Source organism: Cricetulus griseus, chromosome 5, assembly GCF_003668045.3.
Source record: "Cricetulus griseus strain 17A/GY chromosome 5, alternate assembly CriGri-PICRH-1.0, whole genome shotgun sequence".
In the NCBI taxonomy this organism is placed as follows: Eukaryota; Metazoa; Chordata; class Mammalia; order Rodentia; family Cricetidae; genus Cricetulus; species Cricetulus griseus.
This window is the reverse complement of record NC_048598.1, coordinates 63,871,794-63,943,882: the sequence shown is the minus strand read 5'-3', so window position 1 is coordinate 63,943,882 and position 72,089 is coordinate 63,871,794.

The following is a 72,089-nucleotide window of genomic DNA, read 5'->3' as shown; positions in this document are numbered from 1 at the left end:
TAAAGGTGGGTATCTGCAGAAGGCAGAAGATTCCCTTGAATTGGAGTAAAAGGCAATCCAGGAGCTGCCTGTTATGAAAGCTGGGAGCTGAACTTGAGACTTGGTCCTCTGAAAGAGCAGTTGGCACTCTCAATGCTATCCCCACCCAAATTTCTTTGTTGGGTCATTGCACGTAAAGTGAATGGCAGTGATCAATGACCAGCTAAAGGCCACACAACCAACACTGACACAGACGATTAAGTGAAGGACAGTGACTATAACTCCTCCTGTGGAGTCTTAGAAAACAGTTCATATAAACAGTTTCTGCTAGGGTGAGGATAAGACAGTATGTTCCTGAGATTGAGAAAGCCTTTGAACAAATCAGTTACAGGTAGAGTTTCTGGGCCCTGTTCATCAAAGCAGCCAGAGGAAGCTGCCTTCTCTGGTGACCTCTGTAACTGACTAGTATTATCTTGGCATGTATACTTAACTAAAAAGATTTTCCTCTTAACTAAAAGAAAAATAGTTCAGAGGCTGAGGAGACAGCTTCATCAGGAAAGCATTTCCCATGCAAGCATGAGGGCTTGGGTTCCATCTACAGATCCCATATAAAGACCATGCTGGGTGACAGAGGACACACTTGTAATCCTAGTGCTATGGATGTACAAATTGGTGAATCTCTGGGGTTTTCTGGAAAACAAGCCTTGTTTAGTGAACCAGCAAGCAAGTGGCCCGTGGGTGATCCTGGACAGACTGTTCAGTGGCTCAGAGCACTAGCTGCTCTTCTGAAGGACTGGGATTTGGTTCTTGGCATCCTCATGATGGTTCATGATCCCCTGTAATTTCAGTTGCAGAGATCCAATGCCCACTTCTAAGCTCTGCATGCACTAGGTGCATATAAAATAGAAAAAAATCCCTTAAAAAAACTGAACAGTACCCATGGGACAACATCCAAGTTTTCCTCTGGCCTCTCACAAACATCTATATGAATCCCTCATACACACGCCTGTGTATGGAAACATGATCAGACACACACACACACACACACACACACACACACACACACACACACACACTTTTCTAACAATATGAGTTGTTATACTAACAGAAAAATTAGATCTGCGAGTGAATTTGTAACTCTTCAGGGACAGTGAGCCTTGAATCTGTTTCACAGGTAAAACTTTTCTTCAAATAGTGTCTTATGTTAAAACTTGTTACCTAAAAACTAATAAAAAGAGACATGTTCAAGCCTCAGGGGAGTCCCTGCTGTATGATTAAGGCTGCGAATATATGGATGGAGAGCATCCAGGAGTTCAGTTTGGAAGCCGGGGGCAATGAGCATTGTCTCACAGTTAGATGGAGGCAGAAAAAAGCAGAAGGTAGAGTCCTCTTCGATGTCAACTGAAAAGACCACATGCAAGTTTTTCTAAAATTCCATGGGCATGGGTCTGAAGGGCACATAAAGTTTTGCATTTCTAACAAGTTTTCAGGTAGTATGATTGTTGCTTGTACAAGGAACAGAGCTGGATAAAAAGGAAGCTCCCAAAGCAACACACAGCCAGGAGTTTAAACCTCCAAGAAGGTTTACTGGATTAACAAATTATCCATTGTAAAAGTCATCCACTCAAGTTTGAGGATATAGCTCGGTGGAAAGAATGTTTGCTTGGCATGGACACAACCCTAGGTTCAATCCATTCAATCCATGACACTGTACAACCTGGGCATGGTAGTTGTACCTATAATCCCAGAACCCAGGAGCTAGAAGTAGAAGTGGAAAGATCAGAAGTTCAAGACAATGCTGTCTACAAAGCAAGTTTGAAGCTAGGCAGAAATACTAAGAATTTGTCTAAATAATAATAAAAATTTTATAAAATCAATTTAGACTTTCATCCTATAATCTTGAGTAATCTATTGTTTAGGTTTTAGTCAAGCAGACACAAGTCAGGATCAATTGCGGAGGGAGAATTTTAAACTTAGAAAATTCCTCCAGTCAGATTGACCAGTGGGCAAATCTGTAGGTAATTTTCTGAATGGTTCATATATGAGGGCCAGCATACTGTGGGTAGTCCTGGGAGGTCTAGGGAAGCAGGCTGAGCAAGTCATGGAGAGCAAACAGCTGGTCGATTCATGTTCACTCTGCTTCAGTTCCTGCTTTCAGGTTCCCTCATTGAGTTCTTGACCTGGCAGAGCTAATAACAATAGTCAATTACTAGCATCTCCAAAATAGATTCTAAATTGTGATTTTAAAAAGCCCTTTCTTTCACAGGTAGTCTTTGGTCATTGGCTTTATCAAAGCAATAGGAAACCAAAGTAGGATGTCTGTACTTGAAAGTGAGGGTGAGGAGGGGAGTGGATCCAGAGCAGTGTAGAAAGAAAAGGGAGAGAAGAATTTGACAGTCCAAGATAGAACATTAACCAGTCTTTGTAGAACTAATGAAAGCCAGCAGTACCTCATATTAGGTCTGATAATTTTTGAAATTATAAAACCAAATTATAAGTACCATAACTTTTTCCATATTTTGAGGAAGGTTTTATACATGGAATTTATGCTGGGCATGACAGTACAACAGCTGCCTATGGAAACATTTCTTGTTTACTGAAGCTAGATCTCAGAACTTTTGTATGTTCCCTTTGTGGCTTTGTCTATGGAACACTCACCTTGGTAGATCATCTCCTTCATAGCCTGGTGCTAACCTCATCAGGTTGAGGAGTACTACTAACCTTTTTGTCAAACTTTAGCCAGCCCATGACCTTGTAAGTGATCTATTTGAGTCAGCCAATCAAATGGTTTTCAGGTTAAAAATAGCTTGATATGTTTTCATTTTAATATAGTATTTATAGTCACATAATGACCTTAGAAATTATATGCAAATGAGTGATAAAAATATGAGTAGAATGTCTCACCAGCTTTCTGAAAGCCCCTATTATTATACCCTGAGTACAGACACTGATTTTTTTCGCCAGAAGTACCTCTGCTTCTACCTCAGGAGGAGGAAGAAGAGGAGGATGAGGGAGAGAGGAGAACGAAATGGAATAAGAGGGAGGGGGGAAAGGGGCATGAGGAAAAGGAGAAGGAAGAAGAACAAGAAAATGGAAGGACAAAGAAAGGAAGAAGAAAGTGAAAGAAGAGGAGAAAGACAACAAAGAGATAAGGAAGGGAAGAGAGAAGATAAGGAAGAAGAAAAGCAGAAGGAGGAAGATAGGGAGAAAAAGGAAGAGTAGCAGGGAATGGTGATGATGGTGAGGAGGAAAAGGAATAGGAGGATTATACTGTTTAAACCCTAAGAATAATTCAGTTAGTAACCATAGTTTCAAATCTACAAGGGAAGCTTCTTGTAATGAAGATCTCACTGAGTCAATATTAAGGATTCAGAAGGCCTTACAGTCAGAGAAAACATGTATTTAGGGAATCTGATTAAAAAAAAAAAACCTGATTATCCTGTCCATTATCTACAAAGTTAGGGTGAATATAACAGAAGTTGAAAAGCCATTGTGCTTCTGTTGGCTCTACCCTTGGTGGACAAGTTCTTACAATTTAAGTTACTCAGACAGCAGATGCCAGCCAAAGGCAGAGTATCTTTGAGTGCCAAGTATCAATAAAGCATAACTTTAAAGGAACCCAGTAATTTTGCTCCATTCCACTTGATGTTTATAAATGCAGTACTTCTCTGAGCTTAATCTGTAAAAAGAAAATCCAACTTAAACTGTTTAGAAGCCACACTGTTGTGCTACATTCTTATAATTTGATAAAGTACAAGAAAAACATTTTAATAATGAAAGAAAGGTATTTTTTTGCTCAATATTACATTAACTGAAAGCAAGTTACTAATACAGTCTTGTTTCCATAGAAACTGAAATACTCCTGCAGTCTGATAGAAGACATTTTATTCTAGCATACATATTCCCCTTTCTCCTTGAAGTGAGTGGCTGGTTCCTATCCAAAGAGTAAAACTTAAGTACAGAAAACTCAGTGATCGGCCTTGATCATCTGCCCTGGAGTTATGGAAGCTTTGGAAGTATCTACAATAGAAAAAGGAGACTTCACCATCACACAGAAAGAAGAGTCACATGGGAGGGAGGACTCTACAATGGAGAAACAAATGCCTTAATATAGCCAACTCTGCTTTAAGGTGTAATGGCTAAATTTGTGTCTCCCAACTCCACCACAATTATCCACAGTTTGGATTACAGACTACTTGTATATTTCTCCTAACTCCGTTGTCACTAATTAATAAGTATGTAGTCATTCTCAGGCTATGGTCCCTAGGATGGCAGAAAGGATAACATAAAAACCCCATTTTGAGTTCCTTTATGGCATTCTGTCCCTAGCAACAGGCAGTAGATTTGCAACTCCTTGTTTTGTTTTCTTTGTTTGTTTGCTTTGTCTTTGTGTCCCCATTAAGTTTTCATTTCTTCCAAATGTAGCCTATTTGTCCTGGCATGAGATGGATGACTGTACCAATCATACCACAAGGAGAAAAGAGGTTGGAGGACCAACTCTTGCCTCAGCCAGTCAATAACTACAGAGTCAGAGACCTATTCCCTACTATAGAAGGGGTAAATAGATCCATTCAGTTCAATATAAAAAAGAGGGGAGCTTTATCATGTGAGACACCACCTTATACCTAAATAAAAACCCAAGTCACTTACAGCCCTTGGTCTCCCACCTCTAGGACCCCTTCTCTATTCAAGAAGTCTGAAGTGTTTGCCAATGAACTTTATAATAAGCCTCTTCAGTATAAAGTTCAGTATATATATACTACCAATTCTAGTGATTGTTGTTTTCTAGAATACTTACTCTTAAATTGTTGAGAATGGACCAATAAAACTAACTGCACCTGGGAAGATGGCCAAAATGTCAATATTGGTGTTCACCTCATATCTACAGAATCAAATAGGAGTAGGGCATACTAGTTCATGTTCTAACAAATAATTGGTTTTATAATGGTATGAAGAAGAGTGTCCATGATGACACTGACATTAGTGCAGAGATAAATGATCCTTGCATTCAGGAAAGAATGACTTGAATCCCCATATCAGTATAGCACCAGCATGAAGAAGGGGGGACTTCTAAATAACCCAAATGCCAACCAGAAACAGAGTATAACAACACCAAAAAGAGTGGAGAAGGCCAGGCAGGACTGTGAATTAAGGCTAAAATTGAAAGAGAAAAGGAGTCTAGGGAGGTGGTTTAAGTTGGTAAAGTGCTTGTCACATAAGCAACAACCTCAGTTTGGTTGTCATAGCCTGGGTAAAAAGCTAGGGATGGTGGCATGCACTTGTAATCTTGGTGACTAGGAGGCACAATGTGGAGATTCTGTGGCTCTCTGATCACCCAGCTCAGCTGAAATACTCTATCTCACAAAGCAAGGGGGATAAATTCCTAAGACATGACACAGAGGTCAACTTCTAGCATCTACGTGCAATCACAAACATGCAGCTACACATACATGTACATACATAGCTATCACACACACACACACACACACACACACACACACACACACACAGAGAAAGAGAGAGAAAGAGAGAGAGAGAGAGAGAGAGAGAGAGAGAGAGAGAGAGAGGTGAAGCAGCAGCAGCAATCACAAATTCACAAATTGCATTCATCAATCTGAAATTTGTCTTTCAACAAAATTAACCTGATTCCAAAGGACAACTATAAACAGGGTTTAACTTTTGAAAGAATATTTTAAAATAGTATTACTTATTGCATGGGGTATGTGTGCCTTTAGAGGTGGAAGCACAACTTGTAGGAGTTATTTCTTTGTGTCTACAACGAGGAACCCAGTGGACCCAACTTGTTTTATATTTCTTTGCAACAAGTGCCTTTACCCACCCAGCCACCTTACAGGGTTCAAATAGTCTTTTAGATACAGACTATTTTTCTTTTGATTTTTCAGTATATAACATTTATGAATGACTTGCCAAAACAGAATCCCTCATTTGCAGCCTAAATGAGCAACTATTTATATAAAAATTGTTTTAGTATACCTTCAGCTGAAATATCTACTTTTAAGTCATGTCTTCAGTAGGTAGCCTAATTTTCTACAGAACCTCAGGCTTCTCTTCCTGGTTTACTGCAGGAGACCCACAAAGAGATACTGGAGCAAACATGAGGGCTGGGCTTCAGAACCTTGATATCATTTACAACATTAAAATCCTCCTGTTCTATGATAAGTATAGCCTCTGTAGGCAATGAAAAAACACACATATGTCATCACAAAAGATCACAGATACAAAACATTGGGAAATAAAGCTAACCCTGGATAAGATTAGAAAGCATATTAGGATGCAATATCATTTCTAGCAAACCTCTTATATTTTTCCACACCATCCCCATGCCCTCTGTGTCTGTGTGTTGATCATGTGTATCACATACATGTGGAAGACAGAAAACAAGCTTAGGCATTGTTCCTCAGTAACTGCCCATCTTATTTTTTTCAGACAATGTTTTTCACTGGCCTGGAAAAATACACCACCATGCTGCACTCACAACATTGAAGATCCATGGGGTCCATAAGCAGGCATCAGCTACCCTGGAGCTGGGGTTACAGTTGGCTATGAGCCACCAGGCATGGGTATTAGGAACTAAACTTGTGTCCTCTGGAACAGCAGTAAGCACTCTTAACCACTGAGCCACCCCTCCATGTCCCCTTATCCTCAAGGTCTTTTAGAGCTCCAAAATTATCTATTTTCAATGTATGTTAATTCACCTGTAGATACAAGATGTTCTTAATATATAAAAATACATTTTATGTAACTCAAAGGACAAAATCATGCCTCCCTTTCCCAAAATACAGATGCAAGAAGAGCCTATAGCTAGTCATCTAATTAAATTCTTTTTATAGCAATCCCAAAGCCTTTCTTTGGTCTATTTTTTTTATTCTTCTTTCTTTTCTAAAAGCTTGGATATTAAAATATATTTGGTGTAGCAAAGTACTGTTTGAGAGAACATATACAAAATGGCAAGGTAAACTGGGAACCCACATGGGACAAAAAAAATGTAAAAGATAATTTCTACATGAGGATGGAATATACCCATTTCACTGTGAAATAATAGACTCAGAAACTATGGAAGCCCCCTGCCATTCTCTCCCACCCTCTCCTGGCTGTTTTCCTTCCCTTCATCATCTACTTCTTTTCCATTTCTTTCTTATTAACAATGAGCATCACAGGTATGAAACACAGCTCCTTTTTGAGTGTCTACTCCACAAGGGACATGCTCAGCCAATGTCCCCCATACTTCACATACCTGTTTCTAGCATGTTTCCCACAACAGTGTTAGATACTGGTCAGGGTTACAAATCATCCTGCATGAAGAACTGCTTCCAAGAAGCCCCTGTTCCCTGCCAAGGACAGCACCTGTCCAGGACTGCTGCCAGTGCCGGGAGACTTTGCTCATCTGCAAATAACTTATAATAGCCCAATTCTGAAGGTCTCATGCTTTGCAGATGGTGAATTCTCACTCCTGGAGACACAAGTTAAAGAGGAATCTGTGGCTAACTGGAATAGGACAAAAGGTAACTGGTTACATTAATTGCTTTGTGCATAAAAAAAAAAAACCATCATTTCCTTCTATTTGCTACAGAGCATTCATTACTACTCTACATTGCATCAGAATTTACCGTACAGCCATCTCCCCAGGTTCTGAGGTAAAGAAATAGAGGCCACATTGTGTGTATATTGTCAGATTGTCTGAAACAACTAAGGGTCCTCAAAGTGTGAAATCATAAGGCAATGCTTCTATGAAGCCACAGTGGTAAGACTAAGACAAATACACACACACACACACACACACACACACACACACACACACAGTCAGTGAGTCCTGTGGTATATGTGGTGGACAGTATATTCTTGGGGTGCTGCAAAGTTAAAGTATGAAAGCAGAAGAAATTTGGTTGAACCATGAAGGACAGAAATGACCCTGCCAATAAGAAACTTGACAGGGGATCTGTGATCATCTAAGAGACACAACTCTTCCAGGTCTTAATAGAATTACTGAAAAGATTAACCCAGAGCAGAAGACCCCAGCCAACAGTGGGTATAACAAGACATAAGAGGCTAGAGGAAGAGGCTACTGCTTTCTGCTATCTGTCTTCACTACTTTCTGGTGAGTACATCAATTATATTGATGTTTCTGGTGACACCATAATTCCTTGTCATCAGAACCCAATTGGTTGACCTTCTAACATAGACTGAAAATTAATGACTCTGTGAATGACTCTCCAGGTCTTCTGCATCAGATTTGGATTGCTGAGACTCCCAGCCTCATAGATATTTTCTGCCTCTCTAGCATGACTATACCCATTGTTGGACTTCGGGGATAACCTACCAAATCTCCTTTGTAATATATATCTCCATTTTACCATTCCTGTTCTAAAGCTAACACAATGTGGAATCAGAACTAGATTGATCATAGACAGTTTATTAAGAAAATACTCATGCAATGGAGCCAATGACCAGGTTTACACTGGATGCCTGCTCATGTGCTCAGCCAGGCAGGAAGTAGAAAAAGAGTGCCATGTGTGTGTCTCTCAGATATTTAAACCCTTGTTACATCACTGTGAACACACCAAGTGGGCGTGGTCATCTGCACCTGTGCCAGCCCCAAGCCAGCATGGTCAGCATTTCCCCCAACACTGTTCCTCTAGAGAACCCTGATTAATACAATAATCCTGGGGGACTCTTACCAAAGGCAAGAGTGCCCTCATGATTTTATTTGCTTACATCCATCATACATCTCTATCTGAAAGTAGAGTCCTCTTTAGAATGATACTGAGTCTCATCCTCACAGACGTTCTGTTGGACCACTCAATTTATCACTACTTTTAATTTAGGGGCTGGAATAGAATATTCTCTAGCAAGGAAGAAAACATGTGGAAAGCTTCTCATACACAAACTACACAATCAGAGAAGCAATTTGAGCAGATAGCTTCAGTGTGCTTCCAGGAAGCATTCTGGGCTGAAGTATAGACACCATGCCAGGCTGCTCTGCTTGGTTCAGGGTCATTCTATGAATCAATTAAAAAATGTGGATAATTGTGGGAGCTAGTATACATTAAGAGCTGATGTGGTGCACGTTGGTGGCGCACGCCTTTAATCCTAGCACTTTGGAGGCAGAGGCAGGCAGAACTCACAGGCAGAACTCTGTGAGTTCCAGGCCAGCCTGGTCTCCAGAGCGAGTGCCAGGATAGGCTCCAAAGCTACACATAGAAAAACCAAAAAGCTACACATGTCTTGAAAAACCAAAAAAAAAAAAAAAAAAAGAGCTGATGGAAGAGCTGGGGGCACATCATTTGGTAAGTGCAAAGCAGACATAAATACCTCATTCAATCCATGGGATTCGTGAGCAAAATCTGCATGAGATAATCTTGTAATCTCCGCATTGAGTGGCTGAAACCAATAGATCTTTGGGAGCTTATTAGCCAGCCAGCCTCATCTACTTGGTGAGTTCCTGTGGGGGACCAAAATATTTCCACTGTGGAATATTTTGAGATCCAGCCTTGGGTTTCACTAAACAGGAACACCAGAAAGCTCTGGCCCACTATTGTATTGTTAATGCCAGTAAGGCTACTATTGTTTACCATGGCCTCAGGATAATATGCCTCCTATTTGCATCTCTGTGGGCCTAAGCATCTGAATAGGCTTGCACCTGGGCCGAGGTGAGAGGTGTGAGTGACTAGGACAGAGGAGTTAGGGGCAAGGGACCAGAGGAGAGAGGAGGAGGAAGAGAGAAATCATTCCCTCGTGGTTTTGGCAGGATGGTTAAGAAACAGCAGAAAAGATGGCTAATAAAGAAATGACTCTAGTTCTACAGCATGGAACTGAGAGCTCTCTAAAGATGACAAGATGCCTGTGTTTGATCTTTATCGCTGCTGGGTTGCTAGGAGTTTCCAGGTCCACACACTCCCACTCAGGTAGAACCTCATGGCTGTCATGGGTTAAAGCTGAGACATGCCGGGTCTCAACAAGTTCCAGGCCAGTGAGAAATTGGAGTTCAAAAAATCAAGATGGACAGAACTGTAGGAATGTCACCAGAGGTTGTACTCTGGTTTCCACATTTATGCATGCACACACATGTAAGTGTACACAAACATGTACCCACATATATTAATGCACACACACACACACACACACACACACACACAGAGAGAGAGAGAGAAAGACAGAGAGAGAGAGAGAGAGAGAGAGAGAGAGAGAGAGAGAGAGAGAAAGCGCTGATGGAGGTGAATTCTGCTAGTCTCCATTTAATGTTGTTCATTATAGCATTTATACTGATAACGGGGTCAATTAACTTTGGTAGAATCTGGGAGCTGACTCAACATCCTAGGCTTCCCTGGCATCATCCATTCACATCTGCATACCCTCACTTTTTCTTTTCTGTTCTATTTTCAGTAGATTGTATTTCAAAATAGCCAGTTGTTTCTTTCCAACTGTTTTTAAACTGCTCGTTTTGGCCCAGGAATCCACGGGCAAATGTCAAAAGCCTATGCTGACAATTCTGCTTGTCCTCATCACAGCATCTGAGGTTCCAATCAGGAAAGGTCTTCCTATGTTTTGTACGTATTCCTTAATCAACACTGAAGTTCCAGCTAAAGCGCATTGGAGTCACATTGATTGTGTGAAATCTTTTTGCAAAGAGGAATGTTGAAGGCTAAAAATAGAGAACAATCAACTATGCTTTGTTGCACAAGGAAGCATGTGGTAGAATCATATCCACATTTGTCTTTCTATCTATCTCTATATATCTATTTATATCGTATAGCTATGTCTTTATTTGGCTTTGATATAGGATAGGGATATTATACAGCTAGAGAGATGTCTCAGTGGTTAAAAGCACTCACTCCTTTTTAGAGGACATAGGTTCCATTCCTAGCACTCAAGTTGGTGTCTAATGGTCACTTTCAGATCCAAGGGATCCAATGCCTTCATCTGGCCTTAGAAGCCGTCAGGCATGCAAAAGGTACATGTACATAGATTCAGGAACACATACACAAACATATTAAACAAAAATTATTAAATGCTAAAAAGGAGATGAGGATATTTGTCCCCACTCTCACCTCTGTCTTCTATACAAGGGTTCATCCATGAAGCCTGAGGATATTCTGGACAGCTAGACCACTGAATTGTTGAACACTGTCATATAATGTGTATCCAGTGGTTTGCACCAAGTATTAAACCTCTTGAATACTGGCATTTAAGAAGGTACTTTGAAATTTAGGCTGATGATTATAAAAAAAAAATATCTCTTGAGTAGTTCAGGCTAAGTTTAGTTGTAAGTGAGCAATGACTTTCATGTACACCATGAAATGTGAACCTTATAATCTAGGTTTGAGACCATCCTGAAGCTCCAAGGCTGAAACACTGGTAAATGAAGTGACAAAACCCATAGGTGGTGATTCAGGAACTCCTACTTCTGGGAGCCTACCAGGAGTCCAAAGCCATAGTATTGTGCTTCTGTTAGCTATTTGCCATGTGTTTGAGTGTTCCTCATTTTCAGATGAAGAGACTGGCACTAGAATATGAGAATCAAGAAAAAGAGGAGGAAGAGGGAAAGTCCAAGCAGTGAATGGTGATGACTGTCTTCATGTCTAATTCATGTCAAATGCTCTATATGTGCCTGGAATCCTATGAGCAAGCAAATATAACAAATGTTGAGTATGTGGGGAAAGAGGAACTCTTACCATGTGTTTGAGGAAGTATAAATTCATGTCTCCCTGGTGGAAATAGGTTATAGAGATTCTTCAAAATTGGAACCAGTCTTAATGTCCTCAACAGATAAAAGGATAATGAAAATGTAGTATATGTATATACAATGTAAGTTTTCATCTATAAAAATAAGTGAAATTTTCAGAGAAATGGGTGGTTTAGAAAAAATTATAAGATGACTAAGATTCAGAAAGACAAAAATTACATTTTCCCACTCATAAGCATATCTCAACTTTAAATGTCTGTATGTATGCAAGTAAGAGGGCATAAGAATGGCATAGACTTTTCACTACCTAGAAGACTAGAAGAGGGGAACATGAGATGCTGAGAAAAATGTGGGTGGCAAAGACTCTAGGAGACTTGGAGAAGAAAACAGGCTATGAAGGCCAAGGATGAGGGAGAAGAGAGACACAACAAAAATAAAGTTTGTTTGGAAACTTCCATAACAAAATGTCATTCACTGCATGACCAGAAAATGTAAAAATAAAAGCTGATGTTAAATTAAACATGAGGAACTGGGTTTGATCCTCAGAAAGGCCAGAGTAATGGTGCATACTTATAACCCCAGGACTGATCAGGTAGAGGCATAAGGATCCCTGGGGAAAAGGCCCTAACTGGCCATCTAATTCTAAGTGGTCAGTCCTGAAATCATATTCATAATACAGCTAACATTATATAGACTGGGAAAGTTGTATTTAGATATTTGTAATTAAAGAAATAGAGGTCATGAATTTGGGAGAGAGTAGGGAGAGTACATGGGGGGATTCAAGAGGAAATAAAAAAGAGAAGATAATGTAATTATATTTGAATTTTTAAAAAACTATATAAACACTTGAAATGAAAGTCAGTACTGTACCCATTCCACAGATGCTTCTGAACCCCAACAGGCCAATGGAATGGTGGAAACTTGCAGGCCCCCAACCCGGCATAACCCCCTAAGTAACTTCTATTCCCCATCCTCATCCATTCTCTTTTTCTTGCTCTGTTTATTTCATTTCACGCTGTTAAATCCTTCCTATCCCTTCTCACCTACGAGAGGGAAATATGAACCCAAGATTCAGAAATGTGTAATATTAGGTCACATGGGAACAGATTATTTATTTGGTTTTTCATACTTCAGAACTGGAGATAGAATCTAGAATATATGAAGAACTGAAAAAATTATACAACAGAAACCATCCCCGGCCCCAAGTGTCAACCAATAATTGGGCCAGAGGACTTGAACAGACAGCTGGGAAGAAGAAATACAAATGCTCAACAAAAATGTTGAAGTGTATTCAACTTCCTCAGCCACAAGAGACATATGAATTAAAGCTACTTTGATGCTCCATCTCACCCCACTCAGAGGCTATCACCAAGAAAACAAATGAGAGCAAATTCCAGTGAGGGTGTAGGAAGAAGGGAGCCCTCCTCTCAATCAGTACTGGGAAGAACACTAAATAGAAGAGCCAGTATGGAAATCAATGTGGAGGCTTCTCAGAAAACCAGAGTAGAATTAAAACTTTTTGAAAGTCCTGTGTCTTTTTTCTGAAAAACAATCAAGTATCAAGAGAGGAATGCTTAAATCCATATAAGTCATGCATAAGACATTCAGCCCTAAAGTGTTCACACATACTTCAGGGAACATCTTGGAGTTAGCGGTTTTAGTATCTACAAGTGGGTCTTTCCAGTTATCACAAAATATTATATCACAGCTCTTCTTAGGATAGCAAATCATCTACATCCACATGGGAAGTGAGATTTGTGAACAAAAATTCCCTTAGGCAGAAATATGAGGGCATGATGGGTTAGAGTTGCTCTGTAGACTCCCTGAGCCATGTTTTGTTTGTGAAATATTTTATTTTTGAGTATTATTGATAACACTGTAGATTGCCATATCCTGAGTGAACATCCTTATAGAGAATTCTATGATGTTTTGGTGAGTGTAACACATGAAATATTTAATGAAAATGGCTGTTTGCCCTCCTTCTCACCTATTATTTTTTGTGGTGAGATATTTGAACTTCATTTTCTTATATTATCATGTATTTCACTTTGAAATATATAATGCATTATTATTGATTATATCTGCCCCACTGTGCCATAGATCTAAAACCATTTTCCTCTCATTTTTGAAAACTTTGTACTCTTTGATCAACAGCTCCCAATGCTATCCCTCCACTCTCTGCCCCACCTCTCAGAGCCATTGTTTTATGGAATATTTCCTCAAGGTCAACGTGTGTGTGTGTGTGTGTGTGTGTGTGTGTGTGTGTGTGTGTATGTGTGTGTGTGTGTGTGTGTGTGAGAGAGAGAGAGAGAGAGAGAGACAGACAGACAGAGACAGAGACAGAGAGACAGACAGAGACAGACAGAGACAGAGACAGATAGAGACAGACAGAGAAGACAGAGACAGAGACAGAGAGACAGAGAGAGACAGAGACAAAGAGACAGAGAGAGATTGAGAGAGATTTATATGTGTTTGACATACTAGTACATTGTGCCATGGAGCACATGGAGGCATAGGTCTTCTCCTTCCACTTTGCTCCTCTTGTTCATCCCTGTGTAAACCAGGCTACATGACCTGAGAGTTTCTGGAGTGCCCCATCTCTGCTTCCACCCTACTGGATGAGCACTGTGGTTACAGATGAGAACTGAGTATATGACTTTATATGAGTCCTGCGGAACTCAGGTCCAGGTGGTTGTGTAGAAATCATTCCACCCACTTAGCCCCAGCACTTCAAATTCAGCTTTGTTGTTTCTTATACCTAAAGTCATTAGGTGCTTGACTTTGTGTATCTGGCTTGCTGTACTTGGTAGTCTCCTTGAGATTCATCCATGGAACTGCAAGCAGCAAATTGTCTCCTGTTTTAGGTGTACAGGTCTCCACATTTTCTTTATCCTTCATCCATGGATGGATACAACTTATTTATATTTTTGTGCTCTTGTGAATAATGTTGCAGGCATGATGGGACTGAAATATCCCTTTGACACACTGATTGTATTGCCTTTGCATGTATAGCCACTGTGAAATAGCTAGTTGCAAGTCACGTGATAGTTCTGTTTTTACTACTTACTTAATGAGTTTAGTATGCATGTGAACTGTGTGTGTGCCCATGTGTAGAACTCCACACCTTTGTGTGTATGCATGAGGAGTACAGAAGACATTTTTAAGTGTCATTCTTTAGGCATCATCCACCATTTCTTTTTTGAAGCAGATTCTCTCACTGGCTGGCCAGAATACCCAAGGGATCCTTCTGCCTCTACATTCTCACCACAGCAGTTACAATTGTGTACCACTACACTGGACTTTTTATGTGGGTAGTGAGGTTCAAACTCAGATCCTCATGCTTTTCCTCAAGCACTTTACCTACAGTATCAACTCACCAGCCCATTAGTGCTGTTTAGTTTTTGAAGCATCACCATGCCATTTCCCATAGGGGTTGTAATAATTAATATTTCTACTCACAGTATGTAATAGCTTTCTTCTTCCTGTACATTCTTCAGTGCTTTCTTTTCCCTCTTTGATAAAAATCATTCAAACATGTAATAATATAACATTGTTGTTTTCATTTGCTCTACAATGCCTGTTGAATGCATTTTTATTTTATTTTATTTTGAAAAATGCTCATTTTTTCACCCATTTTTTAATTGTGTTTCTCAATTTCTTATGTTTTATGTTTTTTTTATACATTTGGATATTAACACTTGTGGGAGTCTCAATTTTCAACTTGGAGTTCAATGAAATTCTCTGCTGTTTTGGTGTTTGACCCAAAACCCTAACTTAGTCAAGTCAACTTGCCTCTACTTTAAGCTCTGATAACCAACTAAATTAGTCATCTGTTTCTTAACTTCACATATTTGGTACAGAACATTTATAGGGCTCAGTTTGCAAGAAGTGCGATCCTGAGTCCACTAAGCTGTGGCTGAGATAAGGACAGTGTGGCCTTGGTAACAGAATCCCTGAGAAGAAGCAAATGAGCCAAGCAATGGGAAGGACGTGTCTGATCATCATCTCTGGGGGCAGAGAGGTTCAAAGCCAAAATGTTATGCTTTCCATTGTGACTCAGTCTCCCTCTCATATGATACAAATCACCATGAGGATCATACACAGATCCCTGCAATTAAATGCTTACAGAAGAAATCGACCAGCTGAAGCAACACCAGTGTCCATCAACTGTTGAATGATAAACATGTGATGCAGCCATGCTATGAACCCCTAACCCAGCAACATAAAGGAACAAAATATACCATAGAAGAATCTCAAGGACATTTATGTTAAATAGAAGAAATCAAATGTAAAAGGCTTCACATTGCATAGTTCCACTTATATCAGAATTCTTGAAACAGCAAAACTACAGTAATAAAAATAAATAGAACAGTGTTGGGGGGCTACAATGGGGACAACAAATGTACATTTTAAAAGCATTTGGGTATAATAGAACTATTTTAAATCTGCATTGTGCTGTTGCTTACCTGATTATATACAATTACCAGATCTATTAAATTTGTGATACCCATTAAAATGGGTGAATTTCACTATATTGAAATTGTATCTTTAAAAAGCTGTTTAAGAAGAAAGAAGGGAGTGCACTGGTAAGATGGCTCAGTGGATCAAGATGCTTGCTGTTGAGACTGAAAGCCTGAGTTGGATTCTGGGAAGCCACACAGTAGAAGGAAAAGACTGATCCCCCCCACAAGCTATCTTTTAACCTTCACATGTGCATCATAGAATGGGTAAGTTCTCCACCCTACACACACACACACACACACACACACACACACACACACACACACACACAAATGTATTTTTTAAATTGAAACTGGAGAGGTGCCTCAGCAGTTAATATCCTTCCAGAGGAATCAAGTTCAGGTCCGAGGACCCTTTTGAGGTGGCCCCACTTATAACTCCAGCTCCAAAGAATCTGGTATCCTCTTCTAGCCTTTATGGGTACAGCACTCAGGTGCACAAATACTGCACACTCTGCATCATTAAAAATAAAATAAATCTTATTTTTAATAAATAAATAAATGTCTTTAAAAGATAAAGAATTGATGGAGAAAGAAAGGGAGAGAGCAAAGAGAGAAGGAAGTGGCAGGAAGAGATTGACTGAAGATATTAATATTGTCTTTTGACCTCCACATTGGAGAATAGCATGGACAAGTCCCAACACTCCAAACACACAAAGTTGTACACACACAAAGAAATAAATGCAAGTTTTAAAAATTGGGTCTGGGGAGGTGGCTATTCAGGCGAGTTAGTATTTATAAATTATTTTGTTTATAAGATCAAAATTTTGGGGGAGCAACTGCCACCATGTGGCACAAAGTACTATACTAAGGCATTCATCCATTTGAATGCATTACTTAATTCAATTCTCACAATCATTCCTGTTGGCAGGTATTAAGAAGCAGTGCAGAGGAATATAGGGCCTTCACAAGACACCTGAGCCAGCCCATGGCAAAGCTCGGGTTCCCAATCAGGTCTGTCTCATACTCAAGCCTCCATTCCCAAGAGCTTCCCTTTGAGAAAGAATCCAATTCAGTACATTGATCAAAAGAATGGAAAATCAGCTAAATACAGTAAAATATTGAGGTTTTAAGCTGTGATGGTTAATATTTTGTCAGTTTAACTGGACACTAGGGGCCTTACTGTGGCCTTTTGTGTGCATTGCTAACTCAGGGGAGGCATTGGGGGAGGAGGGTGGAAGAGTGAGGGGCTGGGAGTCCTACTATACCATGGCTTGGGTCCCAGACTAAATAAAATTGATACAGGCACAGGTCTCAATCTAGAAGTCTGATGTTGGATTTTCCAGGTCTTCCACTTCTTCATAATGAATTGGACAGAGGCACATGAAGAATTACAGGAAAGGAAATCATTTATAAATTAAGGAAGAGGTAGAGAAGAGTTTGCAGGTATACCAGCCTCACCCTAGCTGCCAGTGGTCAAGAAGATACAGAGGTGAGGGCTAGTGGCCTCTGACAGTCATTAACACAGTACCCATCTCCCAATTTTAGATAACTGGGTCTTTTCCCTAAATTCACACAAACTCTGATTCTAGATCCAAATCTCTCCCCACAACCACCAACTGGCGAAATCTGGAAATCTGCCTCTTTGTGTGCTTCTCTCTCTCTCTCTCTCTCTCTCTCTCTCTCTCTCTCTCTCTCTCTCTCTCTCTCTCTCTCTCTGTCTCTCTCTGTCTCTCTGTCTCTCTCTCTGTCTCTCTGTCTCTCTCTCTCTCTCTCTCTCTCTCTCTCTCTCTCTCTCTCTTCTCTCTGTGTGTGTGTGTGTGTGTGTGTGTGTGTGTGTCCATGCTTCTGATTTCAGTAAAATTTGTTTGAGGTTTTAGTTGATGCCTTCCCTGCTCTTTTACTCTTTGAATCAGTAGGAAATTAACCCTTTCCTGCAACCCTTGATGATCTCAACATGATGCCAATCATCATACCCTGCAGGATAGGGGTAGTCCATTTTCCCCTGAGCTAGAGTTGAGGATGAAAAATGAATTTCTTCTTTTAATGAAGTCCAATACAGAGGATGCAGAGCTTGAAGTCCAGGCAGAACAATGCAGAGTTCTCACAAGAGCAACAAAGAAATTGGTAGATTCTGCAACAAGAAATCTCTCTCTCTCTCTCTCTCAAAAAAAAACAAGGCAGTATATAAACAGAATTTGTCTCATAGCAACAGGCAAGATGAGGTGGAAATAGTAAGCAGCAAAGGAAATAAGAAAAAAATAGCAAGTTCTGGTTTTGCCCTGGTTTCATTCTGTTTCTGTGATAAGCCACTCTGAGGGAAAGCAACCTGGGGAAGAAAGGGTTTATTGCATCTCACAGGTACATGCAGTGCATCACTGAAAGAAGTCAGGACAGAATGTCAAGAAGAAACTTGAAACAGAAACCATGGAGGAGCACTGCTTGCTTCCTCCCCTCCCTGGCTTATATAGCCTAGGACTACCTGCCTGAGAAATGGACTATCCACAGTAGGGGTAGGCAGTCCTATAGCAGTAGGTAATGGCAACAATCCCCTACAGACATGCTCTTGGGCAGCCCCCCAAACTTGTGTCCCTCAGATGACTCTATGCTACATCAAATTTGCAGATGAAGCTAACTAGGACAGTTTCTAATAGCAGTGTAAACTGCAGACTTGAAAGGAAAACCTGGGAAAACTATCTGCAACAGCAACAAAACCGCCTATCAGTCAAATGTTATAGAAAAACAGTATCCACTTATTGTCAAAGTGGAGGAGTGAGTTTGATTTCATATCAAATGACAATATGTAATAGGAGATGGACTTTAATATACTTTGGTTAAAGCACATCTTTCCAGCACCAAGGTAAACTCTTGACTGTTGCCAACTCCCCCTTTGGGCATTTGAAAGCATGCTTGTGGTATTCTACAGTCCCTTGAAGCTATATATAAACAGAACCTGATGAACAATCATAAAAGTGTTGTTCTAGTATCTTATATTTCATGAAACAATATTATGCCCAGCATAAAAGAGAAAAAAATAGCAGGCTACTCTAGTAGAACTCAGCAAGCTTTACAATCACCTTCGGCATATTGAAATGGTCCCAACCAGAATTTATCTTTCAGCCCACACCGAAGCCCCTTCCTTTTACTGTCCCACAACCACTATTAAGTGGTGAAGACAGAGACACATGGCTGCTCAATGTGTTGATATAAATGACAGTTGGGTGTTTGGACCTAAATGGAATATTTAACTGCCTTCATAAAATTCAGGGATCATAGGGGAAGAAGGCATGAGCTAGGACACAGGGAGAATATCTTTGCAATGCTGGCATTTGGGAGTGACACTGGCAACACATACATGAAATCACAAAGCAGCTGTAGTTGCCTCCACTGGATCTGCTCATGACTGGAGCTATCAACAGTCAATAATGACTCATGGAAGGGCACATGTGTCACCTTTCTGCAACTCAACTATTGAGTACTGATGAACTGAGTGAGGTAGTCATTGTCTGCAGTTGTATTGCAGCCTTTGATTAAAGTATGTAATAGTGCCAACTGTGGTAGCACATGCTAGTAATCTCAGTGCTGGAAGTGCAGAGATGCGAGGCTGGTCAGGTCATTTTGCTAATTGAGGAGCTCTAGGTTTAGTGAGAAACTCTACCTCAAAAGGAAAGGAGCAGAACAATTGAAAAATGATACTTGACATCAATCTCTGGCCTACACACACACACACACACACACACACACGCACACACACACACACACACACACATTCAAGCTCATTTTGGTAATATGTATTTCATGATTAGGTATTCAAGGTCATGTTTTTTATGGTCATTTCATGATAAATAACTCCCTGGGTTGAAAAGAGTAGCTCCCATAGTTAGGATGTACGGCTTCAAAGCAAATGTGTGTATTACTCTGTACATGCCTTCTTTTGAGAAGGTAGGCAAACCAGTCCTACTGGAGTCACTATGAGTTAACAGTGCACTACTGGTGGTAAGACTGAGATATATCAAAGGGTGTGCAAAGCCACACAGCCACAATTCAAGGTCACAGAAGTTCATCTAATCATTGAGGATCCATATATATCCCCTATTTACACATACTCGCATAGCCACACTTTAGTGTTGTCTTCTAGTTAAAAGCCCAACTTAGGGAGAGGACCCTGGCACCTTCCCTTCCAGAATGTTCCAGAAGCCTCCCAGCATTCTGTTTGCTCTCAATTAGGCAGAATACACTTTTTAGTCTTAGTCGGGTCTGAATTTGGAAAGAATTCACACATTTAGCATTTTCAAAAATTCACACTAGCTTATGAGTCACTGGATGAAGTTTTTAATCTTCTCAGGGATCTTGGAATGGTAATGCAGACTCAACCACCCTATAGCTCTCTGCTTTGCAGACTGTGTGGAGAAGGTATTTTGGTTGTAGTGTGTGCCTGAATTTCTCTAAAAACACCTCCACATGAACAAAAGGGGAGACTTCAGTTGGTGTGGGATTTAATCTTGATTGTCAACTTGACAGGATAGAGAATTGCCTAGGAAACAAACTAGGCATGTCTATGAAGGAGTTTCTCCACTGGGTAGGAGAGGTGGGAGAATTAACCCTGAGTGTGGGTGGCACTGTTCCATGGGCTGTGGTTGTGGACTAACTAAGAAGGTGGGGGAGCACCAGCGTTCATCTCTCTCTGCTTTCTTGCTGCAGATGCTATGTGACCAGCTGCCTGACACTCCTGCTGCAGTTCCTTCCTTGTCATGATGGACTACACTCTCAAACAATGAACCTGGACTAACTCTCCTTCTGTCCTTAAATTGCCTTCCTCAGGGATTTTTCAGGGTCATAAGAGAACTAGCACATATAATTGATATTCTGATTTTGGAAGAAAGTGACTCAAAATATTGCTTATTTAACTCACTTGTCTTGTTAGAATGGTGGCAACTTGCTACTTACTCACCCATGGCTTCTTTGTGATTTCCATATAACTTAAATCAGAATTTTTTTTAATTTAACATAAGAAAAATATTTCTACACAGCTAACTTGTACCTCTACAGACTGTTGCATATACTTCTCTTAATGCAAGAACTACACTCCTGAATTCTCTATATTAAGAATGTATGAGTAGCAACCCAGTTGCTTGCAAGGACTCTCCTAAATACAGAATTTGCCTGTGTGTATGGGTATCTGTGCATACAGGCACACTCTCTGACATGAATTCACTCAAAGTTTTCTTAGAAAATTGTTCTCACCACCCTCCAAAATCAGTCATACCGTTATTTTAATATGATTTGGCCAGATGGAAATACATCTTCTTTATCAATTATTTCCCAATATGCTTTAAGAGTGAATATGTACTTCTGAGTAATATTTTATCATATGACACTTGAGACACAGTCCCATGAACATGAGAGTTACAAAATGAAATTGAAATGTTCTAGTACCAAAGCCAAAAGCAAGATGACAGATATTGATTGTGCCCCAAGATGTAATGTAGGCACCTAATGGGGCATAGTAATGTTCCATGAATCATTAGAATATTATTTTAAATTTCCCCCTACCTGAAAGATTGCTAAAGGGGTATTTCACCTTCAAGTCACTCCCTCACTTCTTTAGACATGAAGAGAACTTGATAAGGTCATTGGAACATGGTGAGATTTTAAAGGCTTTAAGGAAATTACTAATATTTCCTAGATGTTGGAAGATGTATATACATATACACATATGCACACAGCATGCATATGTGCACACACACATCATATATAAATATTAGGTATGCATCAAAAAGGCTGGAAACCTTTACTTGAACAACGTGCATTCTATTTTGTTTTTAATTATGTGTAAGAGGAGGGTATGTGCATGTTAGAATGGTTGCCTACAGAGCCCAGAAGAAGCATTCAAGTCCTTGGATATAGAGTTACAGGCATTCATAAGATGCCCAAATGCCTAACATGGATGCTAGGAACTCAACTTGGATTCTCTGAAGTTCAGCAAGAGCTCTTCACTTCAGAGCCATCTCTTTCTCTATGTCCCCGAGGTTGATTCTAATAACACAGTGCTACCTAATCTTGCCTGAAATAAAACCATGAGGGCTAGAGTTGTTCACTAATTATCTAAATTCCTACCTTTAAATTTAGTTTCCACCTTAAAACCTGTGGTTTTGACCATCCTTTTTGTCATAGCTATGAAGCCCATGAAAATTGTTTCTAGAACTCTTTTGGTGGGACCTCAACTCTAAGGAAACATCATTGTTTTCTGTTACCTTAGCTGCTGACCCTCCTCCCTCCCTCCCCTGCCCCATGCTCTGCCTGCCAACTGCCATGAGTTAACCAGTGTGTTCCACTCCTGTACTTTACCACAATGCATTGTCTAAAAGCATACTTAAAGGCAACAAAGCCAAGCAAGCAAGTCACTATGGACTAAATCCTATGAAACTATAAGCCTGAACCCATCTTCTCTCCCTTAGACAAAGTTGTTTGTCACATATCTCATCACAGTGGTGAAAAGCTAACAGAGAACTTTAACATAAGAAATTTAACATCCAAGAGAGCTCATGGAACCATTCCCTTAGAGATACCAAGAGATGTACACATATATTATTGGCTCCCCAGATAGTATATCTATACACCTAAGATGTTTATTTGGTACTTATCTTCTACCTGTCAACTTACAAAATGTTCTCTAGGCATCAGCTCATAACTACATATTTTAATAGCTTATCTGTGTTGACATTCAATGTTAATATCTGAAGCCAAGTGGACTCTGGGTATATTCACAGAAGGAAAATACCTTCCTTTGCAACTTCTTATAAAAGAATATTATCTCTATTAGTTATCAAATTGTGATGTGTGTGAATTATTGTTTATTTTGTCCTAGCTTAAGACGTCTAAGGGATTACTTTTTCACGTGAGGTGGGGAGGTCAGTGGTTCTTAAGAAGATGAGCAGTGAGTCGGAAGTGCAAAGAGATAGTGAAGAAAGATTATGTGTTTTCAAAGGATTATTCAGGGCTAGAGCAGTATTTACAGAGTCCAATATCTGGACTGTTATGCTTTAAAAGAGACCTTTCTTTAATCAACTATGGTGGTAAAAGAAGATAAGCTGACTTGAATGTAGCTACATTCCCACAGACACTCTATAAAGAATTCTAAATTAATGAAACTCAAAAAAAAAAAAAAAAAGATGACTCGGCACTTGCTCCAATACCACCTCTGCACAGGTGCTGGTGACATGGTTTGGCATGGAAAATGTCTTCTAAGTCATAAAAAAATGAGAGCAAATCCATGTGAGTAATAACTTATTATGACTTTCATGCATATATTTTAGTTGTTTCTTTAATTCCTAGTAATACAATTGGAAAATGTTCTAATTAAGATCATTTACATGATTGTCCCTCAGATTATCTGATTTGTTTTGTTGTTGTGTGTGTGTTATGTGCACAAATGTATATGTGTTTGCATGTGTCCTGCAGCATGTGTGTGTGCATGTAGAGTGATGAAGTTGACATTGAGTTTCCTACTTGATCATTGTTCACTTTCTTTACTGAGGCAGAATACTTTGCCAAACATAGAATGCTCCCATCTGGCTAGATTAGACAGCCAGCTTGCTCTTTGGATTTCCTGTCTCTAATCCCAAGTGCTGGGATTAGAAGTGGCCATATTGTTTGCCCAACTTTTCCTTGCTGCAAGATATCTACACTCTATCTCACACTTGGGCAGCAATTTACCTACTGAATTGTCTTGTCAGCCTAAGATACACATCTTCAAGACTTTTAAAATACTATAAAATCTATACAGGAAACTTCACACCATAAAGACCATTTCATTACAAAATGAACTTTCTCTAGTGATTGTAGCCATACCTGTTTTGTGATTGATGTGTGATTACAGAGCATGCATTTATAGACAGGCTTTTCTTCTGTGATCTAAGCCTGCCCCCATTCTATCACAAGCAAATCCTTTAGAGTAGCTCAAAACATAGGGTGTTTTTTTTTTTTTTCATTATTTTATTTGCAGGAGGAGTTGAAGCAAAAACTTAGGGTATTTTTTCCCTTTCTCTCCTAAACATGAATTATTCAAGTTTAACCAACTTAATTATATAAATTAGGGAATTAAATGGAAAGTGTTAATAAAACTCATCTTCCACCTTGGTCTTCTGGGATACCCTGGCAATATGGTTTCAAAAACTGTGTATTCTACCATAATATGGCTATAAGACTCTTATTCAAAATCCATTTTGATAGGGTAAAACTTTCAACTTGATGGGACCTACAATCACCAAAGAGAGGAATGTCTGGCAATGTCTATGAGTGAGTTTCTAGATTTGATTAGAACTACCTTAAATGACTTCACTGGTTTGGGTCTGGGACTGAACCAAAGGGAAAAATAAGCCGAGCACCAGTTTAGATGCCTTCTTCTGCCCTTGCATGCACATGCACACACATGGTAAACACACACAGGACAAGCATAAACATAAACAAATTTAAAAATAAAAAAATAAATAGACCCAGTAGTTAGCTAGGAGTGAAAGGACACCAGCTAGAGGGGTCCAGAAGCACAAGGGAAAATAGTGAGGAAGGGGATGAGTAAGAACAGAGTACAATAACAAATATATGAAAAAACATGTAGAAACTAATTACTTACGATTCTAGACTAAAATATAATCATTTAAAAATAATAAATAATAACAGGGCTAAGAGGATGGCTCACTGTATAGACTGTTTTCCATACAAGTTCAGCCACCTGAGTTCAACCCCCTGAACCCACAGACAGGTAGAAGGAGAAAACCAACTCCATAAAGTTACCCTTTGACCTCCACACCCCAGTGACTAATAATAACCTTCTGACTTAAAATGAATTGAAAGTAAGCAACACCAACCAAAAAGCTTTCAACTCTTATTCTTTACCCAGGAGAGAAATGAGGTGTATGTAATCATGTATATAAATTATTTATCAAAGAATTTGTCAAAGAATGACAATCCTTTCTATTTTTTGGCTGAAGATTGATATCCATTCATTATCTTGTTTTTGAGGTTTGCCCTAAATGCCAGATGCAACGAGGAATAAACACACTAAGACATATATGCTTATCAGCTCTAAGAAAACTCTTTCTTTCCTAAACATCCTACCTGAGAACACTCATTAAACCTACTTTGCAAGGTGATTTAATTAAATACTTGAATACTTGGAAATTAATTCTTTTAGAACTTACCTGACATGCATTTATCTTTACCTCAAATATATATATTTGAGTTGAGTAAATTTCTTTGGTGAGTAAAATATTCTCTGAAGAAAGACAAAAGTTTGTAATGAATTGGATTAATTGGTTTTGTATTGATTTTATAAAACACCAAGACCAAGGAAACTTATAGAAAATAAAAGGCTTTTGGGGGCTTATAGTTCATGAAAGTAGGGTTCATGATGCAAGATAGCAGGCAGTTGTCATGGTGATTGAAGCAGAGCAGGGACTGAGAGCTCAATACTTGAACCACAAACAGGACAGAGAGAGATTAAATTCAACATGATATAAGGCTTAGAAGTCTCACAGTAGCATCCTTTCTCTGGCAAGTTTACACCTAAATCTCCCAAAGAGTACGACTAAGTAAGGACAAGTATTCAAATTCCTAAGACTCAGGGGGACATCAAATCACAACAGGAAATTCTCTATTTTGTGAGCAACCATCAGATAAGTTCCTGTCTTAGTTTGGGTATACTATTGCTATAAATAAAACACCATTACCACAGCAACTCTTATCAAGAAAACATTTAATTGAGGGTAGCTCGCTTACTAGTTCAGTCCATTATGATCATGAAAGGGAGTATAGAAGCATGCAGGCAGAAGTGTTGTTGGAGTTGAGAATGCTACATCTTGCAGGCAACAGGAAGTTGACTGACTGTCATATTCAGTGAAGCTTAAGAAAAACATCCCAAAACCTGCCCCCACAGTGACACACTTGCAACAGAAGATGTGGTCCAGATTAAAAGTCTGTGTGTGCCCTCCAGCCTCAAGGCCTGTGTCATCTATCCTCCTCTATCCAACAAGACCACACTTCCTCCTAATAGTGCCACTCCTTATGAATTTATGGGGGCCAAATGCACTCAAACTACCACAGCTACCAATAAGAATGAACCCCTTTATCTAATAAGCAAGAAAAATGGCACTTTGAAAACAGAGGTCTTTGTAACAAACTGGGGGTGGGTCTCTTTATTCTTAAGATTTACTTATTTCTCCTTTATTTGAATGAATGTGTGGCCTGGATGCATGTGTGGTGACTACAGAGGTTAGAAAGGGGCATTAGATACTCTGAAACTGGAGTTCCTGACAGTTGTGAGCTGCCAGGTAGATGCTGGGAACCAACCCTGTTTCTAACTCCCAGTTCTCCTCAATCTTCAGAGCCAGAAATATTTGGATCCCACTTCTTAGATCTTGTTGGCCTCTAATTCCGTCTGGGGAAGGTTCTAGGCTCTACAGGACCCATATGAGGGCTGGGAATAATAAAAGCAATTAAGGGCTTGCCTAGCATGTGTAGGGCCCTGGGTTCAAGCCCAGGACTACAAAACAAATCAACAACCCGTATGAATAAACTATGTCCACCCAAAAATTCACGGTATCTGCCAAAGACCTGTTTTGGTGGAGGAGGGGGAGAAAAACACTGTCTCAGAGTGAATAAGGTTGACTGCTAGCAACCTATAATTGAGAAAGATTATACCTTTTATGCTATATAGTTGCACATAGGATTAAAGGGAGACAAGGGGCATGTGAGTTGGGCTGTGGCTTAGATCAGGAGTTGAAGAATCTAGCATTGACCTTGACCATAGGCACTAGTCATATGTTAATGGAAGGGTCACAAGTTGCTCTTGCCAGAGATAAGAATGACTGCTCTAAAAAACAGGGACTTTCCTCAAGCTCCCAAAGAAATGGAGACACTTATCCTAATGCTTGACCTTGTGTAAATGACTTCTAAGGAGCAGACACTATATTTCAGTTTCTTAGTCTTACTATATGGTCCTGTTCCCCATCATAACACTCCCAAAAGAGAAGATCCTGACATCTTACTCTTTTCTCATTCTAATGTTCCAGTCTGATTTCTTTATATGTATTAACTGAACTCTTGCCTTTAATGGCCTCAGGCTCTGTATCATAAATGTAGGAATTTCATCCTTGGGATCAGATGTGTCTAATAAATCTCTAACATTCCTGTTCTTAGGCTTGTTTCTAACTAGCTTTTATAAGTTAAATTAACCCATTTCTATTAATTTACTTTCTGCCTCATGGCTTTATTACCTCACCTCCATAGTGCCCATCCTGTTTGCTCTTGCCATCCACCTGGCATCTCCATCTACTTCCCAGAGTTCTCTCTGGCCCAAAATCTTGCCTAGCTATTGGCCATTCAGATTTCTATTAAACCAATCAGAGTGACACATCTTCACAGTATACACAAAAGATTATTCTACAACATTTCCCCCTATTGTCTAAATAAAAAGAAAAGTTTTTAATTGGAGGACACTAAAAGCTATAAACAATAAGAACAATCATCAGGTAAGAATTATATTTACAATGTCCAGTCTATTTGCATTTGGCAAATTTAGACAAAATGCTCCATTATCAATCCTACAATAGTCCAAAGTTTTATACCTAAACCATTTTTGTTATAACTTCTATTGCCATCTTAAAATCAGAATTTCAGACCTTAAAACATCCTTTTAGACAAATAACTTAAGCTTTTATTTTCTCAACCTAATAAACTTTACATTTCTTATGTAAGATTCTTTCCTGAATTCTGTAACAAATAAAGTTGTAAAACTATAACTATCTTGTCTTCAATCCCCATCAGAGACCCAAGAAGGGTAATATATTACTTGAGTAAACAGAAAGTGCAGACAGAAAAAAAAAAAGCTAAATCAAAGAGATTAGATTCAAGTGTTGTAATTTTTTTTTTTTTAAAAAAGCAGCTTGAGAGAGAAAGATGCCATGCAACAGAGTTCAAGTGGAGGGGTTTTTAATTAAGGGAAAAGGATCATAAAAAGGGGAAAGGAGAGAGTGGCCTCTGGGCACAGGAGCAGCAGGAAAGAAAAGAAAGAAAGGGAGGGAAAGACAGACAGAGACAGGGAGAGCCAGAGCAAGGAAGAGGGATGGGAGGTGGGTAGGCCCTTTTAAAAGGGAACATATTGAATAAGCACAGGTGATGCTCTTTGTGGCAGCAGCTGAGGACATATCTTGTCAGAACTCCAAAGGCATGCCAGTAAAATGCCTAAATACTAATATCAATTATCTCTTTCTGAAGGGAAAAAGGAGGGATATAGCATAAAAATTATGGAATAGAAGGGTAGATTGTTGAGTCTACTTTTAAACAACCACTAGTCTCAAATATTTTACATTGCTATGGGTATTATATATTAATACAAATTTAAGATTATTTTTATACTATATATGTGTGTGTGTTTCTACTCTTGTTTAAGATATTTTTGTACATTGATACAAATTTAAGGTTATTTTTGTTTGAACAATCTACATAGGTGTCTCTACTCTTGCTTAAGAGTATGCAGTTCACTTAACAATATAATGTAAATTTCTAGTGCTTAAAATTTATTATTCTGGGCAGTAGTGGCCCATGCCTTTAATCCCAGCACTTACGAAACAGAGACAAGCAGAGCTCTGTGAGTTCAAGGCCAGCCTGGTCTACAGCTCTAGTTCCAGGACAACTAGGACTGTTGCACAGAGAAACCATGTCTCAAAAGAAGAGAAAAAAGTTATTATTACCATCTATTTAGGATAATAAAGAAATATAAATTAGTATTTAGTCACCTGTAAAATCAAAATTGTAGTAATGTTAGGTATGTTTTCAAAGTCAAACAGAGATCTATTTTAGATATACAGGTTGTCTTCAAACACTTCAGAGATTTACAGAATATGGAACTTAAGATATTTTAATAACACAAGGCATTTTAGGACAAGGAGACATTTCTACTGCTGGGAGCACCAAACTACTTCAGAGGATGATGGGTATCTAAGAACCCTGTATGGAGTTTGCTTCCCTTATGGCAAAAGTAGGCCACTGGAAAAAATGGCCTTGCTTCAACTGCTGACAGTATACCGTACAATTGGACAAGTAGTACACAAAAGAAAATTACTGTTGAATTTTGCCAAGACAAGGCAGGACAGTCCTCAAAATTCCTGCTTCCCAAAAGTCTATCAGATATTTTAGAAATTGTAGGCCAAAGATGGATGCCATAATGTTATAGAGGAACATTGGGTGATTGTCCAGGCAACCAGCTGTTTCTGACATTTCCATAGGTTTGGAAGTTGTTTGCTCTGTACTTCCTGTTGACTCAGTAATATTATGTACTTCTTGGGTCTCTCATGAAATTGAAGATAAGATAGTTATAGTTACAGTTTTCTTTGTTACCAAATTTGGAAAAGAAACTCACAAAGGAGATAAAAAATGTTTGGGGTTGAGAGACATCAGAGCTTGAATTATTTATCTAGGAAAATGTTTTGAGGTCTAAAAAGATAGTTTTGAGATTGTAATACAAGTTGTGATAGAAAATGGTTTAGGTATAAAACTTTGGACTAAGATAGGATAGATAATACAGTACTGATGGGGGACATCCTTCTGTGTATATGTTCGTCATATTGGTTGATAAATAAATTACTGTTGGCCAATAGGAAAGCAAGTTAGGCGGGACTAGGAGAGAAGGAGGATTCTGGGAAATGTAGTAAAGATAGAAGTTGCCATGTGAGCCCAGCAAGACAGGACACATGCTGCCAGTGTCCTCTGTCAGATAAGTCTTTATAAATATATAGATTAATAATTATGGTTGATACTTAAGACAGAGATAGCAGATAACAAATCCTAGTCATTGGCCAGCAGCATTGTACCAAATACAATTCTCTGTGTGTTACTTGGGAACTTAACGTGGTGGCGAGCTGAACTCGGGCGGCTAGCAGAAAGACTTATTACATAGTACTTTCTCCAAATTTACCAAATACAAATAGAGTGGACATTGTGAATATAATTCTTACCTGACAATTGTTTTTTATTGTATATAGTTTTGCTGTGTTAGAGTTAAAACCTTTCCTTTTTATTTAGATAAAAATGGGGGAAATGTTGTGAAACAATTTTTCTGTATACTGAAGATTGGTTTAATAAAAAGCAGAATGGCCAATAGCTAGGCAGGATTTCCAGGCACAGAGGATACTGGGAAGAATAGTGTTGATGCCAGAATACACTATGCAGAGGAAGCAGCATGAGTAATACAGAGTAAAGACAAACAAGGTACATAAAATAACATAGATTAAAAATATGGGTTAATAGCTGGGTATTGGTGGCACACACCTTTAGTCCCAGGATTCAGGAGGCAGAGGCAGGGAGATCTCTGTGAGTTTGAAGCCAGCCTGGTCTACAGAGAGAGTTCCAGGACAGGCTCCAATGCAATACAGAGAAACTCTGTCTTGAAAAACTCCCCAAGAAATATGGGTAAATTTAAGTAATATGAACTAGTTAGGTACTAGCCTAAAGCTGAGAATTTATAATTAATAAAATTTCATGTCATTGTTGGGGAGCTGATGGTCCTGATGAAAAAGTCCAACTCTACAAGAACTGTTTTTGGTTACCCTCCCAGAATGAATCTTTTACCCTATCATGTACCCATGAGCTGTATTCTTAACAATCTTCACTTCCTATCTCTTCCATAGTCTTTTCAAGCTGTTTCCAGTCCTCACTGGAATATGCATTGATGATTGGAGTGAAGTCCTGTTTGTGTTTGTGTGTGTGCATATCTGCAAGCGTATGTGGTATATCTATATGTGTAGGCATATAGGCATATATGTGTATACTTCTGTGAAAGTGTATAGATATAAGCATATGTGCATGCACAAAAGTATGTACATGCATGTGTGTGAAAATTTCTATACATATATATGTACACTCACAAATCTGTGTACATGTATATGTGTGTGAATACATGTGCATGTGTGTGGCTATGTATACATCTTTACATCTGTGTACATCTGCATGCATCTTTATGTAGTTGTTTGCTGTTTACTGTTTAGGATTTTTTGGCTCTTTGGGGGCCCACCATCCATCTCCCAAATAATTCACACATGGAGAGACTTATTACTACTTATAAAAGCTTTGTGTAAGCTTGGCTTATTTTTAGCCAGCTTTTATTAAATTATACCATCTATCTTTTGCCCCTAGGCCTTTTCCTTTTCTTATGTCTGTATATCTTACTTTCATTTTTACTCTGTGACTGGCTGTGTGGTTGGGTGGCTGGTTCCTTTCTCTTGCTCCTTTATCTTTATTGCTTTTTAATCATTTCCCCCAGATTTCTCCCTCTATTTATTCTTTCTGCCTGCCAGCCTTAACCTTTCTCCTGCCTTGCTATTGGCTATTCAACTCTATTAGTCCAATCCGGTATTTTAAACAGGCAAATTAACATAGCTTCGCAGAGTTAAACAAATACAACATGAAGGAGTGTAACACATCTTTGAATAATTAAACAAATGTTCCACAGCATAAATAAATGTAACACATCTTAAATTAATATTCCACAATATCTTTATGCTTGGGCATGTATGTATACATGTGCGCACACCTGAGTTTCGAGACCAGAGATCAACATCAGGTGTTGTTTCTCTGGTGCTGTCCACAGGCTTCATGAGTCATGGTCTCTCATTGGCCTAGAGCTCTTCAATTAGGTGAGGCTGGTTAGCTACTGAGTCACAAGGATCCTTAGATCTCTAGCTCTTCAGCTCTGAAATTACAAATATCTGCAACCATGCAGATTCTTTGATGAGTTCTGGGGATCAAATGCTGGTTTTCATGCTTTCATGGCAAGCACTTCACTCTTGTCAACTAAGCTATAGCTGCAGTCCAGGAGAGAGAAGTCCTTGATGTATCTTTTTGAGGGCTCTTTGCCTTCCCTTTCTTCCCTCTTCTTCCCTCCAGCTTCCTTTGCTCCATGAAACTGCTGGTTGGAGTGAGAAAAGCCTACATCATGTTACAAAGACACTAAAGTGTGGGGCTGAGCCTGCCAACAGCAGGAAACTCATTTTGTAAGGGGTGTGTGAAGGGGAAGAACAAACCTGGAGAGCATAGAGACTATAAGACAGTGCCAGTTAGCAAATGTCCTGAGGGGACCTTCAAGATCTGAAGCAGAGAAAATGAGAGATCATCTCTTCCAAATGGTCTCCAGTATACTGCTGTTGCTTCATAATAGAATTCACACAGTCCATCTTTAGAGCTGAGCCCAGGCTAACTTCATAAATTACCTCTGGGCCAATATATACTTACATATGATGATATCACTCATGGAACACCCATTATATGCAGAGATTTCTAACAGGTTTCACATATACTTTTCATTAAGCCCCAATGACAGTGAATTTCCTCATTGAGAGAGCTAAGTCTCTGAGGAGTTAAGAGAGCTCTCTGAAAGACACAGCTGATGAGGGTTAATGTTACATTCAGACCATCTGAGTCTTTGTAACTGCCAGGAAGAGGAAAGGAAAGCAGCTTCCTGGAAACCCCTACAGGGCTGAAGAGACAGTCGTCAGGTAAGAGCAATTGCTGCTCTTGGTGAGGACCTGAATTTGGCTCCTGTACACATGATTGGCAGGTCACAACAATGAGTAATTCCTGTTCTTTGGGATTCAACACCCTCTTCTGGCTTTCATAGGTACCTGCACTCATGTGAGCATCTTCGAAGAGACACTGACATGCACACATTAAAAACAAAACTTTTTCTTAACAAAACAAAACAAAAAAGGATAAAGAGAATAATCTCTCCCTGTGCATGATCTGAGGTACTTTCAACTGCAGGAGCTAGTTTAACTAACTTCATATGGAATGGACCTTGTTCTCAGGTTCTATCTCTCAAATTCTTTTTTTAAAATGTGCATTGTTGTTTTGTTTGTGTGAGGATATCAGATCCCCTGGAATGATAGTTACAGACAATTGTGAGCTGTCATGTAGGTGCTGGGAATTGAACCTGGGTCCTCTGGAAGAGCAGTCAGAGCTCTTAACTGTTGCGCTGTCTCTCCAACCCCAGCTCTCAAGTTCTTAATAGAAGGAAAGACAATTCTATGGGCAGGCCATTGGCAAGTGAATGTTCTAAGCACTGTGACCAGTAAAAGGTTTGTAAGTAAGGGTGAGCAGCTGTCCCCAGTCCTGTGAGATGATAGTAATCATGAGAATACTTCAGAGAACAATATTGAATTTTCTTCTTGATGTACTTGGTGTTTTCATTTTCAACATAAGGATAGGATGCTGGGATACTGGCTACAGCTAACTCAGCCTTCTCTGTTCATCTGCATGGGGTTTGGAAACTTCTGTCACTCATGTAATAGGCCAAAGCTGGCAGAATGAGGTAATTGACCAAAGAGGTCTGCATCTAAAGGCAGCCTCAGAAAGGTTGTCACTGCTTAATATTGATTGTTTTCCTTCCCAGAGAGTCAAACCATGGGATAGACATTCAGAGACGAAAGATGCTGAAGAGAGAGATCCAGCAGGCAGAGATTATAAATACATCAAGAATCTGGGCATAGATGGCATTTCATAAAGTCTTCTGAGGGGATTTGGATTCAGGTCAAACATTGAAAGAAGCTTCTGATCACGCTTTATTTTGAAAACAGATTCAAATCGGATGGAAATATTCACATGGAACCCAAAGGATGTCTGTGGAAATAACTGCTCCAAATGTTCTCTTTGGCAATGGTCTTCAAAGAACCAAGAAAAATCTGGGACTGCTTCAAAGCATTAGATGATTTAAAATTAGTTAGCATGATCAAGAAGAGTGGCGGCAATACTTCTATCAGCTTCGCCATCTGCTAAATCAGCCCTGACACAGAGCATGAGGCTATGGCTTGAACAGGAGAATGTTAGCCACAGATGGGCCAACTGTGGGGAAAGATCTGCCTACTACAGAGCATTGCAAAGGCTAAGGTATACCCAGAATGCTACTAGCCTGGTGTTTTCTAAACTGTATTTAAAGAGCAGGGTCTTCATGAGACCAAAGAGCTCAACTCTGTCTCCCGGGTCATGCAAATACAGAAATCACTATGCTCCTTAGTTATTTTGCATCTCCTCTTGGAGAATCACAATGGCTACTAAAAGTACATTAAGCACTATGAAAATTCTAAAATTTGGGACTTTAACTAAACATCTTTACTTTCCTGTAATTTAGGGGAAAAGGAAAATTTAATGTTTTCATTTAATTCATCTTTGTGTGGGTGTGTGTTAGTTATGCGTGTCTCAGAGAGAGAGAGAGAGAGAGAGAGAGAGAGAGAGAGAGAGAGAGAGAGAGAGAGGGAGGGAGGCAGCGAGGCAGGGAGGGAGGGAGGGAGAAATGGAGGGTAGGAGGAAGAGGGAACAGGGAGACAGGGAAAAGGGTGGGATGGAATGTTATGACATGTGTGGAAAATCACCTCAGGGGTTTATCCCCACCGCCTATGATTTTGGTTGTTCACTGTTGCACACACAACTTTTGTCAATCATGGAGTGTCTAAAGATTCTCCTGTCTCTGCCTCCTGTCTCCCTATAGGCGTGTTGAGATTACAGATGGATGCAATGACATATAGCTTTATCTGGGTTTTGGGAATTTGAAATCAGGTCCGTTTGCTTGCCAGACAAGTATTTTACCTACTGACACATATCTCCAGCCTGGATGTCAATAAGCCCAATTCGTATGCATAGTTCTAAATACTATGATAAATAATTACAATTCAAGAGACAATGATATCCTCTGTCCACACCATGCCTGGAAAAGTATCATTGTGGAAACCCTGATCTTATCCACCAGGATATTAATTTATTGTCCCAAGGCTTCTATAATGGCTCAGGATAGTAAACAACCAATCTGTTATTATCAAAGTTCAGTACATTCAGTATCCAAGCTATTGTCTTCATGTGTCTAATTAGTCATCTAGACACGCCTCCTGAATGTTATTGGAGAATGTAAATGATATATTCAACTTGAAGAAGACAGGTGGTTTGTGGGGCTATCACAGAATGGGTGGTGAATACATGCTATCTTATACTATTCTTCCATGCAAGATGACATTTGCTCAAATATTTTAATCTGAGGGTGATTGCCATGAGAAATCCTACAATGTCTGTGTTTTTATTTGCTGCAAGTCCAGGAAATTCTGGGTTATCAGAACTGGTTCTTCAGTATGGCATGTGAGATTTACAGAGACTGACTTAAAATTCACAGAATGATAATTAGGAAGAAAAAATAAGACAAGAGGGATGAAAAGGAGGAGAAAACACAGTGTGTGACTAATAAAGTCAAGAGGGAATAGAGGAACCCAGATACAAAGAGAACCATAAAAATTACCTGATAAGTGAAAAATCTAGGAGAATATTGTTTTGAACTGAGCCTGTGCTCAAGACTCCTGAAGGTCAGAGGGAATCAGGATGGGACTCACACTAGATAAATGTTTCAGTCTTACTGGGGCTATAAAGAAGTATAAACAAACCAGGATTTTTGAATCCTCCTGGAAACAGCGATTTCAAGCCTATATGTGTTAGTAAATAAATAATAAAATAAGAAATTAAATGCTTTTGAAAACTTGATTCTACTTTAACTTTAACAAAGAGTAACCCAACATCAATCAACTACTTTTAAAGTTCTCTTTCGACATTCTGACATTGTCTTGTTGGTGAGTGTACTTTACAGAATGAAAGTTGTCCAGACTCACAAATCCAGAATAAAAGCCAATTCAGTGTGGAACTGAATTTGCTTTGATATTTGAATCTGACATTTGGAACATGGCAAGTGTCTTTAAGAGTCAAGTTACTATTCCATTTAGACATTAGGCCAACTTATTCCTCCCAGTGCATATAAACATGCCATTCAAATGTACTGTCCTAATTTACGGAGCCCTGTGTGGCTTCTATTTCCTTAACCCTCAACTTTCTCTCCTCAGTTTGTGCTACTCAAACTGGAAATGGGCAGTAGGACCTCTGTTTTGTGACAGTCCCAGTGAAGTCCCTGTTATTCTGGGGAAATTTTCTCTTATCTGTGATCACTACAATAAACATTTTGTTTTGCTTAACTTTTAAAGCAAACCCTTTCTTTATCTAAAAGCTTCCATGAAGCCCAGTGAATGCATGTGTCGCTCTGTGCAGAAGCAAGGAAGTTACCCCACCACTTCCTTCACTGAAGACAGACATTTGATTGGTATCTGGACTACTTATTAGTCTCTGCATTGTGAAGTATATTCATTCATGAATCCCATACATGCCAGTGTCTTTTAAACATGGTGAACATGACTGAATCATAACAGCTTAATCTTATGCTAAATACAGATACCTGTTGAGGAGTTTTTGGTTGAAACTACATATGCTTCCCTCAGGATCCCGAGTGTCAGTATGGCTGCTAGATTTGGCTCACACCTTCAGTCACGAGCTACATTGTCTTCACTATGAGCTAAACTTTGCCTGGATTAAAGGACATGTAAAATTTTACCTGTTGTAAGAAATTAAAACATGATGATAACCTGTAGGGATTAATTCATAGTCTACAAAGCTAGGACTTAATTAAATCACTCCTCTACACAAAGATCCAAGCCAGAAGACATCAAAGCTCTCTAAAACTTAGTCTAACATCTCATGCAAAAGCTTTTGAAACCAAGACATTAAAAGCAAAATGATGTAAATCTATCTGCAAATTTAGATTAGGTTGAGTTTATTTGTTTTTTTTCCTTTTTTTGAGACATGGCTAGTAGCTAAAGATAATCTTGTGTTCTTCATCTTCCAGCATCTACCACCTGTGTGCTAAGATTCTAGTGTGTGCCGTCACTCCCAGTGTATGTGTAGACAGGCGTCAAACCCAAAGCATGCATGCTAGGCAAGCACTTTACCTAGTGGCCTGAAAAACAGCACTTAAAGTATGCTGAAAAGTCTCAGAAAAGTAGATAAAGGGAGAGTCACCCCCAAATTAGTTCTAGTCCATGAACTGTGCTTGGGTATTTGGTAGGCTCTCAGATTCTCCAGGACATTACAAGTCTTGCAAACAAAAAGTTGGAGTAATCTCCTCAAGTTTTGTTGTACTTAGACCATGCATATTTACTTGGGTGAAAAGAACGGCAAAGAACATCCAGTCTGATAAAATAGCACTATAGACACTGACTAGCCCTTTTTCAGTGGCCAGGAAGGGATCACAAATTGAGAAAATGTTCCCAGATTAGCAGGGATTTCACTGGGAGTGTGACAAAATAAATGTCCTACTGCCCAGTTTAAAAAAAAAAATCTGCAGTATGTTGCTGAGGCCTGCTGGTGACTGTATTCATTATTTTTCTTGTTGTTTTTGACAAATTATCTGACACGGGACACTTACTGAAGGAGGATTTATTTTGACTAACAGTTTAGAGTGTAGTCCATCATGTCAGTAAAGGCCTGTTAGCATGCAGGCTTGTCACAATGCACCTGCAGGCAGGGAGCAGAGAGTAGAATCCTGTGCTCAGCTCCTCCTGTTCAGACATTTCAGAACCCCAGTCCTTCGAACAGTGCTTCTACCTGTAGGGTCAGGCTTCTTACTTGTGTTTACACCTCATCTAGAATCTCCATAACAAGAATACCAGCAGGCTTCTTTCCATGGTGATTCTAGATCCTATTAAATTTATCCTATTAATCACCACAATGACACAGAAATAACTATTGAGATAATCTAAGGAAAGTAAAGGGTATTTTTTTGCTTGTTTTGTTTTTGTTTTTTGTGAATTTGGGGCTGAGGAGCTCAGTAGGTGATTAAAAGCACTTGTTGCTCTTGCAGAGGACCCAGGTTCAGGTCCCACCACACCACATTGGTCTCTCCCAACAACCTGTAACTCCAGCTTCATGAGATCTGACATCCTTTTCTGGTTGCTGTTGGCATCAAGACATACATAATACACACAGAGACCAACATGTACACATACGAATTTAAAAAAAACTTAACAAAATAAAATGTGAATTGTGTATAAAATACAACATGCACTGAATGATGGAACAGAGTTTTCTGGTTTGCAATCTCTAGAAGAGGGGCTGGATTCCATGGGCAGCCACAATGACTTCTAATGAAGTCCAGGAACCCCAAGTGTAAGTACTCCCTTTTTATGACCAAAAAAAATCACAGAACATCTGCAAAAATCCTGGTCTGGTTTTCATTTTTTCCTGTAAGATCTACTCTGTTGAGGCCACTGTACTTCATCACAGACTGTAATTATTTCAAGTGTAGCTGTTCCATCAGACACTGCCTATTGTCCACAAAATACCTTAGAGATTTCTGTGGGTATTGGTTAGCCTCTTGTTCTCTTAGGTTAAAACAAGAGTGCAATTATCTTTTTATTCATGGATGCTTCCCGGTGCCTGTTTGAAAGTGGCAGCTGAATGTGGAGGTCATTGAGCATTTTCAAGAATCTGTCTGCTTGAGAAACGAGGAAGACCTTACTGAATAGGTGTTCACTGAGGTCTCTCTTTCTTTCACAGAAGCAAACTCACCTCCATTTATCTTTTATTCCTCACCAAATTCAAAATTCTGATGAATGTGGAGGAAAAGTTAGAAAACCAATACTGGGCCTGTCAGAGTCTCGCCATCTTCCAGTTAAGGATGTTTGAGTTTAGATTGACTCTGATGCCTGTGGAATGTTCAATCAATTCTGTTAAAATACCTCTTAGCTCTTGGGTCGTGATTACTAAACAGCTCTCTGAGAAAAACCAAGGGAGGAAAGCTTGCTCTGATGCATTGTTTAATTGGCTGGTGAGCACTATAATTTGTTTCATTAACTTGTTTTCACTTCTAAGTTGTCAGTGTGTATTAGAAGAATCAATCTTGTAGGCCCACAGATGTCCAGATACTTTGGATCTCGTTCACCCAAGGTAGGAAGTCTGACAAGTGAAGTCACTGGGAACCCACATGATTAAGCTGGAGCTATCTCTTGTCAGGATGCCAAAATCAAGTCAGAATTGTTTAAACTTCAAAGCACTGAACAATACATATTATGAAAAAAATTAAAGATCTTAATACTCTTAAGCACAAGACAAGAAAGAACACTAAGCAAGATCTCTCACATTATAAATATTCATTTGCCATCCTCCTGGGCTGTTTTCACTCTTTAAGGACAGAGTTACATCACTAGTTCATTCTCATTTTAAATATGACAGTAGATGAAAATGAGACCAGGAAGATATTGCTAGCATTATCCAGATTACCAAAACTACCCAGCATCCTTTAGACTTGAAAATCAATAAATGATAACTTCTTTACCTACTCATTTTTATTTTTTTATTTTTACAAAATTATAATTACACATGTCAATTCCTTCTCCCCCCCTTGCCTCTCCCCCGTACCCCACCAGCCCCCTTTCCCCTCCACTCCCCATAGAGGTTAGGGTCCTCCATGGGGCCTCTCCAAATTCCACAACATCATCATGGGTCGGGCCTAGACCCTCCATCATGTGTCCAGGCCGAGAAAGCATCCCTTCACATGGGATGGGCTCTCAAAGTCACTTGTTACACTGGGGAAAAAATACTGATCCACTACCAGAGGCCCCATAGTGTGCTGAGGCCTCCTCGTTGACATCCACTTTCAGGTGTCTGGATCAGTCCTGTGATGGCCTCCCAGACAGCAGACGGGGGCCACATACTCCCCCTTGTTCAGGTGAGCTGTTTCTGTGGGATTCACCAACCTGGTCCTGAACCCCTTGGTCTTCATTTCTCCCTCTCTGCAACTGAGTTCCAGAGTTCAGTTCAGTGTATAGCTGTGGGTGTCTGCCTCTGCTACCATCAGCCACTGGATGAGGGCTCTAGGATGGCATATAAAGTAGTAATCAGGCTCATTATAGTGGAAGGACATTTAGGGTAGCCTCTCTGCCATAGCCTAGATTGTCAGTTGGTGTTATCCTTGTAGATCTCTGGAAATCTCCCTAGTGCCAGATCTTTCCTAGGACCTATAATGGCTCCCTCTGTTATGATATTTCTCATCCTGCTCTCCTCTATTCTTCCCCCAAATAAGCCTTTCTGCTCCTCTGTTTCCTTCTCTCCCCTCCTCTTCTCCTCCTCACATTCTGCCAGCTCCCTCTCTTCTACCCTCATGCTCCCAATTAGCTTAGGAGATCCTGGCCCTTCCCATTCTCTGGGGACCATCCATTTTCTCTTAGAGTCCTTCTTGTTTCCTAGTTCCTTTGGTGAAGAGGATTGTAGGCTGGTAATCCTTTATTCTATGTTTAAAATTCATATATGAGTGAGTACATACCATGTTTGTCTTTTTGTGACTGGGTTACCTCACTCAGGATGGTTTCTTCTAGTTCCATTCATTTGCCTGCAAATTTCAAGATTCCGTTGCTTTTTTCTGCTGAGTAGTACTCCATTGTGTAAATGCACCACATTTTCTCTATTCATTCTTCAGTTGAGGGGCATCTAGGTTACTTCCAGGTTCTGGCTATTACAAACAATGCTGCTATGAACATGGTTGAACATATGTATTTGTTGTATGGACATGCATTATTTGGGTATATGCCCAAGAGAGGAATTGCTGGATCTTGAGGTAGACTGATTCCCATTTTTCTGAGCAATCGCCATACTGATTTCCAGAGTGGTCTTACAAGTTTGCACTCCCACCAGCAATGGAGGAGTGTTCCTTTTTCTCTACATCCTCTCCAGCATAGATTGTTATTGGTGTTTTTGATTTTAGCCATACCGACAGGTGTGAGGTAGTATATCAGAGTTGTTTTGATTTGCATTTCTCTGATGTCCAATGATTTTTGAGCAGTTTCTTAAGTGTCTTTCGATCATTTCAGATTCCTCTGTTGAGAATTCTCTATTTAGTTCTGTACCCCACTTTTTAATTTCATTGTTTGGTGTTTTGGTGGCTGGCTTCTTGACTTCATTGTATATTTTGGAAATCAGCCCTTTGTCCGATGTGGAGTTGGTGAAGATCTCTTCCCATTCTGTGGGCTGTCGTTTTGTCTTACTGACTGTGTCCTTTGCCTTACAGAAGCTTCTCAGTTTCAGGAGGTCCCATTTATTAATTGTAGATCTCAATGTCTGTGCTACTGGTGTTATGTTCAGGAAGCAGTCTCCTGTACCTATACGTTCAAGGATATCTCCCACTTTCTCTTCTAGAAGGTTCAGTGTGGCTGGATTTATGTTGAGATCTTTGATCCATTTGGACTTAAGATTTGTGCATAGTGACAGATATGGATCTATCTGCAGTCCTATGCATGTCCGATTCCATTTGTGCTAGCACCATTTGTTGAAGATGCTATCTTTTTTCCATTGTATAGATTTAGCATCTTTGTTGAAAATCAGGTGTTCATAGGTGTGTGGGTTAATATCAGGATTTATTGTTGATGGTGTCATTGTGTGTGGATTTTGCCCTTCTGTTTCTTTTCCTGTTTGGTAAAGTTGAATTATCTATTACCTATGTTTTTGTGAGTGTAGTTATCTTCCTTGGGTTGGAGTTTTCCCTCTAGGACTTTCTGTAGTGATGGATTTGTGGATATGTATTTTTTAAACTTGGTTTTGTCATGGAATATCTTGTTTTCTCCATCTATAGTGATTGAAAGCTTTGCTGGGTACAGTAGTGTGGGTTGGCATCCAGATTCCCTTAGTGTTTGTAGGACATCTATCCAGGACCTTCTGGCTTTCAAAAATTCCATTGAGAAGTCAGGTGTGATTCTCATAGTTCTGTCTTTATATGTTACTTGACCTTTTCTTTTGCTGCTCTTAATATTTTCTCCTTATTCTGTAAGTTTGGTGCTTTGATTATTATTTGGTGAAGGGAGTTCTTTTTGTTGTCCTGTCTATTTGGTGTTCTGTAAGCTTCTTGTACTTTCATAGGCATATCCTTCTGTAGGTTGGGGAAGTTTTCTTCCATTGTTCTGTTTAATATGTTTTTTGTACCTTTGAGCTGTATTTCTTCACCTTCTTCTGTACCTATTATTCTTAGAATCTGCCTTTTCACAGTGTCCCATATTTCCTGGATATTTTGTGTGTGGTGGTCCTGTCTAGTGGTGAAATTGGGGTGTTGAAATCTCCTACTATAAGTGCAGGTGGTTTTATGTGTGTTTTGAGCATTAGAAATGTTTCTTTTACAAATGTGGGTGCCTTCATATTTGGGGCATAGATGTTCAGGATTATGACTTGAGATTTTCTTTGGTCAATGACTGTATATCCTCTAGAGAGTCTTCAACAACTGAGATTCCCTCTTCCATCTCTTGTATTCTATTGGTTATACTCACATCCTTATATCCTGATCATTTATCCAGCCTTTGTATTTCCAGCATCCCCTCATTCTGTGTTTTCTTTATTGTTTCTATTTCAGCTTTCATGCCTTGAACTGTTTCCAGTGCTTCCTTCACTTGTTTGGTTGTTTTTCCTTTAGATTCTTTAAGAGAATTACTTATTTCTTGATTTTTTTGTTTTTTTCTTCTATTTCTTTAAGAGATTTTCTTGTTTCCTCTTTAAGGATCTTGAACATTTTCATGGAGTAGACTTTTAGGTCTGTTTCTTCTTCTTCCTCTGTGTTGTGATTTTCAGATCTTGCTGGTGTAGAGTCCCTAATTTCTGGTGGTGTCATATTGGTCTTTCTGTTGAGTGTTTTCTTATTCTGCCTTCTTTACATCTCTTTTTTCCAGTGGGTACAGGCGGGGTCTCTCTATCTTCTCTTGTGACACGGTGGTGTTTGTGGGCCAAGACTTCAATGTCTGCAGATATGGATGGTCTTGCCTCTCCTGGTAGTCTCCTCACTCAGGAGAGGTTGGGGCGGCAGAGGAGAAGGAAGAGTGAGATATTTCCAGACTCAGGGAGGTCCTTCCTGTCTGATCGGGTCCAGTCTATGCAGGTGGGTCCACTCTATGCAACTGCAGGTCCAGAGAGATCCTGGGGTGATGGGGATCTTGGGCAGGAGTAGTGCTCAGGAGAGATCAGGGAGCTACCCCCTCAGTTTTTAAAAAATAGTTTCTTAGCCATAGGTAAGTGAAACATTTGGGTCTCATGATTTGGGGTTTTACTTATGACCACGTTTATAAAGCTTAGGGATCGCCATCATTTGCTTTTACTGTATTTTCACAAGAGATGATTTGAATGAGAAATGGTAAAAAAGCTCATGTAGTTGAACACTTAGTCCCTGGCAATGGTGCTGTTTGAGGAGTTTATGGAGCCCTTAGGAGGTAGAGCCTTGCTGGAGGAAGTGCTTCTTTGCTGATGGGCTTTGAGGGTTTATGGCCTCTTTCCACTTTACTTCTCTCTCTTGCTGTTTCCTGTATGCACAAGATGTGATCACACAGCCTGCTGCTCCTGCTGCCAGGCTTGCCTGGCCATGATGGATTCTATCCCTCTGGCACTGTAAGGCAAAATAAACTGTCTTACATTGTTTTTGGTTGTGTTATTTTATCATGGCATCAGGGAAGTAACTAATACAATGTGTAAAATTTAGTCAATAAACCAAACATATATAGTGAATGCTTTTGTTTTGTTTTGTTTTGTTTTTCAGTTTAGTGGGTTTTCTCAGGACACCATCCCTGTCTCCACTGTCTCTTCTAACTCTGAAAATAGAAATGTATTCTCCATTTAAATAAGTTGTTATTTTTAGATTTCCTCATAAAATGGAAGATTTGAAGCTGCCCTCTGAGTGGTAGAAGGAGAAAGAAGAGTTGGGATAACAGAACTGATACTTTCCCCAAAAGCAGAAGAAAAAGGAAGCTTAAGTACATGTACAAGACTCTCCACAGAGTAGATAGGACAAACCACCAGCTGGCACACAGAACACCCTGCTACTTGTAAGAGATGGGTTTAGCAGAGCTGCCAGTTAAGGGGAGATCATAACTAGGTATGGGATCTGCAGGAACAGCAAATAGGAGAGATACTGAAACAAAGCTGAAGAGATACAATGAAGGGCTGAGTCTACTGTAGATCTACACACAGCCTGAGCAGCACTGGCTAGATGTAGAAACCACAGGAGAAATTTTGGACAGGAGCCTGATGCTGAGACTCTCCAAAAGCTCCAAGAGTGATTCAGCTGAGAGAGAAGCATTCCTGTCACTGTCTGGGTAAGCAGCCATGTGGGAATATAAGAAGTTTCCTGAGCTGGGTTCTTTCCACATGTGAGAACAAATATTTCCCCTATAAGAACTATAGCATACTGAGGGAAAAGGGAACAGATGAAGTAAATCCAGAAGGTTACCTCCCCAAGAAAAATGGTTAACAAAGGCTTAGGAGGCCTTCCACATTCCCCTCAAAACTTAAGCTACAGAAGTTTCTCCCACTAAACACAATATCTAGAGCATATCACAGAAGAAGGGACCATATACATGGAGGAGAGATTCAGGTTGGGAACTGTCAGAAAGTGACATTTCATACAGACAACTCTCTCAGCAAAAAGGACACCTGAGGGTTGAGATTCCTCAATTGCTATAGAACTGGTCTTGTAAGAATAAGAGCCTAAATTCAGATTCTTAAACGTGATGTAAAAACCTGGCAGATATGGCAAACTGACTATAATCCTAGCATTAGAGACAGAGACAGATAGTTCACCAGTTCACCCTGTTTAACTAGACTAGCAAATCAGCAAGATCCAGTTCATTTCAAAGACCCTGCCCCAGTAAATAAAAATGAAGATTGAGGAAAACACCCAACATCATACTCAGGCACACACACACACACACACACACACACACACACACACACACACACACACACACACACACTTCATTTAGCTTCTACCTCACTTAGACACACTTTTATGACCATTTTTCATCCATAGTTATCCCATATGCTTTCCTTCTGTTTTATACCTTACCCTTTCTTTTTCTCTTTTCCCAATCTCTCCTCCTTCTACTTCTTATTTAATAATAACAGTAGCTCTAAAAACCTATATACCAGCCAGGCCTTTAATCCCAGCACTTGGGAGTTTAGAGGCAGGCAGATCTCTGTGAGTTTGAGATCAGCCTGGTTTACAAGAGCTAATCCATGACAGGCTCCAACACTACACAGAGAAACCCTGTCACTAAAAAACAAAATAAAACAAAGAACAACAAAAATCACTATAAACTACATTTTCCTAATCAATTCTCTGATGCCACTGTCTCTAATGCTTCCTGGGGACATAGGTGAAGTACATAAAAGTCCCTTACTTCAAGTTAGTGCCCAAACTGCCTTCAAATAATTGTATCAATAGATTACAGTCAGCTTCTCTCCCTAAATAGTGGAGAACACAGCCTAAGTGAAGATAACTCACCAGGAAGATACCCATAAAATAAGCCAAGGAAATCAATTCAGGACTTAGTGAAGAAATTTAGCAAAGTGGGTAAGAGTCAGGAATTTTGTTGTTAAAAACCATGGGTGGAAATTTACTGAGGAAATTGTGACTATAAAAAGAATCTTGCCAAAGTGCTAGGAATGAAAGGTTCAATCAAACAATCCAGCAAAATACACAGTGGAAAGTACCCTAAAAGACAAACATGGGCAGACTGATGAATTCAGAGGATAGAGGGAAAGAACAATAAAGTAACACACTCATGGCAAAAAAATTAATAAGTGTGATGAAAACTTCTAAGAGCTCTGAAATATGAACAAGTGACAAAAGCCTAAGAGTCCATAGGGGACAAGGAGATAAGAAACAGTCTAAAACAAACTACAACATACTCAATGAAATTGTACTAGGAATTTCCCCAAAATTAAAGAAAGAAATGAACATCCAAGCATAAGAGGCATTTAAAATTTCAACTAAATTTCCAGACAGGGAACTCTCCACAGCATATCAGAGCCAAGATGTCAACAATTACAAAGAAAAGAAAGAATAATTTAAAAATTTAAGGGAAAATTCCAACTCACCTACAAAGGAAGAAATATCACAATAACATCATCTCTCTCTCTCTCTCTCTCTCTCTCTCTCTCTCTCTCTCTCTCTCTCTCTCTCTCTCTGTCTCTCTCCCTCCTCAGCAATACTAAAAGCCAAGAAAACATGGAACAAGGTCTTAAAGCCAAAAAAAGTCAATGATTGTTCGCCAGGATTGTTGTGTGGAGCATCTTAGAACTCATAGAGGAATAAGAACATTTCAGGATAATTGTTCTAATATAATTTCTGTTGCTGTAAGAAAATACCCTGAGAAAAAGCAACTTAGGAAAGAAGGGTTTAACTTTAGCTTAGGGTTACCAGGTATCATCTACCAGTATAGGGAAATCAAGGCAATGGGAACATGAAACCGTCACATCTCATCCTCAGTCAAGAACAATTGACACAAATATGCTCACCAGCTTGTTTGCTTGTTCCCTGCTCAGTTTCTCTACACCTGCCTATTTCAGGATCCATGCCTAGAGAAATATCCTACTCATTCTGGACTGGATCTTTCCATATAGATTAATAATTGTCTATAAGCAAGCTCACAGGACAGCCCAATGTAGACAGTCCCTCATTGAGAGTCTTTTCACAGATGATTCTGGGTTGTGGGATGTTGACACTTAAAGTTATCACAATAAGCACAGACTAAAGTAGTTAATCACATCTAAGCCAGCACACAGTCATAGCATAGACCAAATCTATGCTATCTATTTGGTCTCAGCCATGAGAGTGCAAGAAAGAATAAATGCCATGAGAGGAAAAGATGAACAAAGGAAAGCCAGAAAGGAACACAGCACACCAGCAAACACCTTAATAAAAATGGAGGAAGAAAAGAATAGTCAATAATACAACCAAGCAGACCAAGCCTCCATTTTCTTTTGACATTTTCTTTCAGACTTTAGGTGATGAATAGCCAGCCTCGTTGGTGTCTAATGTACAGTTCCTTTGGTGTTTGAGAGCCATTCAAATTTCTAGCAGAAAGGAAGTAGATAGCAAGGTACTTCTATCAGCTCCTTTTCATTCCACATGCATTTTTCACTCTTACTTTGTACTTGAAGATAGGCTATCAGAGAATGTTCTGTACAACAATACCCAGCTAATTAGCAATAACTGAATCTGGTAGCATCTGATTTTGAAAGCCTCTCTTTAAAGCTCTGGACTTAAGAATGATAAATGATGAAATTTATTAAATACATATTAGCAAATGAAAGCTATGATTAGAAAATTACATCAGAACCTTGATGATATCCTGGCTAAACACAAGAGGAACCCTGGGCTGTGTGGTTAAAGGTCCCAGGTCTCGTAAGTGAAGAATAAACAATTCTCTCTCTACCCAAGAGATTGGAGTTCTTAAACCTTCATGTGCTGTGAAAAAACCCCTCACCTTTCTAAGTCCCTCTGATGATTTCTAAAACAGTAGTCTGCAAGAAGCCTGCCAAAACCCTCCACAGAGGCTCTGAAGAGCAGGGAGACTTCTGTGAACAAAATCGATTCTCTGCAACTGCACTTCGTAGCCACTATCCCATATCCTCACAAGAACAGAGTTCTTATTGATCCACCCACCTCTGTCACCCTCACCCTCTACTCTTCTACTTTGTTATTTTACAGTCTTCAGCAGAGAAGTAGTTTTTAAAAGAGAAAAACTAAAGTTTCTGGAGAATGCCTTGTAGTCATTCAGAGGCTGACAACATGATCACCAAGATGTGATCATTTGACCACAATAAGTAACAATGAGATTCCAGTATGAGTGTCCTGCATAATACTGTAAAATCACACGCCCGGGCATATAGATATGCAGGTCTTCAGCTCCCTTACCTAGAGACTAGGATGCAGGCCTTTCTTCACTTACCCTCCATCCCTGGTGATTGTGATATAGAAAGACTTGGAACAGGCAGAGAGGGACAGATACCCAGAGAGTAAAAAGCCCAGCTGAGTAAGCGGAACCTGTAAGATTGAAAAGTGTTTGCTATAGATCCATAAGTAGATCCATATGTAGACAGACAGATAGATGATAGATGTATGCATAAATAGATAATAAATGCATAGACAAATACACAGATAGATAAATAGCTCCTGCTACTTTTTGACATAAATGTCAATACTAATAAGAATCTGATCCTAATGTTCTCTATCAAAAATGTGAAGCCTAGAGTACACACACAGGCCATTAGTAAACATCATACACTGGGCTCATTCACTCAATAACTATTTTTAAAGCTATAATTTTTAAAGATCTATTTTATTTATATGTATGAGTGTTTACCTACACACAACATGTGCATCACTTGTGTGCCCGATGCTCACACAGGACAGAAGTTATTGTATCCCTTGGAACTAAAAGGATGATCATAATTGACTTTGTTTTGTTGAGTATTTATTTTTAAAAAATGTACAGTAGAGATGGAAATTACTAGAATGCAGGCTCTAACTGGTGAAGTGGAGGAGAAAGAAATAAAATATTTTCAAGAGAAAATCCTCAAGTGAAGCTCATGGGATAAAATAAGGGAGACAATGCAGGGAGGAGCCACTGATCAAATTCAATAATAAAAAATGATGATCATGAGCTTCCATGTGATGGCTGGGAACTGAACTCAGCCTCTCTACAGTAGTGTCAGGTACTCTTACAACTGAGCCATATCTCCAGCCCTCATAACTACTTACTAAGTTCAAAAGAAGGTTAGATATGGATGATATAGTGATGAAATACAAATCTGACAAGGGAAGAAAGAAATCAGAAAGACCTGTGCTTGTAGTAAATGGTGCTACATGGGTTCTCATTTTGCTAAAGTTTGATTCTTTAATACAGACCAACAAGAGACAAACTCAAGAATCCATGTCTTCAGCATGCATCCTGTGTGTCACAGGGGTTGCTCTTTCTGAATGTTCAATAGATCTTTAATCACCTATAGGAAACTCAGGTCATTTAAACTGAGCACATGTCTTCAAGCCAGAACTTCCTGAATACTCAGAAGCCCCTGGATCATGGAAAATAAGGTTTCCATGTTACTAGAACTCAGTTTCAAAGGTCAAATGTGGAGGACTCACTTCTGGGTTTGAAGCCCTTCTGGAGACCAGCATCTACCATAGCTCACAAAGAAAAGGTCCATAGCTACAGCTTTCAATCCCGAAACCCTTAGAAGTGGAGATGTGGCTACTCAGTGGGAGAGTTTTCTTGCATCAAAGTCAAAGTTACATCTAAGAACTAAGCATACTACTTACTTTTAGTCTTTCACTTTAGTGATACTTAAAAGGACAGAGCACAGTGTGGGGTTTCATTCTCTTCTGAGATTTAAATTTTGGAATTTGGGGTGTCTCCTTTAAGTGTTTTTACAATGTCACTAGAACCCTTCTTCCCTAAGTTACCTTACACACCATGGAGAGCATGCACACAGGAACTTGCTCTCTCACCTGTGACAAGAGGCACTATGCAGCATGTGATCATTTTCATTGTAAGAAAGACATGGCCAGGAATTGATAGAAGGACTAGAGGAGTTGCCCAGGATCCTATCACTATAGCGCATTTTTTTCAGAAGAGTGTGGTGTCATTTTATGTACCTTATTCTATTTATTTTAGGTGTTAGCTATTTTTATTATTTTTATTTGTGTGTATGTATGTCCATTCAGGGCTTATTATGTGTGTGCTGGCACTCAGAGGAGCCAGAAAAGGAAGTCCCAGAGTTGGAATTACAGGTGGTTGTATGTTGTCCATCATGGATGCTGGGAGCTGAACTCCTATGTAAAAGAACTATGCTCTCTTACTCACTCAAGGAGCCCACTTTCAAGCCCCAGTAGCTAAACTGTTAGTATAGATTTTTGTTTGAAAAACAGTTACTAAAGAACCAAATTACATTCAACATACCATAATGCACTTAGGCTTTAGTTTAGCTAAATGAACATGCATGCATATATATATATATATATATATATTTATTTATTCATGAGTATGCTTGCAACATTAATGCATACATTTACTAAGAAATTCTCATATGCATTTGGATGCTTCAGTTTTTACTCAACAGTGAACAATAATATCTTCATACATTTCAAGAAATTATAATGCTAAATTGCACTGTGGATCAGTGAGGTGATTCAGTGGGTAAGATGCTTGCTACCAAATCTGATCACCGAGTCTGATTCCTGAAACACACATGGTAGAAGGACAGAATATACTCTTGCAAGTTGTACTCTAACATCTACACATGTACCACCACGAGTGAATGTGCATGCAAATACATGCGTGCACATGAACATGCACACACACACACACACACACACACACACACACACACACACACACACACAATTTCCCAGTTTGTTTGAGATTTATTTCTCTATGTCCTTCAGCCAAAGTGCAGTCACCTTCAGCAGTGGTCTTACCATGTATTTATGGTGGTTAGCTAATGAAAATGTCAATATCCCATGTTATTTTGAAAACCTATAGGGCCTTCCTGACCAGTAACTAGTAGAAGTATCCCATGACTTGTACTGTAACTTTCATTTAATGAGCCGCATCTTCCTGGAATAGCAATGTAATTTTTCAAGAATTCTTCTTCATAATGCTGTTATTTTGAATTAATTAACTACTGGTTTCCCAAAAGGCTTTTCTATGCAGCCACTATTTTGGTTAACTAAACCTTCCTCTACATCAACCCCTTCTTCATCCCAGCTTAATTCTTTACCACTCAGTGATCCCCTCCTTTCCTTCATTTCACATATATTGTACTAACCCTCCAATTATAGTTTTTCAATGAGCTATGAGAAAGCAGGACTCCATCGTTTTTTTTTTTTTTTTTTTTTTTTTTTTTTTTTTTTTTTTTTTTTTTTTTTTTTTTTTTTTTTTTTTTTTTTTACACCTTCCTTAGATGCCCTTTCTTTCCACCCTTGAATGATCTCTTGTTCCCTATTTCAAACCAATGTCAGATAACTTGAACTAAATATGTCTGGGAAATCTGCCTAGGCCAAATGCAGAAGACTGCTAGATGAAAAAGAGGGACACAGGAGAAAGCCCAAACCAATCCACCTGGCAGACAATCCACACAGCCCAAGGAATGACACAGACCTATTTGTGCTGCTTCCAACACCTGTGCCAACATCACTCTCAGCCGTTGTGGGCAGAAGACAGTACTGAGTCACTCTGTGAGTTGAAAAGGCTTATGACAGGATGCAGTTGCTATAGCAATGGGGGAGCACCAGCTAAGATTGAAGTGCATTAAAAGAATTGTGTTATTGAGATAGACCTAAACTATATATGACTTATATACCAACTTACTTTTTTATGTTAGCTTGGCTTTCTGTTAGCCTCTGTCCACAATATTAGAACATATCACAAAACTGGTCAATACTTTAAATGGTTTGTTTTTCTCCATAGATATTAAGGATCTTTCTCCAAACTAAATTTCCTGTGCATTTTCAAGGAACTGACTAGAAATTGGGTAAAATTGTGTGTGTGTGTGTGTGTGTGTGTGTGTGTGTGTGTGTGTGTGTGTGTGTGTGTGTGTGTGCATGTATACATGCACAGGCACTCACTTGTGTATGCTCATGTAGAGGATAGGGTTTTACAACAGGCACTTCATCTGTAGCTTTTCACCTTACTCTTTAAAATGGTCTTATGGAACCTGAAGCTCTGTATTTTGACTAGATGGGCTGGCTGGTCAGAGAGTTGCCATCATCTGCATATCTCCACATCCCCAACACTTATAAGTTGGGCTCCATTGTTTACAGCTTCTATGTGAGCCCTGGGAATTTCAATCAGGTCCTCATGTTCACATAGCAAGCAATTTACCTCTTGACCCATTGCCCCAGATGGTATTTGTATTAATCCTGGGAGATAAAATACTAGGGAAGTTGTTGATATAAAAAGTCAGGTAAAAAACACTAAGATGGCTTGTACAATCTTGTCTCCAGTTGTTCTTGATTCCCTATGTATTTATCTTCTTGCAAACAATGCTGAAAGCTACTTCAATTCTAACTTTGGTCCCCTTTTAAAACGCTTCCAGTAAGCAAATGGTCTCTGAACCGAAGCAGAAAATGATGCAAATTTCTTAAAGTTCAGTTCCATTCTGGGATTGTTTTACTTGGTAACAATGTAAACTCACCTGGGAGAGAGGGAGGCCTCTGAGAATATTCATTTATGATTACTTTAAGTACATTAATTGATGTAGGAAAATCCACCCATATGAATGACACTGTTATTTGGGTTTGGGAACCTGGGCTGTATATGAGTGAGAAAGTGAGCTGAGCTCCAGTATGCACACATGAATCCCTTGTTCTCTGCCTTGACTGTGGATGTGAGCCATAACGAACTCTTATCTGGAGCAGAAAAAACCTTTGGAACCTTACTTCAAGTTGCTTTTCTCAGAATAATTTATCACAGAAAAAAACCAAGAACAAAAACAAAAAATACAAAACAAAACAACAAAAACTAAGCTACTTCCATCTCTATTTCAACCAGAAGTTCAGACATCACAGTGGAGTTACTTCTACAGCTACCAGCATGGTTCCACTAATCTTCCTGAAGTAATAATAATGAAGAAGGATAATTAAACAATTTCCACTGTGTTTCATGCACTATCAAAAGTTTTTATGGTGTTATGAAATGATGATGTGGTTTTTAAAGCTCTATTTTTATGTAAGTGCATGTATGTGTACAGACATCCAGAGAGACCAGAAAAAGGTGTTGGATCCCCTAGAACTGGAAGTATAGAAGTATAAGACCTTTGAGAAGCCTAATGTGGATGTCAGGAACTGAATTTCCTACACAAGAGCAGCTAGATTTCTCAGCTGCTAATCAATCTCTATAGCCCCCAATGACATGGATTTGAAACCTATAATGAATCCCAAATATTGTACTTTTCCACTTCTCTCTAAGTCCCCTATTCATTTGACTAATAGACAACTATATGTCAAGGAGATGCCTCAGGGGCTGCGGAGATGGCTCTGTGGGTAAAGTGCTTGTTTGTTGTGTGTAAGATTGAGGACCTGAGTTTCAAGCCCCAGCATTCATGTAAAATGGAGTATGGCAGTAGTGTGTATCTGTAATCCCAGCACTCTCACATTTTGATGGTAGGAGACAGGAGAATCTCAGGGAGTTCACAATACATCTACCCCGGAATACATAAAGACAAAAAAAAGATTCTATCTCAAATAAGGTGGAAGATGAGAACTGACACCCCAAGAGTTTCTTATGAATTTACACTAGCACTAGGGTGTGTATGCATCTTTACTCTTACATACAGACATGCACACATATACATGTATAATCACATCATACACACACTCACATACATTGATTTAAAAACAAAAACTATTTGAATCCTGGAATATGGTGATTAGTAACCAATGACCCTAAATGCTACAATAGAAAATGTGACCCTCACACATGAAGTATTCACAGTGCAGTTAGCAGGATGCTACTTGCACATGTAAAAGAATTGACACATAAAGAAGTATGTATTAAGTAAAAATGTTTTTAATTGTCTCTAAGTAAGATGCTTTGGCTTATGTCCTTGGGAGGGAGAAAGTAGAAGAAGTAGAACATATGACTCTATTTAAAGGTCTCAGGATTTAAGTCAAATGTGAAAGAAAATACGTTTATAACAAATTTTCATAAATTATTTGGGAAATTGCTAGCACACTCAATGAATAGTTTAGCCACATGGACACTATTTCATCACAAAAGACATGCAGAAAAGAGCTGAGGAAATGATTCAGTCAATAAAGTATTTGCCTTTCAAGCATGAGCCCTTGAGTTAGATCCCTAGGGTGTAAAAGTCCTGGTATGGTATCATACAGCTATAATCCCATCTAGGAAGTGGAAACATGTAAATCCCTAGGGCTTGATGGTTATCCAGTCCAGAAAAATGCTGATGAGTTCCTGATCTCATGAGTTCCCTATGTCAAAAACAAAATCCAACCAAAAAAAAAAAAAACAAGATGGACAACTGAGGAACATCATCAGGTGTCATATTCTGAACTCCATTTGGACTTAAGATTTGTGCATGGTGACAGATATGGTTCTATCTCCAGTCTTATGCATGTCCGAATCCAGTTGTGCCAGCACCATTTGTTGAAGATGCTGTCTTTTTTCCATTGTATAGAGTTAGCATCTTTGTTGAAAATCAGTTGTTCATAGGTGTGTGGGTTAATATCAGGATTTTCAATATGATTCCATTGGTCTACCTGTCTACTTTTGTGCCAATACCAAGCTGTTTTCAGGACTATAGCTCTGTAATAGAGCTTGAAATCAGGGATGGTGATGCCTCGGGAAGTGCTTTTATTGTACAGGGTTGTTTTGGCTATCCTGGGTCGTTTGTTTTTCCATATAAAGTTGAGAATTGTTTTTTCAAGGTCTGTGAAGAATTGTGCTGGATTTTGATGGGGATTGCATTGAATCTGTAGATAGCTTTTAGCAAGATTGCCATTTTTACTATGTTGATCCTACCCATCCAAGAACATGGGAGACCCTTCCATTTTCTGGTATCTTTTTTACTTTCTTTCTTTAAAGACTCAAAATTCGGGCTGGAGAGATAACTGACTGCTCTTCCAGAGGTCCTGAGTTCAATTCCCAGCAACCACATGGTGGCTCACAACCATCCGTTATGAGATCTGGTGCCCTCTTCTGGTGTGCAGATATGCATGGAAGTAGAATGTTGTATACATAATAAATAAATAAAATCTTTTAAAAAATAGACTCAAAATTCTTTTGATACAGGTCTTTCACTTTGTTGGTTAGCATTACCCCAAGGTATTTTATGTTGTTTGTGAAGGGTGTTTTATGTGAATTGTAAAGGGTGATTTTTCTCTGATTTCTTTCCCAACACATTTATCATCCATATATAGTAGGGCTACTGATTTTTTTGAGTTAATCTTGTATCCTGCCACTTTGCTGAGAACTTCTGTAACTTACTATTTTTTAAACTTCCTTTACCTTTTCCAGTCTTCTTAGAAGAATATTTTGTATATTGAGCATATTGAACTCACAATTTTTTTAGAATAGGACCTTTGCTATCTCCAACAAACCAACTATGTTCATCTAAGACAAAATTTTCAAAGTTCTATCATATAATGTAGTTTTCACCTATGAGCACAGAAAATTTTTCTTTGATCATACCAAAAAGTAGCAACACATATTTACATTTATATTTAATATATCCATATATTAGAATATATATTATGTATATTCAAACAAATGTAAGAAGCTGTACCTCTACTTGTGTATCACTCCCATCCTTACTGATATATTTGTGTGTATGTCAGTGTGACTGTGTGTGTATGTATGTTTGTGTATGTTAAGAAAAAAATTGAATACCCTAAAAAACAACTTAATCCCTACATATTTTAGCTAGTCAATTTCCTAAAGCAGTTTTCAAACTATATTTATCAGTGGTAAAATTTCCACAGGTGATTTTATATTAGAACCTTAAGTGGCAAATTAATAAAATTATAATAACAAAATTATTATTTTTCTTGAGACACAATATCCTCATGTTGCCCAGGCTTCTCTACAGTTCCTGTGTCCATGTGATCAGCCTGTCTCATATTTCTCAGTAGCTGGGCTTATAGGTGAATGGCACTACCCTGAGCTCCAAGTCCATTTCATTTTCACTTTAATGCACTATTTTTGAATTTTAAACAAAGAGTTCTTCATTGCAATGTTGCTGAAAATTTGCATAATGAATCCTACTGAGCACTAGAATCTTAAACTCACATGGCTATGAAAAAAGAAATTAGGTTAAAAATCCCATTACTTGGGGCTGGAGAGATGTCTTTACAGTTAAGAGCATATATTCATGGCAGGAAGCTCACAACCACCTGTAACTCCAGTCTGAGGATACAAAACTCTCTTCTGGACATCAAGAGCAGCTACACACAGGTTATACTCACAGAGAGACCACACACAAAATAAAAGTTAAAATAAATCTTTATAAAATTCCTGTTATAGAGAGGCATAAGGGCAGTCTTTGGGAGTAGTGATAGCATAGAATTAGATGTTTCTTGACTATTAGAGATGTGAAGTAGTTGAGGAACTTGCCAATTAACACAGACAAACTCCTTGGGAAGCTCTAGAGTGGGACTCTCCTGAATCCTGGAAATAACTACTAAGGGAAACCCAGTACCTAAGGACTTTATTTAATCGTGTCCATTTCCTTGGTATTATTACCTTTTGGCTTCTTTAGCTTGTCCTTTTGTATAAGCATCCAACATTCCCAGTGTTCTCATTATTTCCTTGAAATAGTTTGTGGGACAGTTTCTGCTCTGTTCAGCAGTCTTTAATATTGTTGCAACACATGCTGCACAAGTGTAAGAAGTTGTTTGCCTCTCCTTAAGTTCAATCCAGCCATTTGGTCTTCCAGAATGTATATCATAAGCAAGATCAAACTTCCTCCCTCCTGACAGAAAGCTAATGAGATGGATGATGAAGGCTGGGCACTAAACTTAGTGTTCATTTTCCTTTGAAAACAAAGACTCTTTGTTTAATATTATAAACCCTCAGTTCCTGGAGAAATAGTTCAGTTAGTAATGTCCACACATCAGGACCTGAATGAGATTCCTAGTAGCCCAGATGAAGAATTCTAGGCATGGTGGCATGATTGCAATCCCAGTGCTAGAGAGGCAGAAACAGATAGATCCATGAGGCTCAGTTGCCAGTCAGCCTAACCTACTTGGTCAGTACCAAACCAGTGGAAGACTGTCTCAGAAACAAAGGTGAATGCTCCCTAAGGAAAAATACCCAAGGTTGTTCTCTGGCCTCTATGTACATGCACCTGCATACAAAGAACACATACATACATTAGTACACACTCTCAATACATGACAACTAATATTCTAAGAATAAATATATCCTCATGTATTTGAACATTATCTGGCACTTTGGAGCAACCCTGTACCAAGATACACTTCCCAGACGGTAAGATGAAGATGCCCAAAGATGATAGGATCAAACAGCTGCATTGTTACCTCTCCCAAGAGAACTGTGACCTATGTGTTCTATCCATTTTCTTCTGGAAACACAGACATGGTCTTTCATCTTTCTTTGCCAGAGTTGTTTCTCAACTTTGGCATCATTACAGGGTTTACCTCTACTGTGCTCCACCCGTTTACTGTTTCTGATCCTTCTTTATCCAAACCAGAGAGAGGGTTAAGGAATTTAGAAGTGATGGAATTAAACCACTATTTCTAGGATATGATTCTAATTTCTTAAATGAGCTGAACTTGTCCAGCAGCCCTGTGAAAGCCCTTTGAAAGAGTTACTTCCTAAGTTTTTTGCTTTCCTTGACACATCTTCCTTTCTCTCAAATTAGCATTCAAGACACATCTCAAAGTTTTGTTTTGTTTTGTTTTGTTTTTAATTTCACTTTTTCCCTTTTTTAATATCTGGAATTCAGGCTCCATTCCCAATACATTTTCCTGACCAGTATACATGATTTCAGATACATTAAGGCCAAACAGTCTTTTGTGGAATAGCCTCATGGGAAACATCTACCATTAGTAAATGTTTTTGAAGAAAAAAAAAAAACCCAAGAATTCTGAGCTCCAAACAACTGCCTTATAATTGAGCATTTGGACAACCATCCATCAGTATGTGTGTGGGGGGTTCCTTTTTTCCCCTTTTATTTTTATATTCTAGGCGTATGCCTAATAAGGTCATCCAGTGGGATGGTCTTAGGAAATGTCTTTCATGACTGGGCATCATCAGTCTGATCAGCACTCCCATTAGGTTATGCTACTGAGGTATACCCTAGCCTGGTCTAGGCTTCTTAACATCTAATTTGACTTCCTGCATACCCAGTAGATGGACCTACAAAATGTAGAGTCAAGACCATGTGGACCTTAGATATAGGTATTGGAAAAGAAGCTTAACTTCTTCAAATTCGCACCTCCTCCTGGAAAACTATGGCAGCACAGACTTCTGTACAAAACTTTAAACTTAAATAAATGTCCAACAAATGGAGCTGGAAGTAATCATTCAAAGCATTAGAATCAAATAGTGAAGCACTTGCTGCCAAGCCTGATGATACATTCTCCAGCATGCACATGGTGCTAGGAAAGAGCTAACTTTTGCAAGTTATACTCTGACCTCCATGTGTGTTACAGTGTGTGCACGTGTGTGTGTGTGTGTGTGTGTGTGTGTGTGTGTGTGTGTGTGTGTGTGTTCATATATATATGAACATTTTTAAAGCATACAACAATACAACAGGTGTTCTCCAAAATATCTGAGCAGTAACTGTCAGATTTGCCAAGATCTTCAAATGGAAGGAGAGCCTGGAACTCCTGCTCTGTTTAAAGAAGCCCAAGCAACTGTAATTGTAATGCAGGGTCATGGAGAGATACTGGAATTAAAAAGGGATATTAGAAAATAAATAATGAAATCCAATAAAGTATACGATTCAATTAATAGCAGTGTAGCAACGGTTGCTAATCTGTGACAGATACACCATAGGAGTGTAAAATATTCACAGGGGAAACTATTTGGGTACAGGGGACTCCATAATATCTTTGAACTTTCTTGTAAATATAAAACTATACTACTATTAGAAATGCATTTGAAAATGAAGGATATTTCTGTGACAATCAGGGAAATGTTGCAGCAAAAACACATCTCTAGCTCTAGCTTGCTTGGGTCATCCTGACTGAACAGCTTTTCTACACATCAGCACATAATATAACAATTTTTCTCAGATACAGTGATTTTAGATGAAGGTGCTTGGTTTTGTTTTTTGAGACAGAGACTCAAGTATCCCTACTGGCTATAGCTCTCTATGAAGTCAAAGATGAAGTGAATTGCTGAGTTGCTCTGTATACACCTTCCAAGAGTTAGGATCAAAGATGTGCATTGTTATTCCTGGTCTTCATGCTTGTTAGACAAGTACTCTACCAACTGAACTATAGCACTAGCCCCATCATATTTCTTTTCAATTTATGATGAGAATACCAGTATAGAAGGTTCAGACCTCATCACGAAATGCTTAGGACCTCCTGTCTCCTGACCAGGACACAGATCTCCAAGTAGAAACAACCCCCCTCTGTCTTGCTTTCTTCATTTCCACATTTCCATTCTTCATTTAGCTAAGTCTATTTTCTATGATGCTCAATAACTTACATACATTGTTTCTAATCTACCAGTTTACAGATAAGAAAACTCAGCCCCAGAATATTAAAATAATGTATCTAAGACTATAAAAATTTTATCAAAACAGAAAGATAAACTTTCTCTCCCCTTGATCACCTTTCTGCACCTCCAAGAATTATCTCATCCTGTCCATCTTAAAGCATCCTAAACTCACTTTCTACAGCATGATAATAAATCTGTTAACACCTGACTTTTATTTTCATTACATGTATACATGTGTGTCTATGTGTGCATGTGCACATTAGCATAGGCATCCAGATGCCTGGAGAGGGTATTAGATTCCTTAGAGCTCTAGTTACAGATGGTTGTGACCCACTTGATTAGGCTTCTGGGAACTGAATGTGGGTATTCTGGAAGAGCCAAAAATGCTTTGAATTGCTGTACCATCATTCCAACCCCATACCTGGCTTTAAAAAGAATTGAAATATCATTGGGAGCTAAGTAGGTGGGAGGGGCAGTTTGATGCAGGGATGCATGTGACTAAGTCCTAATTGAAAGTAACAATGAAAATTGAAATGAGATTAGTAAAATTAGAATTTTCTGGTAAAGCAATGAGGCTAGGAGACAAGATTATCATATGTTAGTTACATGTTTTGGTGCTGAGACAAATAACTGACAAAAGCAACTTAAGGAATAAAGTGTTTGTTTTGGCTCACACTTTGAGGGTACTCATGGTATAACTATCATGACGGCAGTAGCATGAGGCAGCTGGACATGTTGCATCTGTAGTCAGGAAGCAGAAGGTGACAAATGCTCTTGCTCAGATTATTTCCTCTTCTCTATTCTCCTCTGGACTTTGTGAAATGGCACCACCCACATGCAGGGAGAGTCTTCTCACCTCAGCTAACCTACTATAGATAACTTCTCACAGACATACCCAGTGACTGTTTCCATGGTGATTCTAGATCCTGTCAAGTTGTACATTTAGATGAACAACAGTGGCATCCCTCCTAAATTCTCCCTTCTACAAAGATGCTCAGAAGAGGCATTGCTTAATGGATCCTAGCCACTTATCAGCTGCTGTGAGCACTGAGGAGACTCAGCATCAGCTGTCCTCTTCAGAGAAGAAACAGTGATGTTCACAAAAAATTTGTGGGTAGTGCCAAACTAGGGACAAAGCTGTGGGGATACAGACTTCCCAATTTCACCAATGTTGACTTGATGAAATCTGTAGGTTACTCAAATGTTTAATGAGGACTCATTCAGATGTAGCTTCAAATTGATGCCTTGAAAGAGATTGAATAAACTCTTTATGTTACAATCTGGCATGAGCTTTTAATATTAACCACTACATATTTTATAGACTGTGTTTGTTGCCAAGCACTATAACAAACATTAAGATGCTTTTTGCCTTAACAGGCACTATAGAGGCTTCCGAACAGTGTTATAAAAAGCAGTATAAACCACATTATAATCACGAAAATCATCTGCGTTAAACTAGCATTTGCTATGAAAGTGGCAGTTATTTTTCATCTACAAACAATTATATCTCGATTACTTACTCTCTGTTAGGGAACATTTCATCAAAAAGCCCTCATTTAATTGACATAAAGATGCATTTTCTTTGGAAAGAAACATAATCTCTAATTTGAACTAATTAAAGGACTAGGCATTCCCTATTAGTGAAAGGCTGGTGTCTATTGGAAATGTCCATCTTTATCCCTTTCATATACATGAAGTCACACAAAGGAAGCTGCTTACAATAGAAAAATAAGGTCCTAAAAATCACTACTTAGGCCCAAATTTTGCCTGCCCACTCTGAGTCTGCAGGAAGATCAACTTGGACCCAGAGGACCAAGCAACCCTGAATCTGCTGAGATTGATGGGCAAATCCAGCCCCGACTAAGGGAAGAAATGAGTTCCTTCACCCCCTGCCTTTGGCCCAACTTCTGCCTGCCCACTCTGGGAACTCCCGTCCTGGGGTCTGTAGGCAGGTTGACTCAGTCCCTGAGGACCAAGCAACCCTGAGTCTGCTGAGATCTCTGGGTAACTCCCATCCTATTCAGGGCAGAGTCCAGCTCCCACCCACCTGGAGAGCAAGTGCCTCAGACTTGCCTGAACTCACCTTGAGACCCATCAGAGTATCAGACCCTCTTGTACCCACAAGAAGAGAACCTTGGACCCATACACAACAGAAAAAGAAGATACACCACCTGTACCCACTGGAAGAAGATATGGGAAGATGATAAAATAAGAATACATCCAACAACAGAAAAACCAATATGACACCACCAGAGTCTAGGACTCTACACCAGCAAGAACTGGACATCCCAACACAGATGAAGCAGAAGAGAGAAACCTTAAAAACAACTTTACACAGATGATAGAGACCCTAAGAGAGGAAATGAGAAAAATCCTTCAGAGAAATGGAAGAGAAAACAAGCCAAAAGATGCAAAATATCAAGGAAAGTCAAGGAAATACAATAAACAGCTGAAGGACACAGTTCATGACCTGAAAACTGAAAGAGAGACAATCAAGAAAACACAAACTGAGGGAATGTTGGAAGTGGAAAAGCTGATTAAGCAATCAGGAACCACAGATGCAAGCATAACCAACAGAATAAAATAGATGGAAGACAGAACCTCAGACGCTGAAGATAAACTAGAGGAAATAAATTCATCAAGCAAAGAAAATCTTAAGTCCAACAAATCCCTAAAACAAAATAGCCAGGAAATATGGAACACCATGAAAAGACAAAACCTAAGGATAATAGGTATAGAAGAAGGTGAAGAAACCCAACTCAAAGGTACAGAAAGCATATTCCACAAAATCATAGAAGAAAACTTTCCCAACCTAAAGAAAGATATGCCAATGAAAGTACAAGAAGCCTAAAGAACACCAAATAGAGTGGACCACAAAAGAAAGTCCCCTTGTCACATAATAATTAAAACACCAAACATTCAGAATAAAGAAAGAATATTAAGAGTAGCAAAGAAAAAGTCCAAGTAAAGGCAAACCTATCAGAATTACACTGGTCTTCTCCATGGAAACTCTGAAACCCAGAAGGACCTGGATAGATAGTCTAACAACTCTAAGAGAACTTGGATGCCAGCTAAGACTACTATACCCAGCAAATCTTTCAATCATTATAAATGGAGGAAACAAGATATTCCACGACAAATCCAGATTTAAACAATATGTAACCCCTAATCCAGCCCTACAGAAAATACTGGAAGGAAACCACCAACCTAAGGAAATTAACTACACTCACAAAAAACATAGGCAATAGTTAACCCCACTTTACCAAAACCCCAAAGTAAAAGCAGGGTAAATCTACATACAATACCACTACCAACAACAAATCAAAAACAAACAAGACTAAGAAGCAATGGTTCTTAATTTCTCTCAATATTAACGGTCTTAACTCACCTATAAAAGACACAGGCTAACAGAGTGAATATGAAGACAGAATCCATGCTTCTGCTGCATAAAAGAAACACACATCAATTTCAAAGACAGACATTATCTCAGAGTAAAGTTATTCCAATCAAATGGACCTAAGAAACCAGCTGGGGTAGCTATCCTAGTATCTAACAAATTAGATTTCAAACTAAAATCAATCAAAAGAGATGAAGAAGGCCATTTCATATTCATCACAGGAAAAACCCATCAGGAGAAGTCTCAATTCTAAACGTCTATGCCCCAAATATAAAGGCACCAACATTCGTAAAAGAAACATTATTAAAACTCAAATCATAAATAAGGCCTCACACAGTTATAGTGGGAGATTTCAACACCCCACTCTCACCACTGGACAGGACCACCAGAAAGAAACTTAACAAAGAGACAAAGGAACTACCAGAAGTTATGAACCAATTGGGATTAACAGACATTTATAGAACTTTCTATCCAAACACAAAAGAATATACTTTCTTTTCAGCATCACAGGTACAAAAAAAGGAATAACCCCCTTTGTCTTATCAAACCACCATGCTTTAAAGTTAGAATTCAAAAACAACACAAATTGCAGAAAACCTACAAACTCATGGAAATTGAACAACAGGCAATTGCACCATTCCTGGTTGAAAGAAGAGAAGAAGAAAGAAATTAAAGGCTTCTTAGAATTCAATGAAAATGAAGACACAACATACCCAAACTTATGGGACACTTCGAAAGCAGAGTTAAGCGGAAATTTCATAGCTCTAAGTGCTCACATGAAGAAACCAGAGAATAATCACACCAGAGAGTTGACAGCACAACTAAAAGCTCTAGAAAAATGGAAGCAAATTCACCACAGAGGAGTAGAAGCCAGAAAATAATCAAACTAAGGGCAGAAATCAATAAAGTCTAAACAAAAAAACAATTCAAATAATCATTGTAACAAAGAGTTGGTTCTTCGAGAAAATCAACAAGAAAGAAAAACCTTTATCCAAACTAAACAAAAGGCAGAGAGAGAAGATGCAAATTAACAAAATCAGAAATGAAAAGGGGAACATAACAACTGACACTGAGAAAATCCAGAGAATCTTCAGGTCATACTTTGAAAACCTGTACTACACAAAATAGGAAAATTTAAAGGAAATGGAAGATTTTCTGGACAGATGTCACTTAACAGAATTGAATCAAGAAAAAATTAGCAACTTAAAGAGACCTATAACCTCTAAGGAAATAGAAGCAGTCATCAAAAGTCTCCCAACCAAAAAAAGGCCAGGGCCAGGGGGATTCAGTGCAGAATTCTACCAGAAATTCAAAGAAGAGCTAATACCAATACTCCTCAAATTGTTCCACACAATAGAAGCAGAAGGTTCATTGGCAAACTCTTTTTACAAGGCAACAATTGCCTTGATACCGAAATCACATAAAGACACAACTAAGAAACAGAACTACAGACTAATATCCCTAATGAACATTGATGTAAAAATACTCAATAAAATACTGGCAAACCAAATCCAAGAATATAGCAGAAAAATCATCCACCATGATCAAATAGGCTTCATTCACAGGATGCAGGGTTGGTTCAACATTTGAAACTCATCCCCCATATAAACCAAATGAAGAAGAAAAAAAATATGATCATCTCAGTAGATGTTGAAAAAGCCTTTGACAAAATACAACACAGATTCATGATAAAGGTACTGGAGAGATCAGGGATAACAGGAACATACCTGAACATAATAAAAACAATATACAGTAAACCAACAGCAAATATGAAACTAAATGGAGAGAAACTCAAATCTATTCCTCTAAAATCAGAAACAAGACAAGGCTTTCCACTCTATATCTCTTCAATATTGTACTTGAAGCTATAGCTAGAGCAATAACACAACAAAAGGAGATCAAGGGGATACGAATTGGAAAGGAAGAAGTCAAGCATTCACTGTTTGCAGATGATATGATATTCTACATAAGTGACCAGAAAAACTCTACCAGGGAACTCTTACAGCTGATTAACACCTTCAGCAAAGTAGCTGGATACAAGATTAACTCAAAATATCAGTAGCCCTGCTATATATGGATGATAAATGTGCTGAGAAAGAAATCAGAGAAACATTACCCTTTACAATCGCCACAACAACATAAAATACCTTGGGGTAATGGTAACAAAAAAGTGAAAGACCCGTATCATAAGAATTTTGAGTCTTTAAAGAAAGAAATTAAGAAGATACCAGAAAATGAAAGGATCTCCCATGTTCTTGGATAGGTAGGATCAACATGGTAAAAATGGTAATCTTGTCAAAAGCAGATTCAACACAATCCCCATCAAAATCGCAGCACAATTCTTCACAGACCTTGAAAAGACAATTCTCAACTTTATATGGAAAAACAAACAACCCAGGATAGCCAAAACAACCCTGTACAATAAAAGCACTTCCGGAAGCATCACCATCCCTGATTTCAAGCTCTATTATAGAGTTATAGCCTGAAACCAGGTTGGTATTGGCACAATAATAGACAGGTAGACCAATGGAATCGAGGTGAAAACCCTGATATTAACCTGCATACTATGAAGACCTGATTTTTGACAAAGAAGCTAAAGCTATACAATGGAATAAAGAAAATATCTTCAACAAGTTGTGCTGGCATATATGGATTCTGGATTGTAGAAGACTGCAGATAGATCCATGTCTATTGCCATGTATAAAACTAAAGTGCAAATGGATCAAAGACCTCAACTTAAACCCAGCCACACTGAAAATATTAGAAGAGAAAGTAGGAAATACCCTTGAATGAATTGGTACAGAAGACCACTTCCTGAACATAACACCAGTAACACAGACACTGAGATCCACAATGAATAAATGGGACCTCCTGAAACTGAGAAGCTTCTGTAAGGCAAAGTACACAGTCAACAAGACAAACAACAGCCCACAGATTGGGAAAAGATATTAACCAACCCCACATCCAACAGAGGATTGATCTCCAAAATTTACAAAGAACTCAAGAAGCTAGTCTTCAAAACACCAAATAATCCAATTAAAAAGTGGGGTACAGAACTACATAGAAAATTCTCAATAGAGGAATCTAAAATGGCTGAAAGACACATAAGAAAGTGGTCAACATCCTTAGCCATCCTGGAATTGCAACTCAAAACAACTCTGAGGTACCATCTTACACCTGTCAGAATGGCTACAATCAAAAACACCAATGACAGTTTATGCTGGAGAGGTTGTGGAGAAAGTGGAACACTTCTCCACTACTGGTGGGAGTTCCAACTAGTACAGCCTCTTTGGAAATCAGTATGGTGTTCCCTCAGGAAAATGGGAATCAGTCTACCACAAGATCAAGCAATTCCACTCTTTGTCATATACCTAAAAGAAGCACATTCATACAACAAGGACATCTGTTCAACAATGTTCACGGCAGCATTATTTGTAATAGCCAGAACTTGGAAACAAGCTAGATGCCCCTCAACTGAAGAATGGATAGAGAAAATGTGGTACATTTACACAATGGAGTACTACTCAGTGGGAAAAAAGGCAATGGAATCTTGAAATTCGCAGGAAAATGGATGGAACTAGAAGAAACCATCCTCAGTGAGGTAACCCAATCACAAAAAGACAAACATGATATGTACTCACTCATAGGTGGATTTTAGACATAAAGAGTAAAGGATTCCCATCCTACAATCTACACTGCCAGAGAAGCTAGTATACAAGGAGGACTCTAAGAGAGACATACATGGTCCCCTGGAGAAGGGGAAAGGGACAAGATCTCCTGAGTAAATTGGGAGCATGGGGGGGGGAAGAGAGAGGGAACTGGGAGAACGAGAAGGGGAGAAGAGGAGGGGTGAGGTGGACATGATGGGGCAGGGAGGTTGAGTCGGGGGCAGAACAGAAGAGAGCAAGATAAGAGATACTATAATAGAGGGAGACATTATAGGTTTAAAGAGAAATCAGGCACTAGGGAAATGTTTGGAGAGCTACAAAGATGACACAAACTATCAATCTAAGCAATGGAGGAGATGCTTCCTTAAATGCCCTCCCCTGATTATTTCATTGATGATTAACATAAATGCCAGCCTATAGCCTTCATCCAGCAGCTGGTGCACGTAGAAGCAAATACCCACAGCTAAACTTGAACTGAGCTGGAACCCAGTTGCAGAGAAGGAGGACTGATGAGCAAAAGCATCCATACCAGGCTGGTGAATCCCACAGAAACAGATGACCTGAACAAGAAAGAGATCTTGGTCCCCAGACTGATAGCTTGGAAACCATCATGGGACTGATCCAGACACCCTGAATGTGGATGTCAGCGAGGAGACCTTGGAAATCTATGGAGTCCCTTGTAGTGGATCAGTACTTATCCCTATCATAGGAATAGACTTTGGGAGCCCTTCCCACATGGAGGGATACTCCCTGAGCCTAGACATAAGCTGTTGGTCATGGCCCTATCCCAGAGGATATTACAGACTCTGAAGACCTATGGAATGCCTCACCTTACCTGGGGAGCAGAAAGAGTATGTGATAGGTAGGGTGTTAGTTGGGAGGAAGGGAAGGAGGGTGGAGATGGAATTGGGATTGACATGTAAAATAATCTTTCTAATTCAAATAAAAAAATCACTACCTAGAGAGGATATAATAGTAATTTGGAGTCTGCAAATGTAACCCAGTTGCTAGCATGCTAAAGCAGCATGCAGGAAGACCCAGGTTTGATCCTCAGGACTGTGTAAATGAAAGAAATATATGTCTACACTCTAAATACATGTAAGGTGATGCAGGAAGTTTCAAAGTCCATACTCGTCTACATAGCAAGTTGAAGTCCAGCCTAGGCTACATGAGACCTTGTTTCAAACAGGAAGTAATACAAATTGCTTCACATTTTTCATAAATATAGAGATGAAGAAGGTTGTTCATAACTAGTTTACACCATGCCTTAACCAGTTTGTATTGTATTTTGTTCTTGCTCAGTGATGCTTTTCTTTCTCAGCATGCCACTATGAGAAGCATGTCTGAGTCACTGCATGTGGAGAATTTGCTCTAGATCTTAGATAAGCTTCTGTAGGGAGAGTGACTTAAAACCTCAATATGCCAAATAATCTTTAATTATATGCAAAGTACCTACAGATCATAAAAAGTCAGTATTACACTGAAAGAGTTGGCTCTTAGTTGAGGGGCTATTTCTACTGGCAATTATTGGCTACTAGGGAAGGGAGACTCATATTTGGGGGTTAAGGGCCACTGGCAGGCTTTTCATGCCTCAGCAGATGCCCACACACCCATACATATATAAACAGAATCAACTGAATGCATTCAGACATGTGTGTTTGTATATTTGTGAAGAGAGAAGGAGATATCCTACTGCATCCAGTGCTTTATAAACATATATAGTGTGCAAACACATGCACACCTTTGGAGATGGAATTGAGAGGGAGATATTTTGGATCATGTTGGAGATTGAGATAAAAAATGGATGATGGACATAATCATAATATACCACATATGTGTATGAAATTATCAAAGTATATATTTTTTAAAATATTTACTATTTCACAGTGCCATGTTGAGCTGACCCTGCCCCTTCTCTGGCCCTGGGATAGCTGACCCTGACCCTAATTGGACACTGCATCAAGAAAGCTGTTTCCCCACACTCGGGAGAGATGGTCCCACTCCTCATCATGGGTATGGGAGAGGTGACCCTGATGGCAAGGGGTGGGAAGCTGGCTCCATCCCTCATCTGAAGTGAGGTGCCCCCGGTGAAATGGACTGACCAACTCAATCCCAGCCAGGCCCACAACAGGCAAGGGATTGGCCCACCTTTACATCTACCCCATCTAGCACCTGCAGGAGCTCATGAAGAGACTAGTCCTGTGGAATGATATCAGAAAGTTCTCCATGACACGGGGCAGCCTCGGATATCTGAAAAGAGTTTCCGTGAGGATCCAGTGATGATGGTCGGCCAGGAACCAGCAGCCAATTTAATTTGAAAAAAAATTTGCAAGTAAAGCTGACTAGTCATAAGAATGGACTGTGTGACATACCACAGCTCCCAATGTCACCAGGATGAATGAAGAGGTGTTGGAGACGTAGGAATGATGAAGGAGTGAAGAGGGTTATTTTGTTTGTTTTTGTTTTTGTTTAGTTTGGTTTGATTTTTTAAAAAAAATTGGGAGACACTGCATGGGTGAGGGAAGGATATGGAAGGAATGGGAACCAATCAGAATTAGGGTACATGATGTGAAATTCCCAAAGATTATTGAAATTACATTAGATTTTTTTTAAAAGATTGATTTAGGCCATTTAAGAAATAACACAAATATTTGCTATTACAGCATTGAATTTTTTCTTGTATTTAAAAGACCTTTAATGAGAAGAAATTCCAAAAATAATCATTTGCTCATATCATCATCATCATCATCATTATTCAGTAAATAAGAACCATTCTAATTGTATTATGGTTACAAAAAAAAACATCATCAGAAAAGTATTCCATTTATTTCTATATTTTGCCCTACAGTGATTACATCATGTTGATTACCTTCCCCTTTTTTATTTGTATGTGTGTGTGCACATTATGTTCATTTATTCACAGGGGAGTTCACGAGTGTGTGGGGCACAAAATGACCTCAGGAATCTTCCTCTATGGTTTTCCAATTTATTCTTTGTAGCACAGTGAGTCAATAAAAACCAAGATCTTGTCCACATGTCCAGCCTGCTCTGAGGATCTTTCTGCAAGGCTGTGATTAAAGGCAGGTCATCACACTAACCCAGAAGTTCAGGGGATCTCAACTCAGATCCACTTGTTTATGAGGAATTATGCACTTTAACAACTGAAAAATTTATCTCCAGGTTGTCTTCTTTTATTTGAGATAGATATTTGCATGTAGTTCAGGCTGGCCTTGAACTTGATGCCTATCTGAGGATGACCATGAACATCTATCTGATCTGACTTCTTTCACTTCCCAAGTGCTGTGATCACAGTCATGCCCAACCTCTCCTGCTTTATGTGGTGCTAGAGACTGAAGCCAGAGGTTTTTGCATGCTAGGCAAGTACTCCAACAGATGAACCTACATACACAGTCCACATTTTTGATTCTCAAAGGCGAGGGAAAACTGAAGACATTTCACAGAAAGTAAGTCAGAGGGTCTGGGGAGATAGGTGGCACATTAACATTTTCCCTTTATCCTCTGTACTATAAGATTTTTTAGCACAAATTGTCACTCATTCCATGGACAAGGATAGCCAAGCATCTTCCTGGAACTTAAACACAAGTCACAGTAATAAAAGAACAGGAAATTGAAAGACACAGGTTTGTTAAAAATGCACGGTGAAGTATCATACAAAATGGCATGTTCGATAAGAAAACAGTGAGTTGAATTAATATTTTAGAGTAAAAATATAAAATAAGAATGTTAGGATTGGCTGGGTGTTGATGGTACACATCTTTAATCCAAGTACTCAGGAGGCAAAGGCAGGAATATCTCTGTGACTTCTAGGCAAGCCTGGTCTACAAAGCTACACAGAAACCCTGTCTCAAAAAAAAAAAAAAAACACAAAAAAAGAAAGAAAGAAAAAAATGTAAGAATGATAGGATTACAGAGACAGCTTAGCAGTCAAGAGTAATTGCTGTGCCTGCAGAAGACCCATGTTTTGGTTCTTAGCATCTATGATGGGTGACTTGCAATCACCTGTTCTTCAAGATCTAGGGGATCTGACTCTCTTTTCTGTCCTCCATTGGCACTACACACACACACACACACACACACACACACACACACACACACACACCACTTAAAAATAAAAAAAAAATATTTCTAAAAGAAAAACTTGGTAAGCTTTATGACAAATTGATGATTGTTGGTGCTATTTCATTTCTCCTTATCAAGTAAAATATAGATTACTAAGAGACTCTTTTAAAAACATATTTTATTAATTAGTTGAAGGAGCAAGTGTGCTATGGCCTTTTATAAACATCAGAGGACAATTTGGTGGGCCTGTTTCTCTCCTTTAACCACAAGTCACTAGGATTGAACTCAGGTCACCTGGCTTACATGACAACTGCTTTTACCTGCTGAGCCATTTTGTCAGCCTTTATTGTGAGATTCTTCGACTAGAAAATGTTCATGTCAGTGGAGATCTCAATTTCAGTGCCCTGTCAAATTAACAAGGAATAAATCCTGGAGACATGGGACAGTACAAACTATACATGAATTCTCCAAGTCTGTAGAGTCTTTTGACATTAGTCTCAGGGAGTAATTCCTCTCTACATCTTTGTAGACCATAACATGATTATACTATCTGATGGAGCCATGCAGCATATAACATGCACTTGGGACTGATATGATTTATGTGTATAGTAAAAATTAGTTTAAATCCTCAGAGAAGACCTGTCTTGAAACACTAGTTACTGATTGGATCATCCAAAAGAAATAGTACATGGGACATGAGAGTGCCCATTTGGCTAAAAGAAAAGGGTCATAGCAGGAGTAAGAATATGTGGAGTATGAGGAGTGGCCATGGCTGTGACTTCCATGTCTCTTCAAAATGGACATTATGATTTTTTGGCTATGGTTAACAGAGGGAGACATGGGGATGAATAGGCAATGATGTCATACAGGCACTTCTCTCAGGGAATATTGTCATTACCTCAGTAGTGGGCTCCTGAGACAAAGACAAGCTTATATTGGTAGGATAGCCCAGCTAGTAAAGTAGTTGCCTTGCAAGCATGAGTACCTGGATTAGAACCCCAGAACCCATGGGGGGATCACGGCACTGTGTTGGGGGTGGTGTGCACATGATCTCATTATTTGGGAGGCAGAGACAGGTGTCTCGTTGAAGCTCCATAGCAAGTGAGTATAGCATACTTGCTTAGTTCCAGGCCGATGAGAGACCCTATTTCAAAAAAACTAGTTGAGTAGAGACTACGGAATGGCACACAAGATTGTCCTATGTCCTCCACACATGTGCACCTGCATCTGCACACACACAGCTCATGTTTACATGTACACACAAAGGAGAAGCCTGCTAATTTCCTTTTTATTACTTCTGTTCCCACTATGTTATAAAGCTAAACCAAGGTCCTGGTTAATGTTCACAGAGCTCCTACACTTCTCAGCCTCCAGCATTGTAAGCCAAACACCTATCCTATCATTAATTAGCTGATTGACTCCTTTGTGGGTAAGACATCATTTAGTGCAGGCGGCCATCAGGCTCACTCTGTATCTGAGGATGGGCTTGACAATCTGTTCCTCAGTCTCAATGATTAAAACAGGAGCAGTTTGTCTCCTCTATCCTTTAAATCCAGATTAAAAATAAAGAAATGGTCAGATGCTTATCTCAAAAATATGTCAATTATATTGTTTTCATAAGATAAATTTCATCCCTGAAATATCAAAGTAACTTTCTGTGACTTTTACACTTTCTTCACAAAGTTCTCTCTAATGTATCTGGGTAATTTTTTTTTCAGAATTCTGTTTTCCTCTGGAGTTAATGGTCAAGCAAGATGGCAGACATTCCATTAAAAGCAGGTGCTGATGGGGCTGAGGAGATGGCTCAGTGGTTAAGTGGTTTAGTGGTTAAGAGCACCACTGCTTTCCCAGACGATCTCAATTTAGTTCCAAAACTGCTAA